Source organism: Pongo abelii, chromosome 9, assembly GCF_028885655.2.
Source record: "Pongo abelii isolate AG06213 chromosome 9, NHGRI_mPonAbe1-v2.0_pri, whole genome shotgun sequence".
NCBI classification, from domain to species: Eukaryota; Metazoa; Chordata; class Mammalia; order Primates; family Hominidae; genus Pongo; species Pongo abelii.
Window position 1 is genome coordinate 98019592 of NC_071994.2, and position 64451 is coordinate 98084042.

The window sequence follows — 64451 nt, forward strand, 5'->3', positions numbered from 1 at the left end:
GTTTTTACTGCCTCTGTGGTTTTGCCTTTTCTACAATGTCATATAATTGGAATCACAGAGTATATAGCCTTTCACATTGGCTTTTTTTCACTTAGTAATATACATTTAAATTTCCTCCATGTCTTGTAGCTTGAAAGCGCCTTTCTTTTTATTGCCAAATAATATTCCATTGTCTGAATGTATCACAGTTCATTTATTCATTCATGTACTGAAGGACATCTTGGTTGCTTCCAAGTTTTGCAATTATGAATAAAAATGATGTAAACATTTATGTGCAGGCTTTTGTGTGGAGGAAAATATTCAGCTCATTTGGGTAAATACCAAAGAGCTCGTTTGTGGGATTATATGGTAAGAGTATGTTTAGTTTTATAAGAAACTGCCAAACTGTCTTCTACCTATTACTTTCACTAGTAAGAAACTTCTTTTTTCCTCATGATCTACCCACGTATTTGTACGAAAGTTCACATATACTTATTTGCAAATTCCTCTCCTTGTTGTACTTGGCCTTGTTGCAATGTTGCCAGGGCAAGGTCAAAATTTCAAAAACAATCAGGAGCCAGAAGAGCCAACCTTTCTTCAGAACTCCTTCACTAGCTTATTGAGCAATCTTTCAGTAAATCATCTCTTTCCTCTGGCTCTCTACTTCCTTATTTGGGCAAAGGGAGCGCTTAGCTATTTGCACCTGTGCTAGAGTTGGCACACAACAAGTTCAGATGAAAGCAAACACAATTTGTGCTAAATACATGTTGGCTATTATTATTATTACTTATAAGCCCACATTTGTAAGATGTGCATTAGAAACTATACTTCAATGCACACTTGCAGAGGTTGGTGTTCAGGTCGTGACTCTAAGATTTATTTTAAAATTTTAACTATAGGTTTTGACTGACTACCTGGCCACACTAAATTATTCATAAAGATTAACCATTACACTAACTATTCTGTGTATGTGTAAGAAATCCTTTCCAGGTATTTAGAAATAACTTCACCCTGACATTTATTTCACTGAGCTGTGACCATTTAGAAATTAGAAGTCGGGGTTTTGTTCAGTGTTTTAGTTACCTATCATTGCTTTAAATAGAAAACCACAAACAGTTGCTAGGAATTGGCTGCAGAGATAAGTGGGAAGGAAACCCATATGAGTTGGAATAGAACCAGGCTAATGAACAGCCCCTCACTCCAGCTGCCTTGCAGATCTGCTCACCAGCCTCTCAAGATGAAATTTCTAACATTCTCTTGTTGCTCCTCATTGCCACTGATGTGTAGCAACTGTAGGGGTAACACCTGAGGACCCTTCTCACTAATCCGCAGCAAGTGCTGGATGTTATGGAGATAAGCGGTTTCAGGTAGACAAAGGAGGGGAAAACCTGAGCGATGTAGGGAAAGGGTGTCATTGTTAGAGGTGCCACCTTACAAAAATGTAACATTTGTATTACTGGTATCCTGGCATTCAGAGTCCTTGTGTCCTAATAGTTCAGGGCCCTCCACCCAAAAAAGTACCACACCCAGGCCTGTGGATCTCTGAGAGCGTCTTTTCCTGTTCTCATCACAATCTTTTATTTATTTATTTAATTTTGAGATGGAGTCTTGCTCTGTCACCCAGGCTGGAGTGCAATGGCACAATCTCTGCTCACTGCAACCTCTGCCTCCTGGGTTCAAGAGATTCTCCTGCCTCAGCCTCCTGAGTACCTGGGATTACAGGCGCGTGCCACCACACCTGGCTAATTTTTGTATTTTTAGTAGAGGGGGGTTTCACCATGTTGGTTAGGCTGGTCTCGAGCTCCTGACCTCGTGATCCACCCCCCTTGGTCTCCCAAAGTGCTAGGAGTACAGGTGTGAGCCACTGTGCCCAGCCAAAATCTTTTATTTTTTTGACCCATCCCTCAGAGCCTCTTCTTAAAAGATTCACATTGTGTCTGTCTATGTATTTCAGGACACATTTATTCATTTACTCATTCAATAAATGTTTAGTGAGAACCTACTATTCCAGGCTCTGTTCTTGGAATTGGGGACACAACAGTGAAAAAGACAAGTTTCAACTCTTCTTTGATCATCTATTCTCATTATCAAGAGTGATATATAATAACATGTCAAGTAATTGTAAGGGCTATGAGGAAAAATAAAGCAGAGTAAGGGGTTAGAGAGTAACAGAGGCTGCTTTATCTGATAGGATAGCTACAGAAACCTCTGGGGGATATGGTCCTTGAGCCTGTGACCACGGGAATGGGGCATCATTGTGGGCAGAGGGACAAGTGCAAATGCCTTGAGATAGGAATATGTGCTCACAGATTAGCAAAAGGGCTGGCGTGTAAGAGTGAGGGAGTAGGAGCCAAGGCAGGGATCTGAATGTGGGGATGAAGCAAGCATAAATATCTTAATTCACTTAATGCATGCTCCTCCAGAAACCCCTGAGCAGTTGGAGTGGTTGATGTTTCAGGTAAGCAGGGGGTGGAGGAACTTGGGGACCACAGAGCCTTTGAAAGCACTCATAATTCACAACCAACCCTGTGAATGGCTCTCTTTCCTACCAGATGCAAATCTTATGAGAGAAGGAATTATACTTTTTGGTTCCCTGCTGTGTCAGCTAACATGACATGTATCTGACTCCTACCAGGCACTTCATACTACTGTCTAATTGGATTGGACTCTAGCAGTCACAGCAGATCCCTGGCATTCACTAAGTTAACAACAGTCATTTCAGCTGCTTATGAGCAATCTCAAATCAGAGCCTGTGTAGGAATTTCCTGGAAAAACAGCTACTAGGTGGGAGATCAGCTATGAGAGTCAAACAGGCAATAGATTTGGAGTATTAAGGCTATGCACTGGAAAACCCTGGCTCCAGATAAGGATAATATTTAGAAAAGTGCTAGGATTAGGAATTTGCAAAGATCTCAGGATCCATTCCTTGTGAATATCAAGTGTCTACTGAATAAGTTTCTCCCACCTGAGAAACTCCTTAGGAACCAAGTGGCCTAACCTTGCCTCTCATGATGATATTAACTTAACTGTACTTACACATGGCCATCTAAAATTGTAAGTACTTTATTTTATCTATAGTTTCATATTATTGATTAGATCAGATTAATACAATTGGTTGTTGTCTTTTTTTTCTGTGCAGTGAGAAGTCAATGAATATTGTTGATTAAATGAATAAATGACCTAAAATCTCAATAAAAGTGAAAAAAAGGGCTAGCATAATAAGAAACAGCTAAAATAAATAGTTCCCTCTTATAGCATTATTACTTTCACATTATTTTTTAAAATAATATAACTAATACTAAGCAGGGGTTGAAATAACTTGAAGAGCCAGAGAATAAATCCTTTCTCATATTTCAATAAAAGATTTTCATTCTTCCATCTATCCATTCATTCATTAATTCTTTCAACAAATATTGTTAATTAAGCACTCTCTCCATGCTAGGCACTGTACTAGATGCTAAGGATAGAACATAAGACAGAGATTATAGTCAGCTTCGATGGAGACACAGACAAGGAGTTAGGCACTCTCACCATGCTACAGCTTCTTCTAAGAAACCATAGCAATATCCAGGTTTTCCTCCATGCTGCTAGTTTTAGAACCCCTGGAGAAATGTGTCTTCTGTTGGGAGCAGTCAGCCTCAAGTTCAGTGCCAAAGCTACATGGACTCTCAGAGCTGCTTCAGTCCATTCCTGGTTTCACTGCAGCCCTTTTGATCACTTCTCCCAATCATGCTTGACAAATGGACACAGATCACTTTTCTTGGGAGCAACGGCTGCCTTAGGGTACCTATATTCCTTTCCTGCCAGTTCTGCCAGGCACAGGATGAGCCTGCAGAGATATGGGGGCTGGCTTTGATCACCCCATTGGCTGCCTCACTCTAGGAAGTGGGTGTGACTTACTGTCAACCCTCTCCCTTCCTCTGTCCATGCCACTGACATTACTTGGCTCCTTTAGGGAGCAGGGTCATTTAAATGCCATTTGCTATGTTCCATTCTCTCTTCCCACCATCCAGCCCCCTGCCATATACCGAACGTGTCCCACCAAAATTCATATGTTGAAACCCTAATCCCCAAGTGATGGTATTTGCAGGTGGGGTGTTTGGAAGGTTTTTAGGTCATGAGGGTTAAGCCTTTATGAGTAAGATTAATGCCCTTAAAAGGAGAGATACAAGAGAGATTTCACTCTCTGTCATGTGAGGACATACCAAAAAGGTGGCTGTCTGTAAACCAGGAAGAGGGCCTTCATCAAGAGCCAACCATGCTGACACCTACATCTCAGACTTCCCAGCTTCAGCACTGTGAGAAAGGAGTGTTTGTTATTTAAGCCCCCTAGTCTAAAGAAATTTGTTATTGAGGTCTGAGCTGACTAAGCCCCCAAAGAATGCTCTAGAGGAGTGGGAAAAAGGAATAAAGAAATAAATTATGAGTATCCATGATGTGCCAAGAACTGTGTCTAGCACTTCCTATACTTCATTCATTTCCTCTCCCAATAGCTCAGTCTGCAAAGTAAAGCCAATGGAGTTTTGAACCCTAGCTCCACTATTGATTAGCATGACTGTGGGCAAGTGACTCACAACTCCAAGGCCCAAGTACCTGGACAGACAGAGTAGCAGGGTCATTACTAGTATACACCCTGTGTCTAAACCCAGCTCTGTGCTTGTAAACTGGGTGGCCTTGGCAAGCAGCTTCATCTCTATGTATTTCAGCTCCTTCTTCCCTAAAATGGAATGATAATAGCAGCAGCCAGAACAATAAGGGTTGTTGTGAAGTCTAAAAAGCTAATATAAGTAAGACACTTTGAGTAGTAAAGAACTCAAGGTAAGAATGAGCAATTATTCCTGTTGAATATTTTTAAAAAGTGTAATTTGACCACAGTGTTTGGCAGGAAGAAACACACATCAAAGTCTTGCTATTATTGATGTTTTTATTATTAATTATTACTTTAATAGTAATGTCATTACTTTTATTGCTATTGCTGTTGTTACTTTCAGGCTTAGAGGTGATAGACCCTCTGTCTTCTCTATGGAAGTACTTGAAGAGAGAATGACAAAGCACAAGTGCTCCAGCTCCTTGTCACCAAAGTATGGGCTGGGATCCTGCAGCATGGGCATCACTTGCAAGCTTGTTAGAAGTGCAGAAGCTCAGACTCCAGCCCTGACCTATGACTCAGATCTGCATTTTTAACTAATCCTCCCAGGTAAATCAAGGACAAGTTTATGGTTGAGAAGCACTGCTCTGGCACATTGGTTCTCAGCCTCGGCTTCCCATTAGAATCATATTTGAAAAATGCTGATGCCTGGGCCCCCATCCCCTTGCCGCCGCCCCGCCCCCCCACCCGGAAATTCTGTTTTAATTGGCAGGAGTACAAGGGTTTAAAAGCTCCCTGAGTGACACTAACATGCACTGAGGGTTGAGAACCATCCATCTAGCATTTCGTCCATGGGGAGTTTGGCTACAGGCGCAGATGGGAGTCTAGTTTGTTCAGCAACTGCCAGTGAGAGTTCTGGTTTGTTTTCCTTCTTTTCAGGCCCTAAAGGAAGTGGAAGTACAAAGGGACATGAAGAGGGCACATTCTTCTCTCCCCACACCCACTCTTCCCCCATCTTCATTCCAGCTAAGAGGACATGTGACAAGGCTGGGACAGGCTTGTCAGCCAACGTTTCTGTTTCTCTGTGTTGCACTTCACAGCATCCAAGCTGTACTGGCTGGCCGTGTCTCTCTCACTCAAGTCACTGTGCCAGTTGGGCTTGGCTTTTCTGTGGTGGAAGCTTGTTTTTCCTTGAAATGAGGTCCTTCTCTTGCTTTTCTGTTTTTGCCCACTGCTCACAGCACCCAGAGGTTGCTTGGTTGGAGAAAACTTGACCAGAGATCTCCTCTCAACCTCTCATGTGAGACTCTTGACGCCTGGTGGAAAATCCAAAATCTCAGCAGGCTCTGGCAAGTTATCTAAGTGAGTGTTGCTGTCAGGACAATGGCTCCTGCCTCATCACAAGGCCAAGGACTTGGACAGTGGGGGTGACTGTTGTTATATGGGGATGAGGGCCATGTGGCTGCCATTTTTTGAATATTCAAGAGAAGCTTGGAACTTAGAATTTAATTTTAAAATCTTCAGGTTTTTCAATGTTGGCAGCTAATTCAAAAAACTTAGAAGCCCTACTGGCCAAATTGACCTGTTGGCCCACTGACCTCTGAAACATTCCCTGTTTTCTAAATGACCCATTTGGGTTGGGAAGTTGCCCCAAGCCATGGAGACTAACTTAAATAATCTCACTCTACTTCTGGCACTGGTAGAAAAGATAAAACACCTGGGGTCTTCTGAGTCATGTGTCCAAAGGTTTTTAATTCAGGTGACTTGTTCTGGGCTTGTTAGGCAGATCCTCTGCCAAAGGAATGCCCTCCTATGCCCAGGCCCATAAGTGGCTGTTTCTAACGGCACCATCCAAGTCCTCTGTGTGTTCCTGGGGTCACAGTGGACCTGTATGTCTGACCTGGGGTCAAATATTGTAGGAGTTGTGCAGAGTATGTCATATTGCCCTGGGAGAGCTGAACAGATGCGATGAAAGAAAGGCTTACACTCTTCAGTCTTCTCCCTCCCCTCCTCTTCTCCCTCCCCTGAATAATAGACAGCCAAGCATTTGACAGAGCTCCTTGTTCAATGCTGCCATGTCTCTGCTAGTGATCAAATGTTTCTCCCTCAATATTCTCTTTATACAAGATGATGTGACTTGAGTTTGTTGCTAATATTAGATTTGCAACAGATGCCCTCATTGTTGGGTCCTGGGTACATGCAGAGCAGATTAATAATCCAAAGACAAAGGCCTCAACTGCCCAGTGACTTTAATAGCAAAACTTGCTGCAAGGGACAAGGGCTCACTCTGCATTGGGCAAAGTGAGGGGGACGGGCCTGCAAAAGGCCCAGAAACTGAGTCCAGCATCTAGATGCCATTGGAAATGTAGGTGGAGCTCTTCGTGGGAGGTGGAAGGAAGCACCAGGAAGAGGAATCTTCAAGGGGTCATAAGCAATAATATTCAGGTCTATGGTAAAAATGACAAGTCATCTAGTTACCCCTGGTGGCTACAATTTGGACCCAGGGGAACCAGGTAGCAAGCCTAAGAATTCAATAGATATGTCAATGGACATAGCCAATGTCATGGTTCCTTCTGCTCCTTTTCATTTCTCTTAATAAAGCTTTTTTTAGACAAATTGTAAACCTCCATGGTTACAAACCAAGAACCTCCTGGGTCTAAGCATGAATCACTAGGATTTTCTGCTCCCCACCTGATTTGTCTTCAGAATACTCTCATCTCACCTCTACAAGGGAAGGTGTTTCTTAATATCTACCAATGTGCTTTTTTTTTTCTAATTTTATTTAGTTGCCTGAACCTTATGGAAGTTAACATTGCAAACCATGAAAGAGAATGTGTCTATCTCTCTTTGTCGCCTCCTACACATAGGCATTTTCTTAAGGAGTAATGCTCTGGCCACAATGATCCCACTGCTATTGCACTGGAAAACTGCCTGAGACTTAATCAAAGTCAATGGATCATGGGTATTTTGGTCTTAAGAGGTTGTACTAGAAAGGTTCTGTGCTTTAAAGGTCCTATCTTGATTTGGAATTGAATTGTCAGGTTGAATCCTGAAGCTAACCAGTTTATAAACTGAATTTACTGTTTCTGAAATTATAAACCAGAGCCCTAAAATATTTGTCTTGTAAGTTCCAGATTTTCATAATTCTATGTTTTCTCTAAGTGAAACTCTGCCCATCTACTTACAGAGATGAAAGAAAGGACTAGCATTTATTGAGTTATGCTATGGGTTAGATGCTTCATATTGGTTATCTCATTTAATTCTCATGTCAATAATACAAAATAGGTATTACTATTCCCATTTTACAGATGAGGAATTTGAGGCTCAGAGAGCTCAAATAGCTTGTAAGTGGCCGAGCTCAAATTTAAACCAAAACCTCCTGATGCCAAGACCTGTGGTTTTTCCATTTGTCTGTCTTTTTGTTTGGGAGTCTTTTATAATTCCCTGATGCTGTTACATGTCAACTAAGACAGACACATACAGACTTAGAGATGGGACTAAATGTTTTCCCTATTTTTTTTCCTACCAATTAAAATAAACAGCAATTGTTTTAACTCATAAGTAATTACAATGAAATGGTTACCTAGGCAGATGTATTTCTGAAATAAATGTATAAAGTTCTGTGTGGAAAATATAGACGACCTGGTGGTAAGCTGAGATTGTGGGTTCCAGGATGGCTGAGACCATGTTTTATACCCTCTATGGCCCCAGCAATCTGTACTGAGTCTGGCCTGTGGGGTCCACTCTGTATTTGCTGAGTGAAGGAATAAGTTTCTCCTCTATCCACATCCATATTGATGTGAAGTCTGATATTAGTTTTTTCTATTTAATGTGGTAAAAGACCCAAAACATAAAACTAATCATCCTAACCATTTTTTAAGTGTTAAGTATATTCACATTGTTGTGAAAAAGATCTCAAGAACTTTTTCATCTTGCAAATTTCAATTTCTATACCCGTTAAACAACAACTGCTATTATTTTTAAACATCATCCACATTTAGCTTTACTAGAACGAAGACAGCTCTGCTCACATTTCAGGTAAACATGACTCAACCTCCTGCTGCTTATGCATCAGCAACTTTCTTGACTCAGTAAAACACTGTCTGCCGCCCACACATGGGTTCAGCCAGGCAGGCTTTCTTTGATTTGGTCATTATTAGAAAAAAAATCAGGCATTCTAACCCCAATAGGAACTACTCCTCAGCTTCCTCAGCTCTCCTGATAATCCAAACTGGATTAGCTTCCTAATCATTTGACAATTCCTTATATGTGCTAGAGAGACAAGAGAAGAGAGCCAAAGAAGTAGCTGTAGGGGTCTAGAAATTAATTGTTATTCTAGTTTGTGAAACATTTTTCAACATATCTCATAATTAAGTATGATTTTCCACCATTCCCATTGTCTTTCCAGAGCTTCTCCTCCTAAATTAGACTTCTCCGCAACATAACACACAGTACTACCCTTATCAGAGCATTTCTCATGCTGTATTGTAATTGCTTGTCTGTCTGTCCTCCCTACCATACTTCAAGTTCTGTGATGCCAAGGTCTGTGTCAGTCTTGCACTGGAATGAAGATGGGTCTAGCATGAACTCAATGTTACAGAACTCACTAGCTGCATGAAGGTTTCTCCACTTTGCTCTGCCCTAGTCTAGGGCAAAGCCACTTGCAAATAATTAGCTAGCTTGTGCTTTCTCTTCTGGTTGTCCACATGACACTGAGAGGTGCTGGCATGAGCACCAGGAGAGCAGGAACTAGGCTAAACTTTGCTTCCCCTAAATACCCAGCATCTAGTCCCATTGCTGGCTCATGGTAGATGTTCAAAAAACATTCTGAGGATGAATGAATAAGAGCAATGAAGACCCAAATGAAGTTTTGTAAAGAAAGTTTTATTCTTTCATTCATCTACTCACTCACTGTATTAGATGCTTACTCTATAGTAGGCACTATGCTCATGACTAAGGGGAAAGGTAGCAATTATGAAACAGGGGGTTACTGGCTTAATAGGCATAATTAGAAGGGGCTCTTAACCTCATAGAGGGGAGGAGGGAGTGAAGTTGAGGACATGCTTGTCAGGAAGGTGAGTGATTGAGGAAGTGATGGTTAGCTAGATTATTGGGAAAAAAAAAAAGCTAGATGAAATGAGTAAAGGGATGAGAATGGGTGGTGAGAATTCCAGGACAAGGGGAATAGTTTATGATGCAAAGTTTCAAAGACTAGAGAGAGCATCAGGCTGAGTTCAGTGGCTCAAATCTGTAATCCCAGCACTTTGGAAGGCCAAGGCAGATGGATCGCTTGAGCTCACGAGTTCCAGACCAGCCTGGGCAATATAGCAAAATGCTGTCTTTACAAACAACACAAAAATTAGCCGATGTGGTGGCACACACTTGTAGCTGCAGCTACTAAGGAGGGTGAGGTGAGACGATTGATTGAACCCATGACGTTGAGGCTGCAGTGAGCTGTGATTGCACCATTGCACTCCAGCCTGGGTGACAGAGAGAGACCCTGTCTCAAAAACAAAACAAAAGAGAGAAGATTGTGCATTCATGGAAACACAAGAAGCTGAGTGTGTGGGCAAGGTAGGAGTGGAGAGAGATGAGGCCTGAGAGGGAAAGGCCAGGTCTCTGGGGTCATGGAAGTCAGCTAGTATGTCAGGCTGCATCCCAAGGCAAATGGAGAGTGATTAAGTGCTGTAAGGGTAGGGTGACATCATCAGATTTATGTTAGGAAGTCATCCCAGCTGGAGAGTGGATTAGAAAGGATGACAGGATAAAAACTGGGCATGACAAATTAGGATGGCTTGGTCAGAGGTGTGATGGTAGCGATGCAATTATCACCAGAGCAGTGAGGCAGGGGAAAACAGTGTCTAGTTGGGCTCATATTTTTAAATAACTTTGGACAGAACCAACCAAACCACAGAAGTGCATGTCAAATGTTTTATTCCACATCAGCCATTACTTTTCATCCTCAAGCCTTTGCTGAAGGCTATGGAACGATGTTAGCTTTGGCTGGGTCTCAGTGCAGAGACCTAAGAGGATCTGGTTTGAAACCTCTTTCCCTGTGAGAAGAGAGTCAGTGACCAAATGTAGAGACATCAGTGAATTATAGATGGACCTACATGTTTTACACATACAGATGCTGCTAAAGACAGTTTTCCCCTAAAATCAGCAGTTAGCAAATGTTTTAATTAGATCAAGGCATTCCTACCTTGTAGTTTGTTCCAGAATCTTGGGGTGAGAACATTTGTAATTTGCAAAAGTAATATTTTATCTGTGGAAGGCAAGCACATGGAAGAAAAATCTATTGTACTATAAACTAAAGAAAATAAAATCATCCTGGCTGTGGGATGTACAAATGTTCAGTGTTATATGTGTGTCAGTCACTGAGAGAGGGCTGGGGAAAAAACTAAAGTCTGCCACAGGGACTGAGTGGCAGAGATATTTATGCTTATCAAAGGTGGAGGGCAGGGATCAAGAAATTTTGAGAAAGTGAATTAAAGTCTTATAAATACTTTAGTCATAAAGGCCAACGATGTATTGTATTATACTTTCTGCATTTGTTAAAATACAACATAATCATATTTGGCATCTAATCACTCCAGATTTTGTGGTAGCCACTGGGATCCACCAACCACCTTTGTCCCTAGGAGTACATGATTTAATAAAGAAGACAGATACAGGGATCATTAACACTCTACCATGATAAGTATCATAACAGATACATGTTTAAAGAACTCAGAGAAGAGAGGGACTGATTTCTAGTTGTTCAACTGTGTTTATATATCTTTATGGCAGACATCATAAGTCAACATTGGGAAACCCTATATTCAACCTTATAAAATAATGTAAATATTTTTAAAATCCTATAAAACCTATAATCCTCCCAGCATCCCAGGAGCAGCATTGTCCCTGTGGGAAGACTTGATTGAAGCCTACAAGGATGAGATGACTGAGATACTAGTACCAGATGATCAGGGTCATCATCCAGATCAAAGGGGACTTCAAGTCTAGCCTCTTCCATGACATCACACTAAATGTGTCCCCTCCTTTTTTTAAAAAACTAAGATACAAACTTTGGTTTCATTTCTGGGACCAAACGTAGTCAACATTTTCCAGAATTAAAACCTGTAAGAAATTTGTTCTTAAGTTCCAATGTATAATCTCTTGAATAGCTTACTTCTTTATGGGCTCACCTTACAGATGTGCTGTGAGTTAAAAGAAAAGGCCAGGCTTGGGAAGCAGAGAGACCTCTTTCAAATCTGCCTCAGGACTCACTGGCGTGCCAGCTTAGGCAAGAATCAACAGGCTCTGGTCTCAGTCCCTGTAGTGGCACACTGGGGAAACAGACGACATCGTAAGATGAGGACAGGCCCTGGCCCTGGGTAGCTGCCCTGACCCTATCTCTGCTGCCACCATCCTACCATCCTAGTCCAAACTACCATCTCTCATCTGGATTGTGGAAATTGTGGGGTGTTTTTCTTTTCTTTTCCCCTTTTTTTTTGAGACAAAGTCTGGCTCTGTTGCCCAGGCTGGAGTGCAGTGGCACGATTTTGGCTCACTGCAACCTCCGCCTCCCGGGTTCAAGTGATTCTCCTGCCTCAGCCTCCCAAGCAGCTGGGATTACAGGTGCCCGCCACCACACCCAACTAATTTTTTGTGTTTTTAGTAGAGACGGGTTTCAGCATGTTGGCCAGGCTGGTCTCGAACTCCCGACCTCAGGTGACCCACCTGCCTCAGCCTCCCAAAGTGCTGGGGTTACAGGTGTGAGCCACCCATTTATTCTGTGTCACTTCAATCTACCAGTCTCTTCCCTGATAGCAAAAAGAATCGAGTCACCACCTTTAAAAGATGAAAATCCTCAACATGATTTACAATATTTTTCCAAACTGCAGGTCATGAGCCATTAGTGGCTCACAGAAAAAATTTAGTGGGTCAACACCAGCACTTTTTTAAAAAAGTGAAGTAGAACAGAAATATGAAATTGCAATGCCAATCATAAGCATAAGAATTATTTCATGAAACTTTTCTCATTATGGGTCTTCTCAAAAAGTGTTTGAAGGCCTCTGGCCTATAATACCCTGAGTAATATGACTCTTGCCTCCTCCTTTAGCCCCACTTCCCATCATCCCCCACGCCGTTCTCTGCTCTATACCCACACTAGCCTTCCTTAAATTCCTCCAATACGTCATGTGCCCTTCTGTGGGAGACCAGTCAGCACATGGTTTTCCTCCTTGCCTAGTTAATGTCATCCTCCAGGTCTCAGCTCAGATGCCACTTCTTCAGGCAAACCTTCCCGGATTACATCCTAAACCCCTGTAGCTGTCAGGGTCTCACAGATCTGTGTTCAGTTTTTAGTTATCCCTTTAATAGCATGTTTCCTCGGTTAATGACAAGCTTTCCCACTAGGCTGCCTTTGTGACCGCAGGGGCCCTGTTCTTGTTTACCCCTGTGGTAATCCAGTGCCTATCTCAGGCTGGCACCTAGGCATTCAGAGGGATAAATGAAGGAAAGAATTGGCCAACCTGTTGACCAATGAACTTGGCTGGCCTCCTTCCTTGCTTGGTATCGGTTTTTTTTCTAACCCTTGCACCGAGAAAACCACACAGGGCTGTACTGTCTGCCTAGTTTAGGAACTTCCTTTAACAGTATTTCTTTACTCTCTGAGTTTCTGGTGAGCTAAAAAAGCAAAACAAAAAACAAAAAACTGCATCAAAATTGTATGCGTGTGCTGGCCGTTGAGTACTTCGGTGGAGAGTGGGAGACGGATCTTCATGAAATTTCAGAGGGGAACTCTGCCCATCCACTCCGAACCAGCCGCAGCTCCGCGAGCATCTCACGCCACCCCTCTGCATCCCCAGGGCGGCCGTGGGGCGCGCGCGATCGGCAGGCTTCTTGGCGCCCAGTCCATGCGACTATCTCTTCCCAGCCCCGGGACTAGGCCCGCCCCACTCGGATTCTCCACTCTTGGTAGCGCGCGTCCCCGCGGACTGCTGAGACCAGGCGGCACGGCGGCAGGTGACCCGCGTCTCCAGTCTCGGGCGCAGCCCAGGGGACGTTGTCAGCATCGCGGAGCCCGGCCCTAGGCCTCTTCAGCCATCTTCAGGGAGGGAGGCGCGGCCTCCGGACGCGGACCCGCCCCCGCCGCCTGGGCCGCCCCGCCCGGCTCCGCAGAGCGCCGCGCTTAGGTTGCGACTTCCCTTCCCTACCCTGCTCGGCTGCGTAGCGCGCTCCAGGACCAGCCTGCAGAGCTCGCGCCGCGGCAGCCCAGCCGCTCGGCCCCGCCGCGCTCGCAGAGGCCGCCATGGGCACCGCGCGCTGGCTCGCGCTGGGCAGCCTCCTCGCCCTGGCTGGGCTGCTGGAAGGCCGGCTCGTGGGCGACGAGGAAGCCGGCTTTGGCGAATGTGACAAGTTCTTCTACGCCGGTACCCCGCCTGCGGGGTTGGCGGCCGATTCCCACGTGAAGATCTGTCAGCGCGCGGAGGGCGCTGAGCGCTTCGCCACCCTCTACAGCACCCGGGACCGCATCCCCGTGTACTCGGCGTTCCGCGCCCCGCGCCCTGCGCCCGGTGGCGCCGAGCAGCGATGGCTGGTGGAGCCTCAGGTAAGCGAAGTGGTTCCCGAGCCGGGCTGCGCGCGCCGGGGACCGTGCCGCTGGACTTGCCCCCAGTGGCAGCTACCGCGAGGGGCGGGCCGGGAACAGCAATCCCTACGCCTTCGGTGCCTTGGGCCAAGAAACCTGGGTTCCAGATCCACCCTGTTGCGTCCCCGGAGTTTAGCCTGCCTCGCCCCCTGTCGAGGCTACGATAAGAGCCTGGCGATCTGCGAGCCTTCACTTCGTGAGCTGCAGGGGCGGGAGGTTCCCTGTGGGAGGAGGTTCTCCCTACATTTCTGAGCAGACATCCGCAGTGTTTCATTCCTGAATGGTGAAGAGCTTGATACAGAGACCCTGGAGAGTGTTCAGATCCGCAGAAAGCCGAGGCGGGGCGCTCACAGGCCTTCGTGCAAGTTATTGCCATAGCGCTCATTTGGAGGTGGGTAGGTGGGCATTTTCATGCCCATTTTACAGAAGAGGAGATTAACCCAGGGTGTTGAAGAGACTTACGGAAGACTACCCAGTTAGTAAGATGGGGCAGGTCTTTGTCCAGAAATTCACTGCCTTTTCTACTAAGTAAAGCTTCTCTTTTGCAGAGCTCATCCTAGCCTGAAAATCCTTCCTCTACACACGGCATTGAGTAAATTCGATCTGCGGTTGTGTTGAATTAGAACAATGAAATAAAGATACAGATTTTTAGAAACGCAATGGGGTACTTAAAAATGATAGGGAAACATTGACTACCTCCAACTGATGGAAAGATAAGCCAGTTTTTCCTGACTCTTCATATCTATATTATCATACCACTAGGAAATCATGTCAACCTCTCATGGTGTTCTGTCCCATCTGGTAAAGGTGACCAAACACTTGAGAAGCCCTCAGAGTCTTCCGAACCTGCTGGCCTGCTCTTAATACCTCTGCTCAGTTGGCCTCCTCTCTAGAACACCCTGCCAGACTCCCCTTTGCCCTCTCACCAGCCTCCCACCCCTGCCCAGGCTGCTGGCGGAGGAGCTGACCTACCGCTCTCCCTTTCCTGACGGCCACAGCTGCCCAGGACCACACCAGTGGACAGGAGGCTGGCTTTCAGGTGCTTTATTCAGAGGCTGTGGGTTGTATCTCATTCAGATATTTCTAGCTCTGAGGTCTTGGCCAGGTCTCAAACAATCTGCACCTAGTTTTCTTATCTTCCTCACATCCTTCCACCTACCTCAACTGTTGATAACACTTGTTGAGATCAGGCATGTGAAAAAGACGTTGTCAGTTGCACACACAAGACACATTTAAATCCAAAATTAGTTTTCCACCAGCTGCACCCCTAGAGCTCACAGGGTGTTCCCCACCTCTCATCTTGCATTGTGATTGTGTGCCTGCGAAGAAAACAAATGAGCTAGTCCTTTCCCCTTGATCTCATGGACAGCTTGGGGAGACAGAACATACGTCTGAGGAAATCATGGGAATGCATGCTAAACAAATTTCAGTTAAATTCAGAACATATTTAGTGATCTCCTGCTGTGTGCCAGACATTTGGGATACCAAGAGATCTGAGTGCAGTTCTGGAACAAAGGCTACCTGATCTGCAGGTGGAGTTTGCTGGGTGGAGAGGTGGTGTAGTATTTGATTAGAGCCATGCTATGTGGGTTCAAATCCTAGTTGCTCCACTGACTAGCTGTGAACTTGGGCAGGTTAAATTGGAGATAATAGCATAGGGTGGTGTGAAGATTTAATGAGTTACCATATATAAAGTTCTCAGGTGTGTGACACATGAGTACTAAGTACTAGCTGTTGCTATGATGTAAGCAAAAAACCATAATTTAATAAGGGTGAACAAAGTCCTATTAGATTTAATCTGTCTTTGAGGTGATGGAAGCAAGCCTTAGGGTCAGGATGACATTTGTGCTGTGCGTGGAAAGGTAAGGCAGAGTTTAGAAGGGAGGCAAGGAGGAGGACATTTCAAGCAGAGGGAACAAACATCATGAGTGAGAAAGGCATGGCAGATTCAGGGATCTGTGCGTGAAGAAGTTGGAACAGGTAAACTAATACAAATAGATTAATGTACTCAATTGCTCAGAATAAAAGGGAATCATGGAAGGGAGGGATCAGGTGGGGAGGAGCCACCAAGGAAGGCTTAGGGAGGCAGAGCCATTTATGCAGCTAGGGAAGGAGTGAGTCATAAAGGAGCATAGTTTGACAGAAAGAAGTACAGGGAACCAGGTAACATGGAGACCCTGGGTGGGATAATGAGGAAGGGGACTGTGGAGATTAAAGAAGATGGGAAGGGAGGGTGGAAATAGTTACAAATGGCAGCTTGAGAGGTAAGATGTACAACGGTTCTGAAGAGTACAAAGGGCCTGAGTTCCTGCTGTGCTGAGAGGTCAGAATGGTCACTGTGGCTGAGCACTGCAGGATGCTTTTCCCTGCAAGGTAGTTGGCCTCCCACACCAACCCCCTCAACCTCAAGTCAAGTCAGCCAGGATCCAGAGAGTATTGGGAGAGAGGGAGGGAGGAGGAGGTGTGAGGTGCAGCTGGGCCTGGAGTGCACTGCAGCAAACCTGCCCCCACTGCTGCCTGCTCCCTGAGGCCCTGCCTCCCAGCCAAGATCCCCACTGCAGAAAGATGCTCAGAGCTCAATGTGTACCCTTGGTTGCTTCCAAGCATTTTATAATGCTGAGTCTCCTTGTGCCCACATCACCTTTTTATGAGGTCAGTGTTACCAAGAGGCCCCCACACACAGGGGAGGAAGAGGCAGGAGACCAAAGGAACTCAGTGCTTGCCTCCAGTGATGAGTCAGGCAGGGCAGCAGTGACACTGAATTCCCAAAGCCCAGTTCAGCAGCTTTTGAGGCCACACTGCAGTTTCCCTTTGAAAAGAATCTCCTAAGTCAAAGATCACAGAAACTTAGTCACTCTTGTGCTTAAAATCTGTAAAGTGTTGCCTGCCCAACCCCTACAGGACAAAGTTCACACTGCAGAATGCAGTTTACAGGCCCTCCATAGCCTAGCTCCTGTCTCCAGCTCCAATCTAATCTCTCACCATGCCCCACCCTCATATTTTATGTTCTAGCATTATCCAGCTGCCTGGAGTTCCTCTCATAAACCAGACTGTTTGTGATGTCTGTTTCTTAGCTCATGCTGATTCCCTTTGCCCAAATTCCCTTTCTACACAGACCCCATCTTATCCTTCACTTCCTGCCCTTACTCCATCCTTTAAGACTCTGCTGAGGTGTCACCTCCTCCAGAAAGAATTCCCCACCTGAACTGTATCCACCTCCTGAGTTAGGTCCACCCCTTCAGTGCTCTTATAGTTTTTCTATTTTCATACTTACCATATTGTTTTGTAATTATCTGCTTATGTATCTGTCTCCCCAACTTGAGCCCTTGAGGAATGATGATTGCATCTTACTCATTCTTTTCCTAGTGCCCAGCTTATAGAAAGCACGCGATAAGTGTTGAATAAAATAATTTGATGTTGGGAAGATCAATCAGGCAGGAGCAGGTGAGATGTTCTGCTTCAGTTTTCTCAGTGGAGCGCTTCCTGTTTCAGAAGCTTGCAGCATGGCTGGCCAGCAGCAACTGTTACAAACATGCTCCCTATGCAGAGCTGGAACCCTGCTCTGCAGCCACTCCATCAGTCTTAGCTTTGGCCTTTGAAACTATCCCAAATGATTTTGATCTCTGCTCTGCCTACAGGAGATGGTTTGGAGGAGTTCTAGTCAAGACTCCAGAAACCTGAGAACTGGATTCTGGTTTAGTGCAGGAAGCCTCAAACCTTTTAGTTTGTTGACTCCTTTCCACTTAATGGAAGAGTTTTTAGATAAGATACCAATGATGCCTTCCTAAAGTGCATTTCTGATTTATGCCAGAAGCCAACATATAAAGCTCTATCATTTTATAAACATGGAAGGAACTGAATATATAAATTATATAATATGTATTATATATTGTACATATTAATTATATAATATATAATTTATATATTCAGTCATAATAGTGTATATTTGTTCAATCTTACAAAAATACTGTGAGGTAGATATTATCTTCTTCATTGTAGAAAGGAGGAAACTGGCTCAGAGAGGTTAACTGAGGTGTTTAGGGCCACACAGCTTGTTTTCGAACTCATTACTGATTACTCTTCTGATACACCATGGAGGTTCTTTGATCTCACAATGGATCCACTGCGTTAATGGTCTTAGGACTTTAATTTTCATCTTTTATGTGAGAATTCTAATTTCTACTCCACTTCTATTTCCTGACAGTCATAGGACAAGTGGGAGCACTTATTTGGCTGCATAAAGGTTGCTGAAGTGTCAGTTAGTCAGTTACTCTGGAATGAAGGGGATATTCTGGTTAACTGCAAAAACATTTTCCTGGAGGGCACAGTGAGGTCTTATTTCAGATCTTAGTAAATGCAAACGGTTGTCTCAAATTAGAACCTTGATTAAGTCCTTGATTTATAATTTCCATCCGTGGCTTATACAACCTGAAACAGAAATACTGTTCAATTTGTTCCAACCTCAGCCTTCTTTTCATTGTGTCAGAGAACAGATATATAGACCATCACACACTTAAATCTCTGTGTAAGGAATGCAGTGAACAGGACAATCCTGATTCTTACTCCTTAATTAAGAGACTTAATTCATATCCCTGCTCTTCCATTTACAAGCTATGTGACCTTAAATTCTTCCAGCCCCATTTTTTGGATCTGTTCGTTAAAGGTCGTAACAGTGTTTATAGAGAGGTTGTGACAAATAAACAAGATAACACATGAGAGCATGTGGCATGGTACCTGGAATATGGTAAGCTCTTAGTAAATATTAATATGTATATAAGGTATTACTTCAGTAGGTGCTAGGCACACGTGCGTGCACACACACACACACACACACACACAAATGGAATGTTGGATTAGATAGGTGACACCTACAATTCTACAAATCTCTCCTAAAATGTAAAATATCTATCCATGTATCTTCTCAAATGCTTGGTATATGTCCCATATTCACGTAGCAGATGCTTCATAAATGCATGATGAGAGACGAAATGTGTGGAAGATTGAATGAATGGATGGAGGGTGGATTTGAGTGATTAAAAGCAAAAACAAACCAAACAGGTACCAAAGACATCTCCACCCTCTCTGTCCTGGGAAACCAAGAAGTGTGTTGTCAGAAAACAGTGAGCAATGGCATTCCAGTCTATTGTGCTGAGACTGGATAAGACTGGGAAGTGCCTGACCCAGGGGATGGTTCCAAAAGCAGTCACTCACAATTTCTTCCTTACTGTGATGCACACAGCAAAACAGGGGCCACACATGCTATCCTTTGTTGAATTTTTCCCTTCTGGCTTTTTCTTCATCTTTGGATTTATTGTTTCCTTTTGTTTTGCAGGCCATTCTCAGGAAGTTAAGGTATTTACCTATGTTGGTGGAATATTTCAGGGACATTTGTCCTGAAGCAGTCCAGTAGTGACAATTCCCTACACTATTCTTTCAGTTTAGACTTATATCTGGACAGTCTAGGCAAGGAACTATCATTTATTGATCCCTTACCATGTCAAAGGTCTTCACATTCTAACTCATCTCATCTCTATAACAACTCTAGGTATTATGACCTGTATTTTATAGTTTAGGAAACTGAGGTTCAGAGTGGTTAAGTAACTTATCGAAGGTCACACAGCTTCTAGATGGCAAAACCTGGACAGGAGTTTATGAGTGCCCAAATCCAAAGCTCTTAACTCTCTTTCTTCTCTATCACACTGTTTTCTAACTAAAATGTTAGTTTTTTCTCTCCAGAATCCAAACTGGCTGACTAGACTTGTTATTTTATTTTTAATCCAGTTCTTTGGATGGTTTATGGTTTCACTATTAACATACCATTCTGTAAATGCCAGCTTCAGATTTCTTTTAGCTCCGTTACTGGTGATTCATGGTGATTGAATGGCGCTTTCCTTGGGGAATTGAGATTTTATTCTTTGGGCATAAAGTTTCTCTTCCTTTTAAACTCTCAGCTCTGAAAGTGAAAATTTTAGAAAGTAAATCCTCTTATTTGCCGGTAGCATTTGTTTTCAGTTATCTGGTGTGTCTTCTAGAATTACTGTTAGTCAAGAAAGCTTTTTTTTTTTTTTCCCAAATTTCCTCATTTGAGATGCATGTTATATCTTCTGAGTGGTGACTTACCCTTTCATTTTCGTGAAACTTGACATCTATCATAGCAATAATTCATTGTCTGTCGATATATCTATTTGGCCACTGAAAGGAAGGAGAAATAAAAAAGAAACTGACTCATAGGCTGAACCAAGAATAGAAGCACTGTTTAGTATTCCAGTCATGCTTCATTGACCTAGTGCTGAACAGAAGTGTGGCTCAATCAAAAGGTCAAACAGAGGGTATTTTGTATTTTTAATCAAAGCTGAAAATATGGGTACATTTTACTTTGTAGAATAAACAGATGGCTGAAATATTATTTGAAAATATAAATGTAATTACATGTTTCAGTTGACTTATACTTTAAGGGCTGATTGGTCTTTAGTTTTTATTGACTTCCAGTTGGCAGGGACACCTAATGCTTTAAGAAGGCCCTGAGCCCTCTGTCAATTCATTTTAGTCAACAAATCTTTATTGAGCATCTGCTATGTGTCAGGCACTATTCTAAGCCCTGAAAAGAGAGCAGTGAACCAAACAGACAAAAATACCTACTCTCATAGGGTTTATATCTAATAGAGAATATAGATTATAAAATACATAAATAAAAGACAAAGCCCCAAGCGCGGTGGCTCACGCCTATAACCCCAGTACTTTGGGAGGCCAAGGCGGTCTGATCATTTGAGCCTAAGAGTTCGAGACCAGCCTGGGCAACATGGCAAAACCCCATCTCTACAAAAATCAGCCAGGTGTGCTGGCATGCACCTGTAGTCCCAACTACTCATGGAGGCTAAGGTGGGAGGAACATCTGGGCCTGGGAGGTAGAGGCTGTGGTGAGCTGAGATCATGCCACTGCACTCCAGTCTGGGGGACAGAGTAAGACCCTGTCTCAAAAAAAAAAAAAAAAAAAGGCATATTAGACAGTGATAATTGTTAAGGAGAAAAAGTAAGGAAGGAGGCTATGAGATATCAAGGAAAAGGTGAAGTTTAAAACAAGGTTTCCATCCAGGGAAGAGATCACTGAGGAGATGACTTTTGGGTACAAACATGAAAGAAGTAAGAAAGCCAATTATGCAGGCATCTAGGGGGAAAACGTTCTGGGTAAAGGGAATGGTAATTGCAAAGGCCCGGAGGCATGAGTGTGCTGAGGAAGAACTAAGAGGCTGGTTTGGCTAGAGAAGAGTAAATGAAGAGAGTAGCAGGAGATGAGGGCAGAGAAGTGGGGAAGGAGAGGGCAGATCATTTAGATTCTTCTGAGCTATTTGTAAAATATTGGGGTTTTACTGTGTGTGAAATGGGAAGCAATTGTGCAGGATTCTGAGCAGAGAGCTTCGATGTGATCTGGCTTACATTTAAATAGGACCATTTTGGCTGCTGCATTGAGAATAGACATGTGGTGTTAAGGGCAGAAGCAAAGAAACCAGTTAGGAGGTTTCAGTGATCTGACAAGAGACAGTAGTATCTTGGATCAAGATGATAGCACTGTATATTCTGGATATATTGTGAAGAAAGAGCTCATAGCCTTTGGAGTGCGAGAAAGGGAAGAGATGACTCCAAGGGTCTGGGCCTGAATGATCAGAAGAATGGAGTTGCCATGAATAAGACAAAGATACAAAAGGAGGGGCTGTTTGGGGGCCATATCAAGAACTCGCTTTTGTTCATAAGAGCAAGAATATAATACTGGTTGAGTATCCCTAATCTGAAATGCTTGGGACCAGAAGTGTTTCAGTTTGAGGATTTTTTTTTGGATTTTGGAATTAGTGGCTGAACCTCCCAAATCTGGAAATCTGAAATCTGAAATGCTTTAATGAGCATTTCCTTTGAGTGTCATGTCAGTACTCAAAAAGCTTTGGATTTTGGAACATATTGGATTTTGGATTTTCAGATCTGAGATGCTCAACCTGTAGTGGCTACCAGGGGCTGAGGGGTGGGGAAGATGAGGAGCTGTTGTTTAATGGGTATAAAGTTTCAGTTATATGGGATAAATCAGTTCTAGAGATCTGCTGTACAATGTAGTGCCTATAGTCGACGATATTGTATTGTGCACTTCAAAATTTGTTAAGAGAGTAGATTTCATATTAAGTTTTCTTAATACACACACAAAACAAACAAAAGGACACAAGGAAAGTATGGGAGGTGTTGGACATGTCTCTCTCCTTGGTTGTTGTGATTGTATCATGCATATTTGCATACATTCAAACCCAGCACATTAATTATGTGATGAGTTATTACATATTTATTGCACATTTAATTCATCACATTAAATATGCACAATTCTTTGTATATCAGTTATACTTTGATACAGCTGTAGGAGGAAAAGGTACTCAGTTTTGGACACTCTGAGTGCAAGATACCTTCAGGTATTCAGTTGGCCTTCAAGTAAGTACAGTCTAGAGCTCATTGGATGCTTATCATGTAGCAGGAGGCACTTTTCTAGTGTTTTTCTTTTCACACGTAATTTCATGTAATCCTCAGCACCATCAGAAATAGGTACTATTATTATCCTTCTTAGAGGAGGAAACAGGCCCAGAGAGGTTAAACTACTATTGTATGTTTACACAGCTAAGAAGAGGTGGGGCTGGGGTTTGAACCTGAGCTGTCTGACACCAGAGCACACATGGACTGCTTCTGTTACAAACCTGTTGATGTGTTGGGTGAGCTCCTATTGAATGCTCTTGAATGAAGTTTGTCTTTTAAAAGTTCACGTGTTCATTTACCAGGATTTTATAGAGGGTGTGTTTCTAGCTCTGGCAGTCACACGCCCATGAATATCAGAGGCTCACGACTTCCAGGGTGTGCCTTTGGGCTATAGGAAGGGTGGGGTTATTGCAAGTACTGCATTGGGCTGAGGGTGCTCTGCCCCCTTGTACAGTCTTGTTCTATACTGATCCATCTTGAGCTCTTCCTGTGATCCTTATGCAAGCAGACATTTTCCATAAGGCACCAGGTTAGAGCTGGGAAAAATGGATCACCCAAAAACTGTGTTAACTCTGTTGAGCAACAGATTTTGTCCCCTGCATCTCAGTGAGTAGCAGAGATAAGAGGGTAGGGGATAGGGTCTTGCATCTCTGGGAGTATGGAGACATTGCTGCCAGACAGGCTGTTGGATTGGATGTGGTGCATGAGCCTGAGGAGAGCCCATCTCCTGTCTCAATGCCAGCTGTCCCTAGGGGTGGGAAGGAGGTGCCCAGGCCAACTACACCCTCCAGAGCTCCACTTGTTGAGCAGAGGTGGCAGACCCACACAGCCATCATCCAGCCCTAGTCTGTTCAGGAGCGCCTTCTCTGCAGCCAGCTTGGCTCCCAGGAAGGAAGACCAGCAGAGCACTTAAACTTAATAACCCAGTAATGTGGTAAGTCCTACTTTGGGACAAGAGGAGGGACTTTGCTCTAACTCAGAACATATACCTCCTTGAACGTGCCAGAATTCCTTTCTCCTTTATGACTGTTTAGTAAGCTAAAGTCCTTCACCTTTGCAAGTTGTTGCATTTGTCCCTATATCGACTTGATCACAGCTTGATAAATGTGCCTTCCCTCTATGTTTGTGAGATGGCAGCATTGGTTTCAGGAAATCTGCTTGCTGTTATCTTAGTGTTTATAACTAAGGGAAGGAATTGATCCAAGTCAACTTTGTTGATTAAATGGACCAGGATGAATGGTTAAATAGGAACCCCATAATGAAATGGCTACTGTTGATGTTTCTGAAAGATTGGGCATCCACTATGGTCTCAGGAAACACAGAAACACGGGGAAAGGAAAGCCAAGTGTGTGAACCATAAAAAACTTTTATTCTCATTCTTGGATATCTCCGTTGTATCTAGAGCCATAGTATCCATCATAGAACCAGATACATCTCCTTCATAGACATGAGGTGTTTGGGGTGGTTGATGACCTTACTTTCTGCTCCTTAGTGGACAGACTTCCCTCCTGTACGAGTCCTGCACAGACTTATCTGAACTCTGGGGCCCAAGTTCCCATCATCTACCTAAGTCTCTGCAAGACAGCTTCCTTACTGGTTAACCCATCCACCTGGTTCTCCTCTAGCCTTTCTCTACTCTGAAGGCCTCTTTGGAAACCCTTCAGGACTCCCCATTGCTCTTCAGATAAGGACACAGCTCCTTATCATACTCTACACAGCTCCTTATCCTGCATAGTCTGTGCCCCTTCCCTTTCCAACCTTATCTGGTTTCACTCAACTTGCAGGTCTTTAACTCTGGCCACTTTGGCTTCTTTCTGGTTTTTATTATTATTATTTTTTGAGACGGGCTCTTGCTCTATTGCCCAGGCTTGGGTGCAGTGGCGCGATCTCAGCTCACTGCAGCCTCTGCCTCCTGGGCTCCAGCGATCCTCCCACCTCAGCATCCCGAGTAGACCACAGGCATGCGCCACCACGTCTGGCTAATTTTATGTATTTTTTTTCTTTTTGTAGAGTTGGGGTTTTGCCATGTTGCCCAGGCTGGTCTCAAATTTCTGAGTTCAAGTGATCCTCCTGTATCGGCCTTCCAAAGTGCTGGGTTACAGGTGTGAGCCACCATGCCCAGCCTACTTTTTTTTTTTTTCTTTTTAAAATGTCCGTGTTCTCTCCTATCATAGATCTTTGTACCTGCTGGGTGTTTTTTTTTTTTTTTTTTTTTTGCCTTCCATGATATTCCCAAGTAGGTCAACTGCCCATGATACTCTCTAGTAGCACCAAACACACCTTTCTTTGCTAATAAGTTGCAATTATACATTCATTTGTGTGACTAATTGAGTGGCACCCATCTAGATTCTAAGTTCCCTGAAGGCAGGGGCCAGGACTATTGGTGCTCACCATTGAATCCTGGTTGTCTAACACAAAGACAGCAAACTTGATCTGTGAAGGGCTAAATAGTAAATATTTCGGGCTTTGTGGGCCATATTGTCTCTGTTGTTACTATTCAACTATGCTATTTTAGCACAGAACAGCCACAGACAATACATAAATGAATGAGTATGGCTATGTTCCAAGAAAACTTAATTTATGAAAACAGGTGGTGGGCTGGATTTGGCTCATGAGCTGGAGTATGCCAAAACCTGGTCTAGCGTAATTCCAGCCCTTAGTTTGTGATCAAAAAAGTGTTGTTGAACAGTAAGCACTTGGCAAATATGGATTGAGCAGTGGCAGTAAAATGTGCAAGCTGTGCAGTCCTGTTCTTATTATGGCACAGCAGCCTAGATCTAGACGTACAGACAGTTTTCAACTAACCTTTTTATTGTCTCGGTGATAGTGGTTGTTATTTACAATACTTAGTTTTTTAAGATTATAAAAGTAACATATGCTCATGGTGAAAATTTTTTTTAGCATTTCAGAACTGTATAAAGAAAAGCTCCCACTTCTGAAAGATACCCAGTCTTTACAATTTGAGTGTATTTATGTAACATTCCAGAAATTTCCATAACACCTAGAGACACACGGACTATTTCATAACTTTTATTCTAGTTCCCAAGGTTCAGCATTTCTTTGAACTCTATGAGGCCACATCTAACAAGCCCCTCAAACAACCGCCATACCAATAGAGAAGAGTGTAGGGACCCCTTTAGTAGGTGAGTTTGCACATAAATGTAAACAATTTATTTTATTAAGCATTTTAACTTAGAAACAGAAGACCTCAGGACTTCAAATATAAAGTCTACCTCATCATATTTTCCTTTTTAATTTTTCTTTAATTTTCTTTCTTCCACGGACATTTTCGATTGTCCAGCTACATTGCATATTTCTTTCAAGAATATGTAACTCACAGGTGGCTTGAAAAAATCCGACCTTCCTTCTCCGACCTTCCTTCTCCTTCCCTGTTCCTGCACAGAAGGGCATTATCCTTTTCCTCTTAAAGAAGAGGAGGCAGAGGCCCAGGGAGTCACTGGTCTGCCCGAAGTCACAAGGCCAGTAAGCGGCAGAGCTGACAGATCTCCACATTTTTAATCTGGTGTTCTGTTACTAAAGCCTACTCCCATTTGGCTTCACATTTAGAGGGCCTTGAAGAAGAGCTACCTTCATAAAGCCCGGGAGAAAACCCAGGAGAAAAAAAGGGAAATTATTTTGCCTGAGGGCAGATTTTATTAACCTCAAATTATATTTATTACATATCATCGTGAAGCAGATGGCTCTTTCCTGCTTAAAAAAAAAAAAAGGTGGCCAGTCATGGTGGCTCATGCCTGTAATCCCAGCACTTTGGGAGGCCGAGGCGGGTGGATCACCTGAGGTCAGGAATTTGAGACCAGCCTGGCCAACATGGTGAAACCCTGTCTCTACTAAAAATACAAAAATTAGCTGGGTGTGGTGGCACACGTCTGTAATCCCAGCTACTTGGGAGGCTGAGGTAGGAGAATCGCTTGAGCCTGGGAGACGGAGGTTGCGTGAGCTGAGATCGCACCACTGCCCTCCAGCCTGGCTGACAGAGCAAGACTCTGTCTCAAAAACAAAAACAAACAAACAAAGAAGTGCTAAGCTTAAACAACTTGAGGAGGATTTAGGTTGGATACAAAAATGAGAGTTATTATGTTATGGAAAAGAGTTAAGGGCTGTTAAGTCCCCTTCTCTAATGATCTTTAAGATCTTTAAAATGAAGGTTGAATTTTGCCAGTTGGCTTTGGAGAAAGGCAATTTATTATGGTTATAATCTTGTATAGAGACAGGCTGTGGACTTTCCCAGTTTTCAGATGAGAGTGACTCATAATTAAGTTGACGGTGGTGTCTCTCAGACTCCAATTCCATGCCCAGGTAGCTTATTGGCCGGGCTTGTTACTGCTGTTGCTTTCACTGCTGTCAATATTGAGTAACATTCTATTTTTCAGTTCCTCCCACAGTTAAAGAGGAAGCTAAGGAACTAGGGAGAGTGATGTGTGTGTGTGTGTGTGTGTGTGTGTGTGTGTTTCCTCTCAGTGATTCTAACCATTCATTTCTGCAATAAATGTGGTCACAACCAATCAAAGACAAGAGTTTATCATGACTTTGTTCCCTTCTCTACCGGTGAATTGGGGTTTAAGAAGTAGGCATGGAATTACAGGGAGCTTCAGTAATGGAAGCAAGCTCACCTTGTTTATTTGTTTGCTTGGTTATCTTTTTATTTATTTATTCATTCCTGGTCAGCAGCTCTAGACTCATAGTGTTGCAAAGGATTAGTCCTCAGACATCCAGCTGCTACTGATTTCATTAGTGTTGTCATTTTCATCAGCATCAAAACCGTTTATTGAGATCTTAGGACTAAATCAAGAAATAGGAATCCAAGACATCGTCCTGGAACAAGACACAGTCCCTGCCCTTGGGTGTCTTCTTACTTAATCGGAAAGGCAGATCATGACCAAGAACTGGTTTACTTAACTCTCTCTCACTAGATTGTTAGCCGCTAAGGGGCAAGGATTAAACATGCAGAGTGGTTAAGAAAATGGGTTTTGTAGTAGGAATCCTACCTCTGCCATTTTTCAGCTGTGTGACCTTGGAAATGCTACCAAATCTCATAGAGCTCAGTTCCCCATCTGTGGCATGGGACTAATCAATTGTCCCTCCCCTACAGAGGAGTTAAAAAGATTCAGGGAGACAATGTGTGCAAAAAGCAGTTAGCATTGTGCCTAAACACTCGGCGCATACATGTTTAGCATGTTGCATGAATAAGTAACCTTTGCTTCCCAGACTGTGTCTGATTTGTAGACGGCTAGGATGAGTGTAATGCTCCTGTGTCTGTGGGGTGTTATTGCTGCAGTGCCCTTCATTTTACAGCTGCTCTGTCACCACCTTGCTCGTGACTGCCCACAGCTTTTAGTCTGGATTCAGTGGGTCTGTGCTATCCTCTGTTATTGTTACCCCTCTTCTCTTTAGAATAATTTGGTAGAAATTTCTTCTCTGTCCCCTGGGATGCCCCCTCTGATCTGCTCCCAGACTTACGGGATCAAGACAACTTGTCCCAGCTGGGCGCAGTGCCTCACACCTGTAATCCCAGCACTTTGAAAGACCGAGGCTGATGGATTGCCTGAATCCAGGAGTTTCAGACCAGCCTGGATGTGGGGACACCCCGTCTCTACTAAAAATAGAAAACATTAGCCGGGCATGGTGGCATACGCCTGTAATCCCAGCTCCTCAGGAGGCTGAGTGGGAGGATCACCTGATCCTGAGAGGTCGAGGCTGCAGTGAGCTGAGGTCGCACCACTGCACTACAGCCTGGGCAACTGGAGTGAGTCCCTGTCTTAAAAAAAAAAAAAAAAAAAAAAAGAAAGACAAGTTATCTCTTCATTTGTTCCCCAGTTTTAATCCTGGAGTTTAGAAGTTTCCATTGCTTGCAAGATTCATATCCCTATTCCCTCAAAGGCCTTACTGGGTTCTCATAAGGATAGTATTTCTGATATTTCAAATTCATTGATGCATGAATCATAAAACTTATGCAAGCTTACTCAAGTGAAGGGCAGGGCTGTTGAAAGATATCACAGGTAGATTCAAAGGCATGGGAAAAGAGATATACACTGAGCTCAAAGGAACCAGACTTGGGAACCTTCTAGAAACCAAAGGGTCCCACAGAGTCTTCAGGGTCTTTTTCCTACCCTGTCTCTATCTTCTCTCTTTTAAACAGTTTGGCTTTCCCATGGCTCAGCCTGGCTGCCAACCCCCAAGTGCGTCTAGGAGGCTTCACACCGTTTGCTGGCTGTTGTTAGTCACTAAGTTTCTCACACTGAAAACCCAAGAGAGCCATATGGTTGGTTGCTGGCCAGATTGGGTGGCCCTTGGTTGTGACTGGCATGGAGGTGGGTGGGAGAGAGTCATGTGTAAGAAATGCTACTCTTTCAGAGACAGTGTCAGAAATACTTGGGTGTGGATATATCTCCCAGGACTGGGTGAGTTGGGCCTTGGAAAAGATTTCACTGGGGCCGTATCAGTCGGGGGCCTGGCTGGAAACAGGTGGCACTCTCAAAATAGTCTAACCAACAGGGTTTAATGAGGAAACTACAGTTGTTTCTTGGTATCCATGAGGGATTGGTTCCAGGACTCCCTGTGGATACCAAAATCCTTGATGCTCAAGTCCATTATGTAAAATGGCATAGTATTTGCCATAACTTAGGTACATCTACCTGTATACTTGAAATCATCTGTAGATTACTTATAATACCTGGTACAATGTAAATGCTATGTATATAGTTGTAATACTGTCTTATTTTATTTTTTTGAATTATTCTTTTTTTTTTAAGTTCTGGGCTACATGTGCAAGATGTGTGTTTGTTACATAGGTAAATGTGTGCCATGTGGTTTGCGGTGCCTAACAACCCATCAGCTAGGTATTGTCTCACATGCATTAGCTTGTTTCCTTAATGTTCTCCCCCCAGCCCACCCTTCCCCAGTGAGTATTGTTCCCCTCCCTGTGTCCATGTGTTCTCATTGTTCAGCTCCCACTTATAGGTGAGAACATGCGGTGTTTGGTTTTCTGTTCCTGCATTAGTTTGCTGAAGATAATGGCTCCTAGCTTCATCCATGTCCCTGCAAAGGACAAGATCTCGTTCCTTTTGAATTTGCATTATTTTTATTGTTGTATTATTAAATTTTTTCCCTGAATATTTTTGATCCACAGTTGTGAAATCCATGGATGCAGAAGGCACAAGAATTAAGAGAGCCAACCAGTTATGGGGATGCACCTAGGGACTAGCAACAGCAGGAAGCTGTGACCATCCTAGGCCTGTGGGGTAAGGGTAGGAGCCTGGTGAGAGCTGTGTCTATAGAAAAATTCAGCCAGAGCCAGAGCCACAGCAACCAGGCAGGGAAGCAAGGGAATGAATATATGATCTGATCCCTCTGTCTTCCCACCTTCCCATTGATGGCTCCAGTCAGAAGCCAGAGGGAAACAGGGCTCAGCTGATGTGATTCCTACAAGTCAGCCTCCCATAAAAGTCAGCCTCCCATCTAAATCAATCAGCCTCCCCAGATGCAGAGTAGGGCAGAGAAGAGGGGAGATGGATCTGGAAGACAAAGGATGGACACCCAGCACAGGAGCTGTGAGGTCAGAGCAGAGCCTTGGCACCCAGATAGGATTTAGGTAGCATAGAGGAATGGTGAAGCCATCCCCAGTTGGTAGTGACAGGGGCAGTTGTAGAGGGAAGTGGGGCGCATTTACATTACAGCCATGTAACTGACATGGATGAGTGGGGGGATTGACCTATTTTGGTTGAATATAAAGGAAGGTTTGAGAGAAGAGGTTGGAGAAATTTGGCGGGGAGGCCTATGAATATGCCAGTTGGTCATTTAATCAGGAAGTCGTAGGATGTTATTGAAGGTGTTAGAGTAGTGAAATGTTCAAGGGAATATGCATAGCAAAAGTAGACTTCTCACTCCACCTAGGACTGAGGAAGGAAGTCCATGCGTACACATGTTACATGATCAGAGTATTAGCTGATCTAATAGGTGGAGGATCCAAAGGACCCACAGTATTTTGTTCTTTATCTTGGCATTATCACAGCTCTTGCAATTTGTAGATAATGCCTCTCTTAATATCATGGAAATAAATTAAGCTTAGCCAGGGCACTCCCCAAAAGGATTTAAACATTTGTTTTTCAGCGTGAGGTTCATAGACACCCCCCCTTTCCCCCATCAGCATCACCTGGCATGGTGGTGAAAATGCCTATGGAGGTCCCATCCCAGACCTACTGAATATATCTCTGTGGTGAAGAACAGGAGTCTGCATTTTTGACAGCCACTGTAGGAAATGAGTGATGTCTCCTTAATTCAGTTGAATTTGAGAGCTATTGATTTAAGGAGACATCACTCATTTCCTGCAGTGGCTGTCAAGGCAGGGGCTTAATTCCTTCAGAGAGTGATCAATGAGAACCCGATGGAGATCTAGCCCCATGCTTAATTCCTTCAGAGAGTGATCAATGAGAACCTGATGGAGATCTAGCCCCATGCTTAATTCCTTCAGAGAGTGATCAATGAGAACCAGATGGAGATCTAGCCCCATGGTTCCTATTACAATCATATTAGAATCACCTGGGGAAATTTAAAAACACCCTGATGCTGGAGTTGGGTGGAGGGGAACTTTTTTTTGGTTTAAGAAGCCTGGGTTGTAGTCCCAGCTACTCGGGAGGCTGAGGCAGGAGAATGGCGTGAACCCAGGAGGCGGAGCTTGCAGTGAGCAGAGATCGCGACACTGCACTCCAGCCTGGGCGAGAGAGCCAGACTCAGTCTCAAAAAAAAAAAAAAAAAAAAAAAAAAAAAGATCTGGGTGAGAAAGATCTGGGTGAGGCCTGAGGATATTTGTAAAGCTCCCAGGTGATTCTGATGTGCAGCCAGGCGTAAGAACCTTTGATCTTGTCTGAACTCAGAAGGTGGAAAAAATTAGAAATGGAGCCTTCTCAATGTAAGGGACTCTGAATTCTGTACCACACAGTCAATGCTAAGAATAATTGCTCTGGAAAGGAAAGCAGAGTGGAAAACAGGCTTCTGTGAGTAACGTGGAAGGAAACCAAAGAAGACCAGGGCTGATGTAACCTGAGAAGGTACTGCAGTCTGGAAAGGTCTTAAAGGAGTCCGCACACTTTTTTTGTTTGTTTGTTTGTTTGAGACGGAGTCTTGCTCTGTCACCTAGGCGGGAGTGCAGTGGCGCGATCTCGGCTCACTGCAACCTCTGCCTCCCGGGTTCAAGCGATTCTCTTGCCTCAGCCACCCGAGTAGCTGGGATTACAGGCGTGCGCCACCCCGCCCGGCTACTTTTTTTGTATTTTTAGTAGAGACCGTGTTAGCCAGGATGATCTCGATCTCCTGACCTCGTGATCTGCCCGCCTTGGCCTCCCAAAGTGCTGGGATTACAGGCGTGAGCCACCGCGCCCGGCCGGAGTCCGCACATTTTCTTAGGCTCCCTGGAGGAGCTTGAAACTCCACGCTCTGTGTGATGAGCAGCCAGAGGAGTCCCCGGGAGGGTTTGTTTCCCCCAGGCCACCCATTGGCCTTCACACAGGGCTTTCTTGCCTGCATTTATTGCCAGTTTGGAGTTGGTGAATTTAAAGAATTCCTCCTTTTATTTTTACTTTTTCAACTTCTCAAGAAAAAGAGAAGTCTGAAATGCAAGTAGAACACCCACCCCTTCGAACATTTTATCTTCTGTTCCACCGTCTTCTGACTCGGGAGAGAGCTCTTTAGCCATTTGTCTTTGTTTTCCCACAGTTTGCCAACACCTACGGGTGTGCGCAGCACAAGCCAGAGCTGGAAATGCGTCCTTCTTCCCGCAGCCAGGAAGGTGTGTGAGTGGTGCTGGGAGCCCAGAGGAAGGGTGATTCACTGGAGGAAGGCGGAGAGGACAACGACATGCTCTGCTAAAAGGCCTTTCAGGAAATGAAAAGCTCTGCATTTCTCTTTTCTAAATACACACACACACACCCCAAAAAAAAGAAAAAAGAAAAATGAGCATTCCCTTAATTCTTCTAAAGCTGTTTCTATTCCCAAGAGGATAAAGAGTATTTTAGATGCCAAGCACGGAAGATTTTTTTTTCCTGAAATGGGTGGGTTGGAACTTTCTTTCCTGAGAGCTGAAAAGGCCTCATGCTTTATTCCTCCTCAAATGTCCTTAATCTGCTGTGGCCCCACCATCCTCCCCCTCCATTGTTGAAAGGCAGCTCCTTCCCTCGCTGGGTATTTTCCATGGTAAGTAGGTTCTCCTAGGACTCACCCGAGCCTCAGATTGAGTTCATCCTACTGTGTTTGACTGTGCAGAGGACCTTTAGGCCCCTGTAGGCAGCTCTGATAAGATTATCTGATGTTCTCATTATCAGCTACACCCAGGATCTTTTCTAAGGAGGGGCTTTTTGACCTACCTGATGATGGCAGCAGGGGTAGTGGCATTCCTTTTACGTCCCAGTGTGTGTGAGTGTGTCCCTATATTGTAGTTCACACAGCAGAAATAAAATGGGAACACCCACTGTTCAGCTCATTCTATTATTTTAACTCTTGTTGAAAAATAAAACAAACCCCTAAGGAAATAGCGTCTTTGTCCCCACGGAGTTGGATAGCTCCCTAGGTCATCTCCTGACCACAGGATCTTGTCTGAATCATCCCCTACATGTGCTTATCTAGCCTCAGCTTAAAATTCTCCAGGGGAAGGAAACTCCACCCTTCATGAGTCAGAGTCATTAAGAGTTTAATAACCACTTTGATGTTCTGTTGTCAGGACCACCTTTTCCTTGCAGCAGATCGAGGAGCAGAATTAGAGGAGAGCCAGTTCTCTCTGGAGACTCATCTGCAAATTGGAGGAAATCCTATGTGCATCAGAAGATTGTTGTGGAGCTCCAATGAGATCATTCTTTCAACAAATGCCAGTCACTCCCTGGTGTGCAGGACCATCATGCTAGGTCTGGGAACACAGAGATAATTGGGCACTGGCCCTGGCCCTTCAATTCAGTGGTTCAGACTGATGGATAAACATACTGTCTCAGTGCAGTGGCAGACTCCTCTGCTTTGTCTTTGGAGGTCAGCCTGCCAAACTCAGCTGCCCACTTGTGTCCCCACACTCTGAGGCACTCTCTTCACTCACACTAGTTGCCCATCAGCAGCAGGGCCACACCTGGCCTGCTACCTGCTGCCATGCTGCTCCTTCGAGAATCCAGCCTTCTCCTCCCCATCACCACTGAGCCTGTCTTGCTCTTTACCTGCATCTGCACTGCTCAGTCTCTTCACATCAGTGGTGCCATTAGCCAGCACCTGCAACCTTGGGCCCATGCCCACCTGAATTTCGAGGTCAGGTACTTCAATCTGTTTGTAGGGACAAGGCTGCCAGGGTTCATATCCACCACACCTAGGCCAGTTCTTTTTCTGTTCTTGTCTCTGGACTGCAGATCATTGCTGGGGGTGTAAGTACAAAAACTCAAACCCTGGCCTCAGCAGAGCTGCCCTACCCCACTTGTCCTGGCTGACGTCCATGGGGCCTTTCTTTTCAGCAGTCTTTTTTCCTCTTCTGTAAATTCCCTGGCATGGTGGCCTTAGGAGGCTAAAGACATTCCGAATTCTCCCTATGCTCTTGGTCCCTGGTCACCACGGCAGAGAAGCAGATCACCACTTCCCTGAGTAATTGCCAACACCAGCCCCTCATCTGCCCTCCTTTCATCCTCCCCTGCATTCTCAGAAGAGGTTCTCAGAAGAGGCTGACTCTTCTCCATGGGCTCCCAATATCATCCCCTTGCTCTGCCCATCTTCTTCCATTGATCCCATCATGGTCACCAGTGTACTAATTAGCAGATACCTACCAAGAACCTACCATATACAGAGTCTCCATTATGACTTAGGTAGACAAGGAATACAAGAGATGATCCCAACTTTTGAGGAGCCTACAGTCTGTAACAATACCAGAGGCAAATGCACAGAATCCCCCTCCCTGGTACACTGGGTTCCCTTCTGTCTCCAGCTCTTTTTTTCCTGACTTTCAAGTCCATGTATATATATGTGTGTGTGTGTGTGTGTGTGTGTGTGTGTGTGTGTATGCTTTTTAAAGCCAATGACCAATGGTAGTAACACATTACAAGCCTCTCTCCCCTTTTCCATTCTTCCCAGTCATTCTAGCCCTCTGTAGAGACTCCTTATCCTCCTGTACATTCTAAGACATTCTGTCACTCTCTGCTCTCAGGGCTACTCTTACTCCATCGTCCCGTGGTGTAGTCCCCTGACTGGTCTCAGCTGGGACATCTGATCTCTTTCTTAGTCTTCTGGCCCTGTGGGATCCTCTGTCACATCAAAACACTTGCACAAGGTTGATGCTGGGAAGGGAGTTAAAGGAACTCCCTTGTCCCTGTCATGTCTCTGAGCTATTGCAGAGAAACGGCTTGTGAAGATGACATGATTCTAGCCCTAGAGAAGTTGAGAAGAGTGCTTGGGCCAAAGAAGGACAGAAAAGGAGTGGAGGAGGCCAGCAAGCAGTGTTGGTACTAGCAGACTCCAAATCTTCATGCTTGTGTTCCCTGAGGGCCACTCCCACAAACAGCTCCCCCTCCCTCCTCAGTGACAAACTCCCTATGGCAAATCTGCACTGGTGACTCTGGCCCCTGACATTTGCATGGATTTTGCAGCCCAGAAGTCCTTAGGGATGGGAGTCTGTTCAGTGCCTCCCTGCTCCTCCAACCCATTGCCTTCTGAGCATTACCCTTGGGATGCTCTAGAGTAGAAGTCCCCAACCTTTTAGGCACCAGGACAGGTTTCATGGAAGAGAATTTTTCCATGGACCGGGGAGCAGGGGGATGGTTTCGGGATGATTCAAGGGCGTTACTTTTATTGTGCACTTGATTTCTATCATTGTTACTTTGTAATCTATAATGAAATAATTATACAACTCACCATAATGTAGAATCAGTGGAATCTCTGAGCTTGTTTTCCTGCAACTAGATGGTCCCATCTGGGGGTGATGGGAGACAGTGACAGATCATCAGGCATTAGATTCTCATAACGAGCACACAACCTAGATCCCTCACATGCGCAGTTCACAATAAGGTTTGCACTCCTATGAGAATCTAATGCCACAGCTGATCTCATAGGAGGCAGAGCTTAGACGGTAATGCAAGTGATAGGGAATGGCTGTAAATACAGATGAAACTTTGCTTGCTCGCCCACTGCTCACCTCCTGCTGTGTGGACCAGTACTGGTCCATGGCCCTGGGGTTGGGGACCCCTGTTCTAGAGCTTCAGGTAACCTGCCCTAAGATGCTCTGTCATGCAGAGACTCAAGTAGCCCCAGCCTCCCAACGTTCCCTTTACCTTGCATGGAAGACGATGTTTGTTTATCCTTGTAACCCACTGATCTCTCAAGGCTGAGGTCCTCTTTCTCTCCTGCCTCTACCTAAAGACTTCTTAAATGAGAGGCCTCTTGCTGCAGTCTCCTGTTGCCCATACCCAGTCACTTCCACCAGCTGTCTTCTTTCGTGAGCCCTCTGTCACTACTGGTCTCTAATCACCAAAGCCCTAGGCCTTAACTTCATCCTTCTCTTTCCTCTCTGCAGCAGGTGGCACACACTGTTGATCAACCCCTAGCCAAAGCTTTTTCCTCCCTTGACTTTTGGCATGACCCTAGACAACTGATTCTCCTTATAGCACCATTTTTGTCTCTCATTTGTTCCTTTATCCTCCTGTTCTCTCACAGTGTCTGCTCTGTGGCTGTCAGCATTCCCCTCCTCATTCAGATGCTTGGGATGCTACTGGCATGTAGTTAGGAGCTTTGAAATCAGAGAAGCTGGGCTTAAGCCCTGGTTCTTCCACATACTTGTTTGATGACTTTGTACCTGCCATTCATCTGAGTTTCAGTTTTCCCATGTCTAACATGGTGATGATAATGATGCCTATCTTGTAGGGTTATGTGAAGGGTAAATGAGAGGCAACAATGTTTTTGAAATTTTCGTCTGATCCCCTGCTGCCCTTTCCAAGTAACCTGTCACTTTTCCTTACCCAGTGTCCTGTTTTCACAGGCTACCTGTTTCTGCCTTAAAGCCTTTGTGTAGAAATCTTGCTAAAGCTTTACTGACCTATCTGTTTCACCAAATCTGTCAACATCTTGTGTATCCTTCAAGTTCCACTTCAGGATTGTTTCCTCCAGTGTCTTCCCTGATTGCACTCATTGTGCCCTTCCTTCCTCTGAAATTCCGTTGTTTTTCTTTCTAACATTTATTTAGCAGTTTATATAAACTGGATTATGCTATTGCTTTTCTTTTGATTTTCTGTTTAAGTTTGTATGCATTTGCCTTGTTTCCATAAATGGTGACTTTATTGATGCGAAGGCCCATTTTAAGGCATATGAAACAGTGATTAAGAACACTAGCTATGGAGCTGGACTTCCTAAGTTGGCACGTGGTCCCATCACATACTAACCGTGTGACCCTTGGCAAATTACTAAAGCTTTTTTTTTTTTAATTTAAATTTTTTTTGTGGGTACATAGTAGGTGTATATATTTATTGGGTATATAAGATATTTTGATACAGGCATGGAATGGTGCATAGTAGGTTTATATATTTATGGGTTACATGAGATATTTTGATACAGGCATGCAGTGTCTAATCACGTCATGGAAAATGGGGTATCCATACTCTAAAGCATTTATTCTTTATGTTACCAACAATCCAATTATATTATTATAGTTATTTTAAAATATACAATTAAAGTGTTATTGACTATATTCACCCTATTGTGCTATCAAATACTACGTCTTATTTATTATTCTTTCTTTCTGTTTTTTGTACCCATTAACCGTCTCCACCTCCCCAACACTCCCCACTATCTTTCCCAGTCTCTGGTAATCATCCTTCTGCTCTCTAACTCCATGAGTTCAATTATTTTGATTTTTACATCCCACAAATAAGTGAGAAAATGCAATGTTTGTATTTCTGTGGCTGGCTTATTTCACTTAATGTAATGACCACCAGTTCCATCTATGTTGTTGCAAATGACAGGAATTCATTCTTTTTTATGGCTGAATAGTACTTCATTGTGTATATGTATGTACCACATTTTCTTTATTCATCTGTTGATGGACACTTAGGTTGCTTCAAAATCTTAGCTATTGTGAACAGTGCTGCAGCAAACACGGAAGTGCAGATATCTCTTTGATATACTGATTTTCTTTCTTTGGGGTATATACTCAGAAGTGGAATTGCTGTGTCATATTGTCACTCTACTTTTAGTTTTTTTAGGGACCTCCAAACTGTTCTCCATAGTGGTTGTACTAATTTACTTTCCCACCAACAGTGTAAGAGGGTTATTTTTCTCTGCATGCTTACCAGCATTTATTTTTGCCTATGTTTTGGATATAAGCCATTTTAACCAGGGTGAGATGATATCTCATTGTAGTTGTGATTTGCATTTCTCTGATGGTCGACGATGTTGGGCACTTTTTCATATACCTGTTTGCTATTTGTATGTCTTCTTTTGAGAAATGTCTATTCAAATCTTTTGCTCATTTTTTTATTATGTTTCATTGATTGATCAATTAACTGATTGATTTTGAGACAGGCTTTCACTCTGATGCCCAGGCACAATCTTGGCTCACTGCAGCCTCTACCTCCTGGGCTCAAGTGATCTTCTCACCTCAGCTTCCTGAGTAGCTGGAACTACGGGTGTACACCACCATGCCTAGCTAATTTTTTGTAGAGATGGGGTTTCACTATGTCTCCCAGGCTGATTGCCCATTTTTTAATTGGATTATTAGATTTTTTTCTTATGGAGTTGTTTGAACTTCTTATATATGCTGGTTATTAATCCCTTGTCATATGGGTAGTTTGCAAATATTTTATCCCATTCTTTGGGTTGTCTCTTCACTTTATTGTTTGTTTTCCTGTGTAGAAGGTTTTTTAACTTGTGATCCATTTGTCCATTTTTGATATGGTTGCTTGTACTTATGGGATATTACTCAAGAAATTTTTGCCCAGAGCAGTGTCTTAGAGAGTTTCCCCAATGTTTTATTGTAGTTTCATAGATTGAGGTCTTAGATTTAAGTTTTCATCCATTTTGATTTGACTTTTGTATATGGTGAGAGATAGGAGTCTGCTTTCATTCTTCTGCTTATGGATCTTTAGTTTTCCCAGCCCCATTTATTGAAAAGACTGTCTTTTCCCCAGTGTATGTTCTGGCACCTTAGTCAAAAATGAGTTCACTGTAGGTGTGTGGATTTGTTTCTGGGTTATTTATTCTGTTCCATTGGTCTATGTGTCTGTTTTTATACCAGTAACATGCTGTTTAGGTTACTATAGCTCTGTAGTATAATTTGAAGTCAGGTAATATGATTCCTATGGTTTTGTTCATTTTACTTAGGATAGCTTTGGCTATTCTGGGTCTTTTATGGCTCCATATAGATTTTAGGGTTGTTTCTTTTGTTTCTGTGAAGAATTCCATTGATATTTTGATAGGGATTATATTGAATCTATAGATTGCTTTGGGTAGTATGGACATTTGAACAATATTGATTCTTCTAACCTATGAACATGGAATATTTTTCATTTTTTGTGTGTGTCCTCTTTGATTTTTCAGTAGTGTTTTATAGTTTTCATTATACAGATCTTTTACTTCTTTGGTTCTGGTAAATCCCAGGTATTTACTTTGATTTTTGGCTATTTTAAGTGGGATTACTTTTCTGTTCCTTTTTCTGATTATTCACTGTTGACATATAGAAATGTGACTGATTTTTTTGTAGTTTATTTTGTGTCCTGCACCTTAACTGAATTTGTTTATCAGTTCTACTAGTTTTTTTTTGTGTGGCATCTTTAGGTTTTTAATATAAGATTATATCATCCACAAACAAGGATAATTTGACTTCTTCCTTTCCAATTTGGACGCCCTTTATTTCTTTCTCTTCTCTGATTGCTCTAGCTAAAACTTCCTAGCTATGTTGCATATGATGGTGAAAGTGGACATCCTTGTCATGTTTCATATCTTACAGGAAAGATTTTCAGTTTTTCCCCATTCAGTATGATACTAGCTATGGGTCTATTATATATATGATGAGGTATGTTCCTTCTATCCCTGCTTTTCTGAGGTCTTTTATCATGAAGAGATGTTGAATTTTATCAAATGCTTTTTCATCATCAGTTGAGATGATAATAATGTATTTGTCCTTCATTCTGTTGATATGATGTGTCACATTGATTGATTTATGTATGTTCAACCATCCTTGCATCCCAGGAATAAACCCCACTTAGTCATGATGAATGATCTTTTTAATGTATTATTGAATTTGTCTTGCTAATATTTTGTTGAGGATTTTTGCATCAATATTTATCAGAGATATTGGCCTCTGGTTTTCTTTTTTGATGTGTCTTTATCTGGTTTTGGTATCAGAGCAATACTGACCTCATAGAATGAGTTTGGAAGTATTCCCTTCTTTTCTGTTTTTTGGAATAGTTTGAGTAGCATTGGTATTAGTTCTTCTTTAAATGCCTGGTAGAATTCAGCACTGAAGTCATTAGGTCCCAGGATTTTCTTTACCAGGAGACTTTTTATTACAGCTTCATCTTGTTACTTGTTATTGGTCTGTTCAGGTTTTGGATTTCTTCCTTGTTCAATTTTGGTTGGTTGTATGTGCCTAGGAATTTCTCCATTTCTTCCAGATTTTCCAATTTATTGGCATACAGTTGCTCATAGTAGCCACTCATAGTAGATACTTTGAATTTCTGTGGTATCAGTTGTAATGTCTCCTTTTTCATCTCTGATTTTATTTATTTGGGTCTTCTCTCTTTTTCTTTTAGTTGCTCTGGCTACTGAGTCAGTTTTAACTTTTCAAAAAATCAACTTTTTGTTTCATTGATCTTTTGTATTGTTTTCTACATTTCAATTTCATTTATTTCTGCTGTGATCTTTATTTTTTCTTTTCTTCTACTAATTTTGGCTTGGCTTACTCTTGCTTGTCTAGTTCTTTAAGATGCAACATTAGGCTGTTTATTTGACATTTTTCTACTTTTTTGTTGTAGGTGCTTATGCCTATAAACTTCCCTCTTAGTACTGCTTTTGCTGTATCCCATAGGTTTTGTTATGTTGGAATATGTTTCCATTATTATTTGTTTCGAGAAATTTTTCAGCTTCCTTCTTAATTTTGTCATTGACCCACTGGTCATTCAGGAGCATACTGTTTAATTTCCATGTATTTGTATAGTTTCCAAAATTCCTCGTTATTGATTTCTGTTTCATTGTGTTCAGAGAAGATGCTTGGCATTATTTCAGTTTTTTTGAATGTTTTCAGATATGTTTTGTGACCTAACATATGGTGTATCCTTAAGAATGATTCATGTGCTGAGGAAAAGAATGGGATTAAATATCTATTAGATCCATTTCATTATAGTGCAGATTAAGTATGATGTTTCTTTGTCTTTGATTTTCTGCCTGGAAGATCTGTCCAATGCTGAAAGTGGTGTGTAGAAATCTTTAGCTATTGTTGTATTGAGGTGTATCTCTCTTTTGAGCTCTAATAATGTTTGCATTATAGGCTGGGCGTGGTGGCTCATGCCTGTAATCCCAGCACTTTGGGAGGCTGAGTCAGGCAGATCACCTCAGGTCAGGAGTTCCAGACCAGCCTGGCCAACATGGCAAACCTTGTCTCTACCGAAAATACAAAAATTAGCCATGCGTGGTGGCACGTGCCTGTAATCCCAGCTACCTGGGAGGGTGAGGCACGAGAATCACTTGAACCTGGGAGGCGGAGGTTGCAGCGAGCTGAGATTGAGCCACTGCACTCCATCCTGGGCAACAGAGTAAGACTGTCTCAAAAACAGAAACTTTGCATTATATATCTGGGTGCTCCAATGTTGGTTGCCTATATATTTAAAATTTTTATATCCTCTTGCTGAATTGACCCCTTTATCATTATATAATAACCTTCTTAGTCTCTTCTTATAGTATGTGTCCTGAAATCTATGTTGTCTGATATAAGGATAGTGACTCCTGCTCTTTTTTGATTTCCATTTACATAGAATATCTTTTTCCATCCTTTATTTTCAGTCTATGTGTGTCTTTATGGGTGAAGCATGTTTCTAGTAGGCAGCTGATCAGTGGGTTTTGTTTTTATCTCCATTCTGCCCATTTGTGTCTTTTGATTGGAGAGTTTAGTCCATCAATGTTATTATTGATAAGTAAGGACTTACCCTGCCATTTTGTTGTTTTCTGGTTGTCTTGTGGTCATCTCTTCTTTCCTTTCTTCCTGTCTTCCTTTTAGTGAAAATGATTTTCTCTGGGGTTATGATTTAGTGGCTTGCTTTTTATTTTTTGTGTATCTGTTGTATATTTTTTGGTTTGAGGTTACCATGAGGCTTGCAAATACTATCATTATTTTAAGCTGATAACAATTTAATTCCATTTGCATAAGCAAACAGATAAACAAGCAAAAAGAAAATTAATAAAAACTCTACACCTTAACTTTATTCCCCCACTTTTTCACTTTTTGTTGTTTCTATTTATATCTTATTGTACTGTCTGTGTCCTGGAAAGTTGTTGTAGTTACAATTTTTGACTGGTTCATCATTTAGTTTTTCTACTTAAGATTAAGAGTAGTTTACACACCACGGTTACAATGTTATAATATTCTGCGCAGTTACTATTACCAGTGAGTTTTGCACCTTCACATGATTACTTATTGCTCATTAACATCCTTTTCTTTCTGATTGAAGTACTTCCTTTAGCATTTCTTTCAGGACTGGCCTGGTGTTGATAAAATCTCTCAGCTTTTGTTTGTCTGGGAAAGTGGTTGTTTCTTATTCATGTATGAAGGTATTTTCACCAATGTACTACTCTTAGGGTAATAGTTTTTTTCCTTCAGCAGTCTAAATATGGAATGCCACTCTCCCCTGGCCTGTAAGGTTTCCACTGATGAAAAGTCTGCTGACAGGCATATTGGAGCTCCATTGTATTTTATATGTTTCTTTTCTCTTGCTGCTTTTAGGATTCTTTCCTTATCGTTGACCTTTGGAAGTTTGGATTAAATCTCTTCGTCTTCTTTGGGTTAAATCTGCTTGGTGTTCTATAACCTTCTTGTACTTGGATATTGATATCTTTCTCTAGGTTTGGGAAGTTCTCTGTTATTATCCCTTTGAGTAAACTTTCTACTTCTGTCTCTTTCTCTACATCCTCTTTAAGGCCAGTAATTCTTAGATTTGCCTCTTTGAGGCTATTTTCTAGATCTTGTAGGTGTGCTTCATTGTTTTTTATTCTTTTTCTTTGGTCTCTTGTTACTATGTATTTTCAAATAGTCTGTCTTTAAGCTCACTAATTCTTTCTTCTGTTTGATCAGTTCTGCTATTAAAAAGACTCTGATGCATTCTTCAGTATGTCAATTGCATTTTTCAGCTCCAGAATTCCTGCTTGATTCTTTTTAATGATTTCAATCTCTTTTTTAAATTTATCTGATAGAATTCTGAATTCCTTCCCTGTGTTATCTTGAATTTCTTTGAGTTTCCTCAACACATCTATTTTGAATTTTGTCTGAAAAGTCACATATCTCTGTTTCTCCAGGATTGGTCCCTGGTGCTTTGTTTAGTTTATTTGATGAGGTCATGTTTTCCTGGCTGGTCTTGATACTTGTAGATGTTTGTCTGTGTCTGGGCATTGAAGAGTGAGGTATTTATTGTAGTCTTCTCAGTCTGGACTTGCTTGTACCCATCCTTCTTGGAAGGCTTTCCAGAGATGTGAAAGGACTTGGGTGTTGTGATCTACGCTGTATCTGCTTTAGGGGGCATCCCAAGCCCAGTAACACTGTGGTTCTTGCAGACGCACAGTGGTACCACTTTGATGATCTTGGGATGAGATCAGAAAGAATTCTCTGGGTTACCAGGCAGAGTCTTTTGTTCTCTTCTCTTACTTTCTCCCAAACAGACAGAATCTCTCTCTCTGGTGTGAGTCACCTGGAGCTGAGGATGGAGTGACACAAGCACCCCTGTGGCCACCACCGCTAGGACTGTGGTGGGTCAGACCTGAAGCCAGCACAGTACTTGGCTCATCCACAGCCTGCTGTAACCACTCCCTGGCTACTGCCTATGTTTGCTCAAGCACATTGGGCTCCACAATCAGCAGGTGGCAAATCCAGCCAGGCCTGTGTTATTTCATTCAGGGCAGTGAGTTCCCCCAGGCCCTGGGCATGTCCAGAGATGCCATCTGGGAGCCAGGGACTAGAGTCAAAAACCTTAGAAGTCTACCTGGTGTTCTAGTCCACTGCAGCTGAGCTGGCATTCAAGCCACAAAAATGCAGTCTTTCTCACTCTTCCCTCCCCTTTTCAAAGGCAGAGGAGCCTCACCCTGTGGGCTCTGACACTGCCACCACAGTCTTTCGAGGAGTACTGCCAGAACACCCTGTCAGTGTTCCCTCAAAAGCTCTTTAGTCAGCTTGTGGCAAATGTTACTTGGCCTGGGACTTACCTTTGAGGGCAGTGGGCTCCCCTCTGACCCAGGGCAGGTCCAGAAATGCCATCCAAGAGCCAAGTCCTAGAATTGGGGGCCCCAAGAGCCCACTTGATGCTCTCTGGGGCTGAGCTGGTACCTGAGGTGCATGATAGAGTCCTCTTTACTTTTTCCTCCACTTTTCTTGGGTAGAAGAACTCTCTCCCTGTAGCCACCACTGCTGGTATTGTGCTGAATCTCACCTGAAGCCAGCAAGTCTCAGAGTCGCATCTAAGGCCCATGACATGCTTACCTAGGTGTTGCTGCTGATTATTAAGGAACCAAAAGCTCTTCAGTTAGCAGATGATGAATCCTCCCAGGACTAGGTCCTTCCCTTCAAGACAACATGTTTTCTTCTGGCCCAGTGTGACTAGAAATGTCATCCAGGGGCTAGGGCCTAGAAACGGGGCCTCACAACCCTGACCAGTGCCCTATCCTGCTGTGGCTGAGCTGGTATCCAAAATGTAAGACAAAGTTCTTTCCGCTCTTCTCTCTCTTCTTCTCAAGCAGAAGGAAGAGGTCTCTTTTGGAGCTGTAAGCTGTGCAACCTGGGGTTAGGGGAGGGGCGATGCCAGCACTCACTTAGCCACCTTGGCTGGTGTCTCGGTAGGTCACATGCCCCCTAGATCACTGGTTCTGGGCCCAGTTCAGCACTAGGACTCACCTAGGAGTTGCAGTCCTTGTGGCCTAGACTGCCTTTCATGTTTATTTAAGGTCCGTAGCACTTTAGCCTACATTGGTGAGGCTTGTGGAAAGTCAAGTTCCAACCACTGGGATTGGCAACTTTTCTCTGGCTAGGGCTGGTTTAAGGCTCTCCCTCCATGGGCAGGCATCAGCTGAGTTTGGTCCAGTTTTGCTTCCTGCTATGTAACAAGGGCAGCACTGAGTTCAATGCCTCGCAGTTGCTGTACTCCCCTCTCCCCAGTACCTAGAATTACCCTCTGCATAGAATGCCAGTGCTGCTGTGGGATGGTGGAGGGGTGGTGCTGGTCATTCAAGATTGTTTTTCCTATGTCTTTAGTACCTCTTTTAGTGATATGAAGTTAAGACCAGGGACTGTGAGTGCTTACCTGATTTTTGGTTCTTATGAAGGTAGTTTTTTGTGTAGATAGTTATTAAATTGGTGTCCTTATGGGGGAATGATCAGTGGAGCCTTCTCTTCTGCCATCTTGCTGTGCTCCCTCTTCATTTTCTTCTTCAGTGACTGAATCTCATTGTGCCTCAGTTACCTCACTTATCTTGTATGTGGTAGTAATAATACATAGTTGTTGCAAGTTTAAATGAGAGGATAGTTAGCTCAGCCCCTTCCTGATTTATTAATAATACATTTGGAGCTCATAGAAGAGTGTTTGGCATACAGTGCTTAAGAAATGATGGTTGTTGTTATTATTTTCAGTTTCAATGCTTCCTTCTGCAGTGCTAGTCGTCTGTAATATAGGCTTAACAATATTGTGGAATGGGTGAATGTTTCCCTTCCAATACTCTTTTCAATTTTTCATTGTTTTCCTTACATGCATATTATCATAAAAATTTATTTTCCCCTCATTTAATTCTGAAACAAACAAAAAAACTACCTATGGATTTAAATAGGTTTTACTGTCTGATATAAGGAAACAGACCAGCTCTTTGAGATAAATTTTTTTCTTGGTACTGAATTTCAAAAGGAATTTATTATAAGATTATTTATGGGGCAGGAGGCTAGTAGAGCAAAGACAGCTCATTTTTCTAAAACCTACTTAACATGTTGAGATCAGAAAGAAATTTTGCCATTAAATACAGGAACTGTATCAAATTACATTGACAGTCCAGGGGGATTAGGTCAGCTGGGAGGTAGATAAGACAGAGCTTTGTGTGTTCCCCTATATCTAGAGATTCCACTGGGATACTAAAGAGGAAGATTAGTGGTGTGTGCAAATGAGCAGGTATAATCCAGAAATTGCCATCTGAAATAACCTCTTAGGTTTATTTTTGTCTTTAGGGAGCAATGCTGTCAGTAATTTACTATAATTACAATAACCAGATCATTAAACCATGTCTGTAGAGAGCATGGAAAAATACATCTACCCTTTAAGTGACAATGTATCAAAGAATATACTAAGACTATTTTAATCAAATAGTATTACTATTGTTATTTTTCTATATATTTTTTTCAGTTTTTGTGACAGAGTCTTGCTCTATCACCCGGCTGGAGTACAATGGCGTGATCTCAGCTACTGCAACCTCCACCTCCCTGAGTTCAAGCCATTCTCATGCCTCAGCCTCCCAAGTACCTGGGACTACAGGCACATGCCACCATGCCTGGCTTTTTTTTTTTTTTTTTTTTTTTTTTGGTATTTTTAGTAGAAACAAGGTTTCACCATGTTGGCCAGGCTGGTCTTGAACTCTTGACTCAGGTGATCAAGTTCCAACCACTCAGCCTCCCAAAGTGCTGGGTTTATAGGCGTGAGCCACCATGCCTGGCCTATTACTATTTTTAATACAGTTTCCTATAGATGAAGTGGGCATTTAAGTTACACACACACACACACACACACACACACACACACTTTGGCATCCCTTCAGAAAATGAGAGCCTACCAAGACATACTTAGTTGTTTTGTAGAGTTAGGTGAGCATGGCAATGATGAGGGCTGATATACTGATTTTATTTAGATTTTTCAGATGATTCTTCAACAAAAGCTATTAAAACATGAGTCATCTTGGAATCAGAAGAAAGTTTTGTCATAGGTTAAAAAACTGATCTTAAACAGGAAGATAGCATAGTGAGTGAATGGGCATTTCCCTCAGTGGAAATCAGTTAGCATGGTATTAAAAGGTCCTAGGGGCCGGGCGCCATGGCTTACGCCTGTAATCCCAGCACTTTGGGAGGCCGAGGCGGGCAGATCACTTGAGGTCAGGAGTTCGAGACCAGCCTGGCCAACATGGTGAAACCCCATCTCTACTAAAAATACAAAAATTAGCCGGGTGTGGTGGCACGTGCCTGTAATCCCAGCTACTCCAGAGGCTGAGGCAGGAGAATCGCTGGAACCCAGTAGGCAGAGGTTGCAATGAGCCAATATCAGGCCACTGCACTGCACCCTGAGCAACAGAGCAAGACTCCGTCTCAAAAAAAAAATAAAAGTAAAAATAAAAGGTCCTAAGATTTAATATATTTTTATAAATGATATGTTAAAGTGACTTCATAATGTAATCTCCAGGTTTTTTTTTGACAACTCCAGGTTGCAAAAGATAAAATTGACAGAAATGAATTTCAGGGAGATAGAAATACCTGCATGAACAGAGAAAAGAGTTGTGGGTAATAGTTAATACAAAGGAATTAGTAAGAAAACAGAATCAGGTTGTTTACAAAGTGGCCAATGTGATTTAGGAAAGGGCTGAGAGTCCCTGTAGCCCATTGTTAGTAAGAGGCTTCAGCCTGTATAGTTCTTGTTACTATCAGTAAAAGTGTTGAAAAATACTGTCCTACTCATACCAAACACTGATTCAGGAGGTGGTATAAATACCAAAAAAAAAAAAAAAGAAATTTAAGCAAAGCGGATACATTTTGGGATGATAAATCTATAATGAGTTATAAAAGGAAACAAGGCTTGCTTTAGGAGAAACGTTTTAAGCCTGAGACAATGGAGAAAACATCTGGTCAACTGAGCAGATGTGGAATTCCTTTCCTCACACTGCAAACACATAGAATATTGGATAAAATGTAGCATTTTTCCGGCTGGGCGTGGTGGTTCCATATTTGCTCTGCTTTCTCCATGTGAAAACCCTGAATTGAGAAAATAACTCAGAAGCTGGTCCCAATTCATTGAATGCTGTAGGGGTCTGGCAGGGGCAACTTTTGAAAGCAATCCTATTGGTTTTTTTTTTTTTTTTTTTTTCTGACAAAATACCGTGGACCTCTCATGATGACAAACTCATCAGCAGAAATTGCAGAGTACTTTATACACACTCCTTGAAGTCAACCAGTAGAAGCAACAAAATAAACTGAAAAACCAAATAGAGAAATCTTAAAGGAACTTTAAAAATCAATGTCTAAACTATTAAAAGATAAAAAAGGATTTCCCAAGAGAGAAAAAAAGGAGAATTTGAAGTAAAACAAAATAGAGATGCTAGAAAGAAAAATCATTGAAATGGAAAAAGTTCCATTCCTGCTACTAATTATTGGAATACTGGAAAATTTTCGTCATCATTCTGTGTCTTGGTTTCCCTATCTGTAAAATAAAGTAAAAATGCCTTCCATATAATGTTATATTGAAAGCATTAAATTGGTAGTTCAAAAAACATTAGTCTCCAATCCATCTCCCCATCACTATACAGGTATAGTAGCCAGATATTCTGTCTCAATTTGAAACACTATGTTCTATCTTGTCATTAAACCATAGAACCAGGTTTGGGGTTCATAAGAATATAGTAAACATGGATATGAGGTTCTGAAGAAAGCAGGGGAAGGGGAGGGAAGATGTGCCCCAAGCTGCCTGTATTTCTGGAGCATATGGTTTAGTTACTGCTTTGCCTTGGAAGGCCCAGGGCAAGGGGGTGCACAGGACCCAGTGTAGAATTGGGCCATGGCCTTCCCAGCCACCTTGGTTCCATCCTGGCTTATTTCCCATGTAAGTGTATGGGAAATTTCCCTGTGGAGTTGGGCAGAAAAGGCCTTACCTGGTTGTCAGGTGCAAGGCCGTGGCTGAAATCTGAAGCCCCATGAACTTAAGTGATCTAAGAGGATGCAGAAACACCCAGCTTAGTCTCCTCTGATTGCAGCACTGGAAGACCACGCATAGCAGTTTGAGAGTGAATCAACCCCCACAGTCCATTGTAAGTCCTGGTTTCTGCTTAACAACAGGACACTTTGTCTCTTACACATGCCATGCACATTCTCTCTCATTTACTTCTCTCTCATTTGCTTCCCTTTTTTATCCTCCCCTGTTCTCCTTCTGCCTCTTTCTATTGCCTCCTCCCCTTCCTCATCCAAGTCCCTCTTCTGTGTTCATTTTTTTAGGCCTTCCATCAACCCCCATAGGCACGTTTCACCCTTGGGTGGCTCTTGGGCTAGAGACACTCCAGCATGCTCCCCCTATGCTCTGCCACAGGGTTATCAATTCAAAAACAATCTTTAGTTTCCCCTAGAAGGAATGAAGGCACTGCACCAGGTTAAATGCATACAAAATGCCCTAGTAACATGGAGAAATGTGCATCTTAAAATCCCCGACCTTACACCCAAGTCTTCATAGATCTTGGCTCTGCTATATCCTGATCTTATGATTCAAAAATGAGGCTGATGTTCCCTTGGGATGTATCTTTCAGATATAAGAGAGCAGAGACAGCAGCTTAACCAAATGAATGAGCTTCTTTTTTTAAATTTTATTATTATTATACTTTAAGTTTTAGGGTACATGTGCACAACGTGCAGGTTTGTTACATATGTATACATGTGCCATGTTGGTGTGCTGCACCCATTAACTCGTCATTTAGCATTAGGTATATCTCCTAATGCTATCCCTCCCCCCTCCCCCCACCCCACAACCATCCCCGGTGTGTGATGTTCCCCTTCCTGTGTCCGTGTGTTCTCATTGTTCAATTCCCACCTATGAGTGAGAACATGCGGTATTTGGTTTTTTGTCCTTGTGATAGTTTGCTGAGAATGATGGTTTCCAGCTTCATCCATGTCCCTACAAAGGACATGAACTCGTCATTTTTTATGGCTGCATAGTATTCCATGGTGTATATGTGCCACATTTTCTTAATCCAGTCTATCATTGTTGGACATTTGGGTTGGTTCCAAGTCTTTGCTATTGTGAATAGTGCCACAATAAACATATGTGTGCATGTGTCTTTATAGCAGCATGATTTATAATCCTTTGGGTATATACCCAGTAATGAGATGGCTGGGTCAAATGGTATTTGTAGTTCTAGATCCCTGAGGAATCGCCACACTGACTTCCTCTCTCCTACAAGGGATGTGGTAGCAGGTGAAGAGTACCCAGGATCATTGCTCCTTCTAAGAATGGGGGAAGGCATGGAGTGAATGAGTAGGGTCAGCCGATAGATTACTCCATTAGACTTCAACAAATATTCTTGCCTTTATACCAAGTTGCTCATCCATTGCCCTCAATACCCCTACGCATACCTACAAGAGAGTGTCTTCATTTGCCATTGCAGAGCCAGAGAGATGCGCAGTTGGACTGCCCTTGGACTAGAGGTGCAACACAATTCCTATGGCCTTGACTCCCCTGGGGGGTTATTTTATATGTTTAGTGAGTAGCACCAATTTTAGGGAATCAGTTAACAAGAATTTACTCATTTTAATTAGGTTTGTATTTTTTTATTTCCTTTTGAAAGTAACACATATTATGGGTTGATGTGGGTAGGGAGGTACAAGGAGAGAAACAAGAAAATAGAGGAAAAAATATGACTTGCATCCCCAGGAATCAAACAACCATGTTGACATGTCATATGTTTATTTCAAAAGTTTTCCTTACATACTCGAAGGCCTTTAAAAAAGTGATTATTTAATTTTATATCCTGCCGTTTCTTTTCAACATTATAGCATATATTTTCTCATCATTACGCACCCTTCTGTAATTCTAAGTGCTTTCTAATGATTTTTTTTTGAGATGGGGGTGTCACTCTGTTACTCAGGTTGGAGTGCAGTTGCACAGTCTCTGCTCACTGCACCCTCTACTTCCCAGGCTCAAGCGATTCTGCCACCTCAGCCTCCTGAGTACTGGGACCACAGGTGTGTACCACCATGCCCAGCTAATTTTTTGAATTTTTTTTTTATAGAAATGGGTTTTCGCCATGTTGCCCAGGCTGGTCTCAAATGCCTGAGTTTAGGTGATCCACCTGCCTCGGCCTCTCCAAGTGCTGGGATTACAGGCGTGAACCACCATGCCTGGCCATAATGGTTTTTAATGAGTTATTTCTTTGATGGATATAACATAACATTGTTTACGAAACCTTTCCCTGTTTTTTAAAATGTGGGATGGTTCCACTTGCTGCTATTATAAATACTGCCGCCCCAGGGCATAAAGATTAACAAGATTGCCTTGAGATTCTAGTATGTGTCAGGCCTTGGGCTGGGTTCTGGGGGAATATACATGGTTTCTGGTGTCAAGAATTTACAAGTTAGTTTGGGGGATAATGACATAATCCTAAATTAATCCTAAGCACTTTCCTTTTGTCCTTTCAGATAAGATGAAAATAATCATAAATAATATTGAATTTTTTTATAAAGAAAGCAGAACCAAGAAAGGATGTATATATAGATTGCAATTGATATATAGCACATGTCTAGATTGATGAAGACAGAAAATGAATTGTTAATCGTAGCAAATATTGGGGAGATTAAGTTCAAACAGCAACTGGTCTAATTTGAATTTTAGTTTTGCCTGATAAATATCTAATAACTGACACCAGACTATACATTTTCCCCCATGTAATTTAAATGCGCTGATTAGAGTTGATTATTTTTCATAAATCCGAAAATGTGTAAACATTCATTAGGAACATGTGCATTAAATTGCAACCAACATTGGTGGCTGATTAACTGAGTTGCAGTTCTGGCTTTATGGGCCTGTTGAGATCTACTCTCCCCTTGTTTTCTGTTTTATAGTTACTTTGAAGCTCATGGAAGAGTATTCCAAAAAAGCGTTATGAAGTTCATGAAACTACAACAGATTTTGTTTGTTTGTTTCTGTTTTTGAGACAGAGTCTCGCTCTGTTGCCCAGGCTGGAGTAAAATGGTGCGATCTCGGCTCACTGCAGCCTCTGCCTCCCTGGTTCCAGCGATTCTCCTGCCTCAGCCTCCCAAGTAGCTGGATTACAGGCACCCGTCACCAATTCCAGCTAATTTTTGTATTTTTAGTAGAGATGGGGTTTCACCATGTTGGCCAGGCTGGTCTCAAACTCCTGACCTCAGATGATCCACCCGCTTCAGCCTCCCAAAGTGCTAGGAATACAGGCGCGAGCCACCGCACCTGGCGCCAGACTACAACAGATTTTTAAAAGAACATCACGATGGTGGGTGTGGGTGTGAGTGACGGGGTGTTACTGTAGAGCAGGGTGGGGTAAACACAGGTAATAGATTAGGAAACAGCCTATCTGAAAGATGCTTTGAAACACCAGGATTTTGGTATATCAGAATGAAGTGTGCATGTGCCAGAGAACCAAGTCCTTCCAAACTCAAGTGTTTGAAGTAATAGACCAGTGGGGACTTCTCCAGAGTCTGGGCAGGATGATTCTAGTGCTGCCTCTGTGCTGTAAGCAGGGATGCATCTCACCACTTGTTTTCTTCTTGCAGATCGATGACCCCAACAGCAACCTTGATGAGGCGATTAATGAGGCAGAGGCCATCACCTCTGTGAACAGCCTGGGAAGCAAGCAAGCCTTGAATACAGATTACCTTGATTCTGATTACCAAAGAGGACAGCTGTACTCGTTCTCTCTTAGCAGTGATCTCCAGGTGGCCGCATTTACTCTCACAAATTCAGCCCCAATGACTCAGTCCTTCCAGGAACGGTGGTACGTGAATCTCCACAGCCTAATGGACTGGGCTTTGACCCCACAGTGTGGCAGTGGGGAAGACCTATATATCCTCACAGGCACAGTGCCCTCAGACTACAGAGTTAAAGACAAAGTGGCAGTCCCTGAATTTGTTTGGCTGGCGGCCTGTTGTGCTGTCCCTGGAGGAGGCTGGGCCATGGGCTTTGTCAAGCACACCCGGGACAGTGACATCATAGAAGATGTGATGGTAAAAGATCTTCAGAAACTGCTTCCATTTAACCCTCAGCTATTTCAGAACAACTGTGGTGAAACTGAGCAAGACACAGAGAAAATGAAAAAAATCCTGGAAGTGGTTAACCAAATCCAGGATGAAGAACGAATGGTGCAATCTCAAAAGAGTTCTAGTCTCCTTTCTAGCACCAGGAGCAAGAGGTCTGCTCCGTTGCCTCCAGAGGCATCTGAGGGAAGTAGTAGCTTTTTGGGAAAACTCATGGGCTTCATTGCTACCCCATTCATCAAGCTTTTTCAATTAATTTATTACCTTGTGGTAGCGATCCTGAAGAACATTGTCTATCTCCTGTGGTGTGTTACCAAGCAGGTGATTAATGGCATAGAAAGTTGCCTTTACCGCCTGGGCTCAGCCACCATCTCATACTTCATGGCCATTGGTGAAGAGTTGGTGAGCATTCCCTGGAAGGTGCTCAAGGTCGTGGCCAAAGTCATCAGGGCTATCCTCCGGATCCTTTGTTGTCTGCTGAAGGCCATTTGCCGAGTTCTGAGCATCCCTGTCCGTGTCCTTGTGGATGTGGCCACTTTCCCTATGTACACCATGGGCGCTATTCCAATTGTTTGCAAGGACATTGCACTGGGCCTTGGTGGCACCGTCTCGCTGCTCTTTGACACTGCTTTTGGTACCCTGGGTGGCCTATTTCAGGTTGTTTTTAGTGTCTGCAAGCGGATTGGCTACAAAGTTACTTTTGACAGTTCTGGGGAGTTATAAACTCAAAAAACTAATAGTGTCCAGTCACAGTGAATTTGAAAGCTGGAATATTTTGTCTTTACAATGGGTTTCTGTTCACTGTCAGTTATCATTATATTTTGGCCTTTGGTGGGGATGTCTGCTTGTTTTTGCAAAAGAAGATGGCAGAATTTAGACTTGACAGAGGAGAAATGCTCAGGGTGAGATTAGGTGTAGTAATCTGCTGTTTACCTCCAGTGACATGTGCAAACTCCCAAGCCACTAATAACTTCAGTTATGCACTCTAACACAGACGACCACCTGAAACGCACTGGTATTTATTTCTGATAATTAAAAATTACAGGGGAGGGAAGAATTAGAAAAAGAACAACTTTAAACCAAAGTTGTCTGAGAAAAGGAGAAAGAGAGCTTGTTCTTCGCATTGCTCTTTGTGATTTAAGGCAAAACAGATTAAAAAAAAATCTGCAGCCAATTTCTTGGCATTTGCTTCTCTTTCTCCTCAACTTGACTGACCTTGGTGGAATGCAGATAATGCCTCTTCCTCTTCGTTGAAATAACTTTGTGGGGATGTAGAATTTTCTATATCTCTTAGCTTTCCCTGGTTCTCAAGGATATGTACAGTTTTCATTTTCCTCCAAAGTTGAAGTTTGCTACATTTTTCTTTTAGGTAATGATAAGCATTTTTTAAAAAATAATTTTTAGGTAATGGTAAGCATTTTATGCCAAATGTGGCATAACAGAGTTTGAATTGAAGGGCAAAGTTTTCAAAGTTTTTTTTTTTTTTTTTTTTTTTTTGGCCCCTTGAATGGTATAATACAGTCCTCTCAGGTGAAAAGAAGAGAAGAGAAGGTGGACAGCCCTGCTCTTAGGTGCTGCAGATCCAGGGACATCTTTTGTCCAGCTTGGATTAACTTGATGTGTATCCCTGCCTGACAAGGTTGAACTGAAAGATCTATATGTTAAGCTAACATGAAAATTCATATTCTGCAACATAGTAGATTTTTCTAATGCAACGAGTAAGTACCTAGCACGTAAAAATACTCTGACTTATGTCCCTAAATGGTTGTTTTGATACAACTGTATAGAAAAGAGCCACAAAATAAAGATAAAAGTTATTCTGGCCATCTCTGAAAAAAATATATTAAATATTTAAGAATAATTGTATCTTAGGAATTTATTTTTATAGTGTGTTTGAGGCTACAACTCCCCCATTAATACAAGTTAAATGTGAAAGCTCATTCTCAAAATTTTTTTGATCAAGCACTTGTCATTTTAAATCTTGCACTAAAAAATGGTAACAAGAGGGACCAAACTTTGCTTCCCACAATTGGGATGGAATCATCTGGATTTTTCTGAATGTTTTAAAGAATTGCTGAGAGGTAGGAAACAGCCAAGTATGAAATACTGATCTTGGGGCTCATGCCCAGGATCAATCAGAAAGTTATATGCAAAAATTCAGGGTCCCAACAAGGAGAGAACAATATGTCAACCATTTGCATGGGGTCGATGGATGAGAAACATGAGCATAGCAAGAGTTACATTTTGCAGAAAAATAGCAGAGGCACACCCAGAATAGAACAGCAGCCAGCAAGCTGCCATCCTGATCAATTTGTGATGCAAGTTTAGGGAGTATGGGCACCACATGGGTCCACGCTAGGGAGATGTGCACCAGGCTTATCTAAGAAACTTAAAGCAGTATTTTACCAACTCTTATCTTAAGGAGCATAAAGTTTGGATGTCCCTTTATTTCAGCAGTGTGAAGGTAAATGGAAGGGTGAGGGTTTGACTTGGTACTGATTGGTCAAGAATCCTGCTGGATAAAGAAAAGGAATTTTAGAAGTGACCAGAGGGACAGTCCAGCCAAACAATTATTTAATAAGGAACCCAAGGCCCAGGGAGGCAACAGGCTAGCCCTTAGTTTCATGGCTAGCTGAGAGCAGATTAGGAGCCAACATTGTTTGCACATGTCCCATCACACCTGAGATGTCAGACATGGGTAGTTCGTGCTATTATTCAGGTGCCTCTCTGGACCGTGGCAAGATTTCCTCATTCATCAAACAGACTCCAGGCCCTGACTAATCAGTTGGATTTGGCATGTGTGATGAAAACAATTAGCCGTCCACGTACAACATTATGCTTACTGCATCCCATGGAAACTTAATTCCCTCCTAGCACATATTTGCATACTGAAAGGCCCGAAAAGGGCATCCATGGCAGCTTGAGCCCCTTAGCACCATGTAAGGAGCACAGCATCCAAACGGCTTCTTGAGAACCATTTGGGAATGTCTTCTTTTTCACATCCAGTTGTTTAGTGTCTATTTATTCTTGCGTGGCCTGTTTTGAAATCTAAAAAGGGACAATAAAGCAAAAAGTATCTGTAAGGTTAGGTGGCTGAGACCCACTGCCCTGAGCTACTAGTGTGGCTGTGCCTGTGGGTCTCTGGAGCCATCTGCACTGGACCTGAAGCCGCAGCAGGTGGCTGGACTGCTGGCCTGTCCCTAATGAGCTACGCTGGGCTTTGAGGTAGAGGTTGGGATTGATAAACCCCAACTCTGGCTTAAAGATCTTGCTGTGGCTCTGTTATGTTCTGAGGCCTTGGGATCAGCCTCTTCCTCATTATGGAGCTGATTTTCTAGTCTATAGATCAGCTATGCCTTTGGACACTTCTCTTTTCCATTGTGCCTTTTGAATGTTGTCTTCTCACTCAGCATCAGCACTTTGACCTAAATGCAGACTAGGGAGTTGGGAGAAGGAACCAAAGTGAAGCATCCTTCATTTATTCAGTCATTCGTTCATCTGTCAAACACGTATTTGGACATCAAGGTTGCAGAGATGAACAATGCATGGATTTCATCTTTGAGGAGTTCAAAACCTAGTGGAGAGAACACATGGTACAATCGTAACACATGAAGGACAAGTAAGTGCTGCAGTAAAGATACTAATAACATGTTCCTTGGAACAGAGGAAGAAGAACCACGGAACCATGGAAATTAGGGAAGCCTTTACAGAGGGTGTGACAAAACTCAATTTGACATTTTCAAGCTATGTACAATGCTGTGCACCTTGCAGATGCTCAATAAAGTAATTATTGACAACTCATTAGCAGGTCTGTAAAATATCTAAAAGGGGAGAATCCTAATGGTTGAAATGAGGCTTGGGGACTGTGAATTGTTGCCATTTTCTTCTTGATCCACATTAATTCAAGCAGCTTCCAGTCATATCTGGCTTTTGTTCATTTCTTTAAATGTTTGCATCATACATGAGAAAACAGAGAGGTCTGGATCAGTGAAACAGGACTTAGAACTATTTTTCAATGTTATTGCTCTGCAAAGTATTCGGGACAATAAGTGTTTTTGATATCCTTCATAATTAAGCACCAAAGACTTACTGCTTCACTGAATCTGAATCACATAGAAAATTATAGAAATAATTTTATTTGTTTGTTTATTCATTAGGAAGCTCCCACAGTGAGAGAAATTACGGGCAGTCTCTGACGGGGGTGGTCCTCTCTGTGGCCTTTAGTAGGGTGATCCTCTCGGGTGGAGGTGGCAGTAATTCTTGGCTGCCTTCCCAGTGTGGGTAGCATCTTGCCTAAGCTCACCACAGAATACGTGTTTTTCCAAATGTTGTACTACAAGCCATATAGTGTGGACTGCTTGCCTTTCATTAATGGGTTCTCAGTCTTCCCATTGTCTCTCTCTGTAGGTATTTTCCCCCAGGTCATGGATTGATGTCTAACTCCAAATCAATTTTTAAGCTTAAATTTCAACAAAGAAAGTGCTTATAACCACTTGTCATCCTCAGTTATCCATGGTGAGGAGGTGGATGTAAGATGACTTCTGGAGGCCCAAGCTCTAGGGTCAAAATGATGTAGGCACAAATCCTGGCTTCCCCACTTGTTGTGTGATCTTCGGCAAGTTACTCACCTCGGCTTTCTCATCTATACAATTACAAGTACCTATCTCAGAGGGTTGCTATGAGCATTAAATGAGTTAATGAACATAAAGCATTCATCACTTACCATGCTTGGCACATGGTAAGTGCTCAGCAAATGTTAATTGTTGTTGCTAGATCTGTTGTGGGCAATGATATTTACACTTCTTGGACAAAATTGGTTTGATGGTGCCTTAGAGGTCAGGATGTTTCTAGATCAGCGCTGGAAGAACCAGGATCAAAGTGTGGTCTGGAAGTCAAAGTCATGAATGAAAATGAAGCAAGCCAGAACCTCATCAGTGGTGTCCATGAATCTGAAGGTGCAGATGAGGGTTGGACTTGGAGTCTCAAAAGAGAAGGGTCAGAAAACTGAAACTCAACATGTGGCCAGCACTATTCAGTTTTATTTCATAATCAAGCCTCCAAAATCCAAACACATTGTCAGCATCTGCTTTGAAGGTAAGCATTGCAGGTAGGATGAGGCAACCCAAAGATGGCACTGAGAAAGAGGCAGAGCCTCTTGGACACTGTGCCTGGTGAGTGTGGGTTGGTGAGGGAAAGGCAGGTGATCATTCTGATACAGGGCCTTGGGGTTAACTAGTTGTAGTTGTCCTATGACACTTTTGGGAAAGTCTTCAAACCTTTGTGAGATTTAATTCCTTATTTATAAAATGTGGGTAATAAAAATATCACCCCACAGGGTTTTTGTAAAGATCAAGGGAAACTAGCTTTGTAAACTATCAACTATCATAAAAATATAAAGATTCATAATTATAAGTTTCCAACGTTGGTCCTATTTCTTAAAAAATTGGTGCATACTTCCATTTTTTTAAAGGTAAGTAGATGTGATTGAAAATTAAAGTGCTTATTCAGAAAGCATAAATGGCTTAGCCAGAAATTGGGTTTGACAGTAAATGTTGAACATTATGCCTTGGGAACTTAAGATTCTCAGAATGCTGCCTCATCCAGCCTTAAGTCCTACTTTCTTAAAACCTAATCAATCCCATTTTCAGTAGATTCCTCCACACACCTCATGTCCATTTGCTATCTGGGTCGGCTGAATCATTGAAATGAGTAATAGGCACTGAAATGAAAGACACCGTATGAATCTTGTAAAACCTGAAAAGAAACAAGTGCGAGACAGTGAACAGTCCTGGTGAGTCTGAGAACTGGCAGAAGCTGCCTAAACCGCCTCTGGCAGCCTGCACACTCAAGGCCAGCCCAGGCCTGCCACTGACATCTGTCCCTGAGAACATCAGACAGCAGCTTCTGGGCTTTATTTAGGCTGCACCAAGTGTGTGTTTCTCCAGCATTCATGCTGATTTGGCATATCCAGATGTATTCTGTTTACTGCGTCTAGAAGGAAACTTCTAGGGGAATAGAAGTCTCAGAAGTGAGGACGTGGCAGGCTTGTGTAAAGAGGAGAGTGCACCTGGAACACAGGAGCCCTGAGTTTCCCTCCTCTGAGTTACTGTACATTTTCTGGATGTCATTGCTGGTATATTTGCAAAACGAGAGGGACCATCTCTAGGGTCTTCTCAAATTGCAGGCAATAAATCCTTGCTTTTCAACAAGTACTTTCATATATTTGGGTCACAGAGATTCTGATTGCATTCTCTCAACTTATCTCTCCTATCTGAGGGTTACCAAAAGTCAGAGAAATTCCCTGCGACATTATCAGGAAGGTCAGGGACTGATTCATCCTGAAAACACCATTTTTATTATTATCATCAGCATTTCTTCTCCCCAGACTTAGAGAATTAATTAGCAGGGTTGCCATTATGGTGGTGGCCAACCTAAGAGTAAGAAATGTTAGTAATGCTCCTGGCTTCTATTTAACTCCCTCAGTAGCCTCAAGTGTTGCCAGAAATCTCACCACTTGGCACGCTTCCTGTAGGCTAGGAAAATGCAAATAATCTGAAAGAAGTTAACACATTGTGTCAATGCTAGCAACTTAGGGTAAATGATTTTATGAAATCCTTCCTACTAGCTGGGAACAATTCTACATGCAAGTAATCGTTTTTTTTTTTGAGACAGAGTCTCGCTGTGTCGCCCAGGCTGGAGTACAGTGGCGCGATCTCGGCTCACTGCAAGCTCTGCCTCCCAGGTTCACGCCATTCTCCTGCCTCAGCCTCCCGAGTTGCTGGGACTACAGGCACCGGCCACCACGCCTGGCTAATTTTTTGTATTTTTAGTAGAGATGGGGTTTCACCATGTTAGCGAGGATGGTCTCGATCTCCTGACCTCGTGATCCGCCCGCCTCGGCCTCCCACAGTGCTGGGATTACAGGTGTGAGCCACCGCGCCCGGCCACAAGTAATTGTTTTGATTGGTAAGAGGTATGGTGGGAACACCATACTGAGAGTCAGGAGGTGCCTGTCTTAGACCAGCATCCTGTGGAACTGGAGCCTTACCCCAAGTGAGCCCTTTATTGTAAGGGCTGGAGACAAAGTAAAGGACCCTGTAAGATCTTAGAAATCAGGCCACAGAATTTCTCTCTAAATGTCTAATATTCGATCAGTCCATAATGGATCAAAGTAGAAATGCACACCTGAAAGAAATAACAAGCGTGTTGGGCCTATTGCACTCATAACCAGTGGTGTGCTGGGAAATGTTGAACCACCAGCTTTCTGTGTTTGCGGGGAGAGCACCCTGATTTGTAATGTTTGCCAGTTTCTGTGGTGTCAATATTTCCATCACAGCTGATGTCAAGCTGCCAATGTGACATCACTGAAAGCAGCATTGGGAAGAGATGTACACAGCCTGTGCTCCTGAGCTGGTGCAAGTCACTGGGAACTGGCTCCCCCATACCACTACTTCATCATCCAATTGAGTGCATAAGATACACAGAAGGAACATTTCCAGCAGAAAAGAGTTGAACAGCTATAGTATGGCAGAGGAAGGAAAATCACTGAAACAAATACTGACCATGCCCTTTTGAGTACTATCCAGGAGAGAGGAAGGCTTGACAATCTGAACTTTAAGTATTTCGAAATCCAAAGGCTACATCCCCAGCCCTGTAAAATAAATTCATAAGGTTATTTTAGCTCAGTGCCATTAAACAATAACTTATCTAATGCCTTATTTTCCATCCTTTTCCAGTCAAACAAGCTTCTGCTCATGGCCTGGCTTTCTTTTTTTCTTTCTTTTTTTTGTTTTATTATACTTTAAGTTCTAGGGTACATGTGCACAATGTGCAGGTTTGATACATAGGTATACATGTGTCATGTTGGTTTGCTGCACCCATCAACTCATCATTTACATTAGGTATTTCTCCTAATGCTATCCCTCCCCCAGCCCCCACCCCCACAACAGGCCCCAGGGTGTGATGTTCCCCGCCCTGTATCCAAGTGTTCTCATTGTTCAGTTCCAACCTATGAGTGAGAACATGTGGTGTTTGGTTTTCTGTCCTTGTGATAGTTTGCTGAGAATGATGGTTTCCAGCTTCATCCATGCCCCTGCAAAGGATGCGAACTCATCCTTTTTTATGGCTGCATAGTATTCCATGGTGTATATGTGCCACATTTTCTTAATCCAGTCTATCATTGTTGGACATTTGGGTTGGTTCCAAGTCTTTGCTATTGTGACTAGTGCTCATGACCTGGCTTTCTATGTTGGTTTGCCTCTATGGTCCAAGTACACTGAACATACAGATTTCAAACTCTCTTGGCAATGCTATACTAAAGCAACTTGAACAAGTGGTTTCTGATTATGTTTTGGCTTCCTGTGTAACTTAAGCACATAATGTACATAAGATGATAATGGGAGTGCTGTAGTCTATATATCAGCTCTATTTTTAATGTAAATTAATAAAATGTCATTGTAGTGTTGTCCTTAATCTCTTGTGTGTCCTAGCATGAATCCCTTTCTTAGAGCCTTGTTGCTTCCAGAAGCTCAGCAGAGCCCACATCTGAGCTTTCAAATCTGGAAAATATTTCAGGTTGTGGTATTCAAATCAGCAGAGAGAATTCTGCACAGCCTTGGTTAGCTTTCCCTGAAATACCACTGCCATGTTTCCATCTCCTGTCTCAGACTCACCTCTAAGCTCTGCAACCTCTATCTGTGAATCAAATGTCACAGGATGTGTTGAAAATCAATAAAAACTCATCCTCTGCCATTGGATGGCAGAATGCATTAGTTAGGATACCTTTGCCTGCGTGCAATAGAAACCCCTCTCAAACTAGTCTTGTCCCAAATTTACTGGATCATGTAACAAGAATTTAGAAGGGGCCTCTTGAATCAGGGACTCACAAAATGACAGAACTCTATTCGCTATCAACAACTCTTTGTTGTCTTCATTCTCACCTAGAGTAAATGATATTTCTTCATACACTGTGAAGCACAGGGAGCTCTGAATATTCACCCTGATGGTCTCATATCTGGAGGAGGAAAGCTCCTGTGTTAGTTCTGGCTGGGAGAATCCCTGGGAAGGTTTCTTTTTCCTAGTTGGGTACATGCAATCCTTGGGTCAATCACTGTGGCTGAGTGAGTGCAATAAGATGATTGACCCAGACTGGGTTATGGATCCATATGATGGTGTTGGTAGTTCTCATAGGAAGGACAGAGGAGAGGACGCAAGATAGACATCCACAGTAGTCCCTCATAGACTGACTTACAGCTTTATTTAAGACATATAATGATGCCGTTTAAATTTGTTAGGTGGCTTTTAACTTGCAAAGCTCTTTCATGTTTATCAGTGGACTGCATCAGAACCACAGATGTGTTTGGTTTCTCTTAAAAACAGAAGCTATGGCCAGCATTTCCTCAAGGCCATAACAAGGTAGAGCTGAGTAGACAGGGCAAGCATCCTAGAGTTTGTCATAGTCTCCATGGTGTCTCTGTTGCCTCTCTGACCTGATCCACTTTGCTCATTTAACTTACTTACCTGGCTCCTGTAGCCTTTTGGGTTTGCTGATCCCCGATGTGATCTCACGTCATTCACATCTATTCTGTGAACACTGATTATTCCCATTTTATTTTAAACCAAGATTCAGAGATTCAACTGACTTTCCTATGGTCATACAATTAGAAGGTGAGACCCAGAACCTAGATTTTAGAGAGGAAGGCTGTTCAGTCTCCTGCACATGTAAGTTATGCACAGGTTTCATATCTGCTATGTGAAGGGAGCCCTCTAGGGTTGTGTAGTCAACACTATATGTGGAAGCCCTGAGGCTATTTTCCCTTCCATTTCACCATAGTCATAATACTGTCACAAAGTTAGTTGAAATAATACACTTCCTTCAAAATTTATTGTAGAACAAGTACTTGTGACTAAGTAAAATGATAAATGATCAGATTGGAACAAATAATTCAGTTAATTATATCACTAAGTCTTACCAGAGACAATAGTAAAACTTGTGTGACTTATGCAAGGTCTGCAGTGGAGAACTCGCTCTGTAATGTCCACAACTATTTTAGGAGTGATTTTATTGTCTTGAAATTTTTCTTGCTATACAAATAACCTTAATCTCCCAGTTTCCATGTGATTAAAATGAGAGGCTTGCATTCAGTTTTCTAGTGAGACAGTGATGCTTAATCCTGATTACATGTTAGAATTGCCAGGGAGGTTTCATTGATTTTTTAACTAATGTTAGGGTCCCATCTCTAATGGTTTTAATGTAAGCGTCAACAAAGAAGATATACAAATAGCAAAGAGTACATGAAAAGATGCTCAACCTCATTAGTCATTACAGAAATTCAACTTAAAAACACTATGAGATCAACTGTACTCACTATATAGTATAAAGTAGACCCATGCAAGAATGGCGAGGATGTGCAGCAACGGAGCTCTCATTTAATGTTTGTGGAAATGTAAAGTGGCACAACTACTTTGGAAAGCTGTTTAGAAGTATCTTAAAATGATAAACTTATGTCCACCATATGATTCAGGCTTTCCACTCCTAGGTATTGATCCAAGAGAAAAGACAACATACATCAATACAAAGACATACCATGCAATGTGCATGTTATTTGTAACAGTCCACAACCAGGGGGAAAAAAAAAAAAACAAATGTCCAGCAACAGTTGAATAAACTATGGTATAACCATACAATGAATGCTGTTTATCAATAAAAAGGAACTGACATATATAACCGCATGGGTAAATCTCAAAAAAATTATGCTGAGTTAAAGAGCCAGACAAAAGACAACATATGATATGATTCCATTTGTAAAAAATTCTAGAAATGTAAATTGTAGTGACAAAAAGCAGATCAATGTTTTCTTGGTGATGGGATGGGGAAGTAGGGGAAAGATTACAAAGGGCATGAGGAAACTTTACAAGATATTGTATATGTTCATTATCTTGATTATAGTGAAGAGTCAGGATGTATATTTATGTCACTGTGCATCAAATTGATTGTTAAATATGTGCAGTTTATTGTATATCAATTATACCTCAATACAACTGTAAACAACAATACCGATGCCTAGCTCTCAGTCACAAAGATTCTGATTTAATTGGTTTAGGTGGGGCCTTGGCATCTGTAAGTATTAAAAACATCACCTATGATACTGTTGTACAGCCAGGGTTGTTTCTGTGATTTTTAGATCATTATAACTGCCCTGGGCCAGGTAGTTTGGGAGAAAACTCCCCCACTTTTTAACTAGAGCAAAAGGGGATCACCCACAAGAGCTGCTGCTCATGCATGCAAAGTGCTCCAGTCAGTCACCTCAGTGTTCAAGGCTCAGACCTGGCCTCTAGAAGATGGAGCTACTTGGCCTTTCACAGAGCAAAAGCCCCCTCCATCCCTGCCATCTATCCATCTACTCCAGCTGGCCTAATGCCCTCTTGAGACTTCATTTTCCCTTCAAAACTGCTTCTGGTGAGCATGTCAATGATATGTAAACTATATAAAGATGTCAGTGTGTATGTGTAGAAATAGTGTGACTTGCTCC

At 42.6% G+C, this 64451-nt stretch overlaps 1 protein-coding gene across 1 annotated transcript; it reads left to right on the forward strand.

The window, feature by feature from the left end:
- The first annotated feature begins 13720 nt into the window (after positions 1-13720).
- ENDOD1 (endonuclease domain containing 1) lies at positions 13721-56721 on the forward strand. The gene is made up of 2 exons (XM_024255737.3): positions 13721-14162; positions 52441-56721. Exons 1-2 carry the CDS (start codon positions 13863-13865, stop codon positions 53641-53643), a joined length of 1503 nt encoding a protein of 500 aa, XP_024111505.2. The 5' UTR covers positions 13721-13862; the 3' UTR covers positions 53644-56721.
- The last annotated feature ends 7730 nt before the right edge of the window (positions 56722-64451 follow it).

Excerpts from the sequence above, each read along its gene's own strand:
- ENDOD1 (XM_024255737.3), top strand. The coding sequence starts at position 13,863 with ATGGGCACCGCGCGCTGGCTCGCGCTGGGCAGCCTCCTCGCCCTGGCT. Across the intron at positions 14,163-52,440 it reads GATGGCTGGTGGAGCCTCAG|ATCGATGACCCCAACAGCAA; the intron begins GTAAGCGAAGTG and ends TTCTTCTTGCAG.